This window comes from Cannabis sativa, unplaced genomic scaffold (genome assembly GCF_029168945.1).
Source record: "Cannabis sativa cultivar Pink pepper isolate KNU-18-1 unplaced genomic scaffold, ASM2916894v1 Contig2, whole genome shotgun sequence".
NCBI classification, from domain to species: Eukaryota; Viridiplantae; Streptophyta; class Magnoliopsida; order Rosales; family Cannabaceae; genus Cannabis; species Cannabis sativa.
In genome coordinates, this window is record NW_026870038.1 from 200,642 (window position 1) to 271,924 (window position 71,283).

At 29.8% G+C, this 71,283-nt stretch overlaps 8 protein-coding genes across 11 annotated transcripts in view; 5 read left to right on the forward strand and 3 right to left on the reverse strand.

Moving 5' to 3' along the window:
* The first annotated feature begins 5,423 nt into the window (after positions 1-5,423).
* On the forward strand, positions 5,424-9,743 carry LOC133033076 (rab GTPase-activating protein 22-like). 3 transcript variants are annotated; one of them, XM_061107643.1, is made up of 6 exons: positions 5,668-5,808; positions 6,014-6,184; positions 7,276-7,411; positions 7,526-7,575; positions 7,916-7,969; positions 8,093-9,743. In XM_061107643.1, exons 2-6 carry the CDS (start codon positions 6,033-6,035, stop codon positions 9,339-9,341), a joined length of 1,641 nt encoding a protein of 546 aa, XP_060963626.1. In that variant the 5' UTR covers positions 5,668-5,808; positions 6,014-6,032; the 3' UTR covers positions 9,342-9,743. The 3 variants fall into 3 exon arrangements, with proteins under 3 accessions (XP_060963624.1, XP_060963625.1, XP_060963626.1); XM_061107641.1 differs by lacking the exon at positions 6,014-6,184 and having other exon boundaries at positions 5,424-5,808; XM_061107642.1 differs by having other exon boundaries at positions 5,446-6,184.
* A 3,929-nt stretch (positions 9,744-13,672) lies between these two features.
* Positions 13,673-15,480, forward strand: LOC133033077 (fasciclin-like arabinogalactan protein 4). Its single transcript, XM_061107644.1, has one exon. The coding sequence runs from the start codon at positions 13,882-13,884 to the stop codon at positions 15,199-15,201; it is 1,320 nt and encodes a 439-aa protein (XP_060963627.1). The 5' UTR covers positions 13,673-13,881; the 3' UTR covers positions 15,202-15,480.
* Positions 15,481-18,705: 3,225 nt separating this feature from the next.
* Positions 18,706-20,534, reverse strand: LOC133033078 (cytochrome b5-like). Its single transcript, XM_061107645.1, has 4 exons — positions 20,387-20,534; positions 20,133-20,228; positions 19,315-19,381; positions 18,706-19,183 (listed from the first exon to the last, which is right to left on the reverse strand). Exons 2-4 carry the CDS (start codon positions 20,217-20,219, stop codon positions 18,933-18,935), a joined length of 405 nt encoding a protein of 134 aa, XP_060963628.1. The 5' UTR covers positions 20,220-20,228; positions 20,387-20,534; the 3' UTR covers positions 18,706-18,932.
* Positions 20,535-24,091: 3,557 nt separating this feature from the next.
* Positions 24,092-28,587, reverse strand: LOC115716191 (metal-nicotianamine transporter YSL3). Of its 2 annotated transcripts, XR_009685512.1 has the most exons (8): positions 27,697-28,577; positions 27,418-27,590; positions 27,229-27,326; positions 26,987-27,121; positions 26,679-26,868; positions 26,468-26,582; positions 24,805-25,962; positions 24,092-24,390 (listed from the first exon to the last, which is right to left on the reverse strand). XR_009685512.1 is itself a non-coding variant. In XM_030644932.2 (7 exons), exons 1-7 carry the CDS (start codon positions 28,031-28,033, stop codon positions 25,046-25,048), a joined length of 1,965 nt encoding a protein of 654 aa, XP_030500792.2. In that variant the 5' UTR covers positions 28,034-28,587; the 3' UTR covers positions 24,547-25,045. The 2 variants fall into 2 exon arrangements, 1 of the variants encoding a protein (XP_030500792.2); XM_030644932.2 differs by lacking the exon at positions 24,092-24,390 and having other exon boundaries at positions 24,547-25,962; positions 27,697-28,587.
* A 2,491-nt stretch (positions 28,588-31,078) lies between these two features.
* Positions 31,079-34,543, reverse strand: LOC115716639 (metal-nicotianamine transporter YSL3). The gene is made up of 8 exons (XM_030645482.2): positions 34,155-34,543; positions 33,661-34,053; positions 33,396-33,568; positions 33,207-33,304; positions 32,981-33,115; positions 32,673-32,862; positions 32,465-32,579; positions 31,079-32,273 (listed from the first exon to the last, which is right to left on the reverse strand). The coding sequence occupies exons 2-8, from the start codon at positions 34,043-34,045 to the stop codon at positions 31,345-31,347; spliced, it is 2,025 nt and encodes a 674-aa protein (XP_030501342.2). The 5' UTR covers positions 34,046-34,053; positions 34,155-34,543; the 3' UTR covers positions 31,079-31,344.
* A 13,491-nt stretch (positions 34,544-48,034) lies between these two features.
* On the forward strand, positions 48,035-51,351 carry LOC115717434 (uncharacterized). The gene is made up of 5 exons (XM_030646421.2): positions 48,035-48,460; positions 49,658-49,958; positions 50,177-50,335; positions 50,513-50,808; positions 50,907-51,351. Exons 1-5 carry the CDS (start codon positions 48,257-48,259, stop codon positions 51,111-51,113), a joined length of 1,167 nt encoding a protein of 388 aa, XP_030502281.1. The 5' UTR covers positions 48,035-48,256; the 3' UTR covers positions 51,114-51,351.
* A 6,411-nt stretch (positions 51,352-57,762) lies between these two features.
* Positions 57,763-59,892, forward strand: LOC115717433 (AAA-ATPase At2g46620). Its single transcript, XM_030646420.2, has one exon. It carries the CDS (start codon positions 58,279-58,281, stop codon positions 59,773-59,775), a length of 1,497 nt encoding a protein of 498 aa, XP_030502280.2. The 5' UTR covers positions 57,763-58,278; the 3' UTR covers positions 59,776-59,892.
* An 8,403-nt stretch (positions 59,893-68,295) lies between these two features.
* LOC133033079 (vacuolar protein sorting-associated protein 26A) overlaps positions 68,296-71,283 on the forward strand; it is a 4,440-nt gene continuing 1,452 nt past the window's right edge. The window contains exons 1-8 of the mRNA XM_061107647.1: positions 68,296-68,595; positions 68,913-68,966; positions 69,064-69,138; positions 69,267-69,341; positions 69,438-69,510; positions 69,907-69,951; positions 70,236-70,347; positions 70,502-70,568. Coding sequence (XP_060963630.1) covers positions 68,964-68,966; positions 69,064-69,138; positions 69,267-69,341; positions 69,438-69,510; positions 69,907-69,951; positions 70,236-70,347; positions 70,502-70,568 — 450 coding nt within the window. The 5' untranslated portion in view covers positions 68,296-68,595; positions 68,913-68,963. The remainder of the gene's footprint in view (positions 68,596-68,912; positions 68,967-69,063; positions 69,139-69,266; positions 69,342-69,437; positions 69,511-69,906; positions 69,952-70,235; positions 70,348-70,501; positions 70,569-71,283) is intronic.

The following is a 71,283-nucleotide window of genomic DNA, read 5'->3' on the forward strand; positions in this document are numbered from 1 at the left end:
ATAGTACCCCCACTTAAGCACATGACATAGAAGATTGTTCTTTCTTTCTTTCTTTCTGGCCATTCATCCACTTGTGCTGTTGGTTTTTGATTAATTTTAGTTAATTGGGATTCTAAATAAATGCATTTTGGACATCTTTTAAGCAAGGAACACTTGGCCCAAGAATATGATGTCTTTTTGGAACATTATTAATTTCATTTCTTGTGGACCTCTTCTCCATCTTCAAGAATGGTTGAGAACAAGAAAATAGTTTCTGAAATTAGTAAAAGGTACCCCTTTAAGACATAGGGATCCAAAACCATTGAAAACTTCATTGATTTGCTTAAATAAACATTATTAGAAAGAAAAACAACACAAAACAAGTAATGGGTACTTAACCAAATGGATCAACTACCATGGAACCATACCCAATTACAATATTATTATTATTATTATTATATATTTGTTGATTACATCACAAGAAAAGAAAAAAAAAAGGCATGTAAATTGCTTTTGACAAAATGCCAAAATGGGTATTTTGTAAAAGAGAAATTTTAGGAAGATGATTATACTTGATTGCATGCTTGTGAACATTATTAAGGATGATGATGATGTTTAAATAGATCATTTTAGAACAAGAAGTGTAGTGATACATGGTATAATATGGAAATATTGTATGCTATGTTAAGGTGATATTTAGTATGAAGAAGCATGAAAAATGAGGCATGAGAGAGAGAGAGAGAGAGAGAGAGAGAGAGAGAGAGAGAGAGAGGTAGCTTTAAGGTCACATTTATGCCTTAGGAATCTCTTTCATGATTGTGCCGGTTGATGAAAAATAGTTTGGAGATGTAGGCCATATAGAACACATATTGGCCCTACAACTATATCATCATCATCATCATTTAAAAAAGTGTACAAAGAAATAAAACACAAATAGGGAGATATTGCCATGAGACTGATCTTTATGCTTTTCTTTTTTTCTTTTTCTTTTTCCATGATTAAATGTAGTGTAAAAATTCACTCTTTTAAAGGGGTTTTTTTTTTAATTATTTTTTTGGTATTTTCCTTAAAACTCTCATTTCTTCTCCTTCTTCTTCTTTGTATATTTTATGTTTCTTTTTAATTGGATAATGAAGCCATTTTGTTTGTTGATAAAGACAATTGCCTCTTTTAATTTATTTTATTTTTTTTTTTCAATTCTCTTTCTCTTTTAACAAACTTTTTTTTGTTTACTAGCTACTGTCTCCTTTTCCTTTTGTTTTTTTATGAGTAATTTGCGTCATAAATATATAAGATTAATTTCAGCATGTAGATATATACTTAAATTTAATTTTTAACAGTAATAATATTTAAGTTATATTTTTGTAACTTCTGTAGGTACTTGACTGTTGCGTTAAGTGTCAAGTCAACGAATTACATAGTAATCTTTTATTAGTCTATGTTATTAAATTTTTATTTTTTATTTAAAAATTAATTTAAATATAGTAATAAGAAAATGAAACGTGAATAATGACTTGACATCTAAGAGTCAGGTACTTATTTATCTGCAATTGAAAAATTGAACTTAATTATTTATTTGCAACTAAAAATTAAACTTAAATATTCATACCACAAATTATATTTTTTTCTTCATTTTTTGCAGCAAACTATAATTTAATCAAACTAAACAAAGAAAATTAAAAAGTGAAAGCAAACCACATACAGCAAAAACAATCCTCAAATACAGGAGAAACACACTAAAAGGAAATAAATTAACAAAGAGGATAATCATATTACTAGCTAGGCATTTGTATTTTGTCATCTTTAGATATAAAAATCCATTGTTTTTGTAGTTCAATTTGTATGTATTATTAAGTTTCAAATTTGATGTATTGTTTTAATTAATTAAATATCCTTCAAATTCAATCAATCCAATCCTAACAAAATTCATCCTAGAATAAAATCTGAACCCCAATCACCTAAATATATTATTATTATTATTATTACAACAATTTTTTGAAGGGTAGCTAGTGTTACCCTAAACTCAATGCCATGTTCCTTTTTTTTTTTTGATAAATAATGGCATGTTACCCTTTGACTTACTTTAACGTTTTTTAATGAAAAAGAAAAGGGAAAGAATAAAAACTCAATGAATTAACCAATGTATTTGTACTTTAAATAAAAAACCAATGTAATTGTAAGGAAGAGCCTTTCTTTTTTACTACTTAAAAAATTATAACAAGAAGAATAACACGCTTTTAACACTACTTAAATAATATTAGTGTAATTTAATATCAAATTTTATATGTTTTAATATAATAAATATAATAAAAAAATATATTAATCGATATAAGGTGTGACTCAAGCTGCACTAAAATAGATGAGACCTAATATAAATATATTATTTTTCTAATTTTTGTACATAAAATAATAGTTTTTTTTTTTAAAAAAAAAATATGATTCTTTTTTAATGTAAAAAATAAATTAACATTTGTGGAAATTTAAATATTATTAAGTAAGAATTCTAAATACAAGCTTGATTCATTTGTGCTGGAGTCGGATTTGATATCACTTCATGATAGTATTGAACTCTGCATGTCATGTGTTTAATAAAAAAATGGGTAAATACCATTTTAGACCCTGTGTTTTATAAAAGTTACAGATTGGACCTTGTGTTTTGTTAAATGACAAAATGGACCCTGTATTTTCTAAAATAGTAAAAATAGGACCCTGAGCTTGATTTTTGATTACTTTTTTTTAATACAACCAATTTGAAGACAATGCTTAATACGAACAGATACAAAAAATGTAAACAGTTTTGTCATATAGCACTTTTAAATCGGATTATAATTGAACTTTATTTTGACAAAAAATCAATTCAGGGTCCTATTTGTACTATTTTAGAAAATACAGGGTCCATTTTGTCATTTAATAAAACACAGGGTCCAATTGGTAACTTTTGTAAAACAGATGGTCCAAAATGGTATTTACCCTAAAAAAATCTAATAATAATAATAATAATTCTTAATTATATATACATATTATTATTATCTAAGGCATGCAATGAAAAAAGGAGTGCTATTCTTCTCACTTTGAAATATTCTTTTACTCACTTTTTCTTTCTTTTTTACCATGTCCAAAAACTATGAGCCTCACTTTGTTGACCTTAATTCACTTGTGGTGCATGTCCTTTTCTCCTCTTTCTTTTTCTCTCATCTCATAACCAAAGTTTAGTTGTTAGTTAACAAATTAAATTAATAAGTAATATAATATATAATATTTATTTAAACAAAGAAGAAAAGCACCAATATAATTTGTCCAAATGTTAACAATATTCTAATTAGTATAGGCAAACGAAATTTTGTTGGAGTGTCACACCAACTATAGATTTTTTCTTTATTCAAGTTTTTTTAATATTATTAATTAATCATATTAATAACTTGTCTAAATCAATTCATTTTGACTATGTTTGACCCTCCTTTCATATCCCAAGATTAGATGAAAGAAATGTCATATAATATTTTTTTTCTTATATAAAAAATAAAAATAAAAATTAGTGTACCATTACTAATTTTATAGAGTTTGTATTATAGTGATAATGTTATTTATTTCCTCTTATATTATATAATATTTATTGATTTTTTTTTGGGTATGGAAATTAATATTATTATATTATAAAAAATGTATGAACATTAATTAAGCAAAGATAAGCTTTTCTTATAATATAAGTTGGTGCACTTACCAACTCTAATTCATTACCCCTAAGATTTTCTTCAATCCATATAATGAACTTATTATTGTTATTATCCTCAAATGGATTGAGAAATCCCCAAAACGATGTCGTTTTAAAGTAAATGAAATAATTGATTATATATATATATTAAATAATTAAAAAACAATAAAATGAGACTCCCCAAATTGGTGGAGGGACTAGGGGGGTTACCCTAGATTCTTCCACATGGAATAAAACCGAACAAAGGATCTTTTGTTGAATAAACTCTCTCAAATGAAAATCTATTCTTCTCCAATACTTTTCACTTTTATGTGAAAAGACTATTATGTCCTCATTCAACAACCCTCGAGAAAAGGAATGAATCAAAATCTCCAAAGAAGGATAAAATTTAGATAAGATGATACAAAATTAATAAAACATTAAAAACTCAATTGATATTTAATTAAGCTAAATTTCAACATTTATTTTTTTTAATGGAATTTTCCTTTTTTTTTTATATGGGTAGTAATACCCACCCATGGATAATGTAATTGTTTTTGAAGGAGAAGAAAGTGTCATTTGAGAAAGTCATTATGGTAGTCAAATTTAAATTGGTATACTTATTTTATTAAATAAAAAAACAAAATAATATATTTAGAAATTAGAACCTTATTTTAAAAAGGAAATGAATCCACATATTCCGCACCTTTTATGTATAATAAATAAATAAAAAAGAAATACAATACGTATCCCCTAAATTCAAAAAATACAATTCTGCCCTTATATTCTTTCTGAATTAAAAATTATGTTTCATGTGCAAAATAAACAAATGAGGGTATTTTTGTCCAATAAAAGTGAGAATGATGTTTTTTGAAAGGAGGACTTCTATTTGTACCCCATAAAATATTATTAAAAAATAAATAAACTTAAATAATTTTTAAAAATTACTCTTAATATATTTTTTAAAAAAAATTTCTCGTTAATTTTAATAATTATTTTGATTTTTTTTTCTTAATCTTGTATATACATGTTTTATATTTTTTTAAAGAAAATTTCATATAATTTTTTTATTATAATATTTAAAATATAATTTATTTTTATTTAAATTATTTTTATATTTTTATTATAATAGTTATATTTTTTAAGAATATAAATTGAAAGAAAAAAGTTAAAAAAAAATTTAGTTTAATTAAAAATATAAATTTTACATAAAATAAAAATTATTAAAATGAGATATTTTTAGAAATTTGTAAGGTTCAAATAAATTTTTCTTTTGCAAAATATTTAGGCTAATTTAGATTTTTACCCCCTAAGTTTTGACATGTACAAAATCATATCCTTAAACTTTTCAAGTCGTTAAAAATTCTCCCTGAACTATTAAGATTGTTAGATTTAAGAACTTTTGTTTAATTTTATTTAATTTTACTACTATGTCAATTGTCCATATACTAAACTGTTCTCCCAAACTTTGATATTTACGAAATCATACTCATTAAACTTTAATATGTACCAAATTGTGCGACCTAAATTTTCATTCATGTCAAATTTTCTTTAGTAAAATTGGACAAAAGTCATTTAATCTAACAATCTTAATAGTTTGAGGAAAAATTTTAATGACCTGAAAAATTCAAAGGGTATTATTTGGTATATATCAAAGTTCAAGAGACAAAACTTTACATTAACCAAATATTTAATAAAACTGGGGTCCAATATTGAATTTGAGAATAACTTAGGGGCATTTAATCAAATACAAAAAACATTATATGAAGTGAAGCAAATATAGAGATATATATAGACTAGTCTCTCTCTCTCTCCCTCTTTCTCTTTCTCTCTCTAAAAAGAAAAAAAAAAAGTCTCTAAAGCAAAGCAGTTGAGTTTGGGTTTCATTGGAGAAGAAGAAGAAGACCTTAGGTTTTGGGGATAAAGACTATAGAGAGTGAAGGGAAAACCCAGGGGTATAAAGGTAATTTAGTAGGAAGTTCCATGTTCCCCTCCGGCACCGACGATATCCAAATCTCCGGCGGCCGTGGCGGGGGAGGAATTTGGTTCAGGGCGGCGTCGCCTTCGAACGTCGCCGTCGCCGTCACGGCCTTGGCGGGCTTCGCTGTGGTTGTGGCTATGTTCTACACCGCCAGTAGGTAATTACTAATTCGTAATTAATTCAACACAGAAAAAAAAAAGATAAAAAGGAAAGGAAGCCATATCCAAAAATCTTTGAAGCTTTGTCTGAACAAAACCCTAGACCAGTAGAACCAAAAAAGAAAGAGGCTTTCGACTGCCATTTTCGATTTTTTCTTTTGGGGTTTCTTTGATTTTTCCCCATTTTTATTTTTTTTACACTAGAGAGTATTTAAGGATATAGATGAAAGCTCTTCGACGAAGCCACACTTCGTCTTCAAATTCTTCTCCTTCTTCATCATCGTCGTCGTCATCATCGTCGTCGTGGATTCATTTGCGTTCGGTTCTATTTGTTGTTACTTCTTCTTCCCCAGCTTATTGTTCCCACTCCGATCGGTGAGTCTCTCTATCCATCAAATCAAATTTTAGCTCTTTTGTTAGTTGTAATTATCAATATATATATGTATATTTTTTTTTTCGTGTATTTCAGTAGTTTTCATTTGATTTCATCTCAGATCTCGATCTCGGAGTGATACTTAGTCATGCCTCCACTACAAATTGTAACTCAATCCACTTTCTTTTAGTGGGTTTCCCTCCGATTTTTCATTCCCCTTTTTCTTTTGGGATCATTCCACTTCTTTCAAATCAGTCGATCCTGCTTTTGATTCTGCCATAGATAGATATACTTTTTTTTCCTTAAAGAAAATAAATTGTTGCTTTTTTTGGATTTGGATTGGAGGAATCTTGGTAGTTGTTCTGTCTAGTTTAGACCATATTTCTCACTGTTGGTTTGTGAGTAGTTAATCACTGTAACTGTTAGTTAGATTTTTTTCTTTTTTCTTCTTCACATGGGATCTTGTTGGTTCATGGGAATGACTTGATCTACTAACTTCAATGTACTGTATTCTTTTTTTTCTAAACATGTGCTAGAATTATGATACTCACTGAAATTGGGCTAGATTTGGAGTTTGTGATAAGAAATACATGGACCCAGCAGTTCATTAAGCCATCTTTAGCTTTTTCCTTGAGTTACAACCTTAAATTGGAATGTACTGGGTTGTAGTAACTAACTTTACTTGGTGATCATTGGGCGTATTTGTGTTACATCAAAGCAGCAATGGGTTTGCTCCAAATTGTTTAGGTCAAGAATAGTGTGAACACATTGATATGGTGATAGTATTTTTGGCTGTGCTATCGTTGCTGTTAACCCAGTTCTCCACCCTATTGTACCCTCAATGATTCATTATCCTTCCCAATATGAGCTAGTCAAGGAAAAGAAACATCCCAATTTTTCGTGACCATTTTTTCCACATTCTTAATTGTTATGTGCTCAATTGTTGAAACTATCAATATCTTAGTATATTGATCTTGTTTATGTACGTTATTAACTTGTTGGCGATAGTCTGTTACTTATTTACTCATATGTTCTACATTAATGTTCTCTTCTGTCTTTACTATAGTTAACTGTGGTACTCTTTTGCTTTCAGGGGACGTCTTAAATCATCTTGGTCCCGCAGGAAAAGAAAACACGCCCTTTCAACTCGGCAGTGGAGGACTTTGTTTACACCAGATGGGAAACTGCGGGATGGTGGAGTAAAGTTCTTGAAAAAAGTTCGAAGCGGAGTGAGTTACTGTTACAAAGCATATATATCTGCTTCTCTAAAAAAATTATTCTTTTGACCATGTTCAGTGTGGCCTCAAACTAGATTTATTTATCTTTTACCTTTTTAATTGTAGGGTGTTGATCCAAGTATCAGGGCTGAGGTTTGGCCTTTCCTTCTTGGAGTGTAAGCAAGCTTCACCTATTTCTTTAAATAATTTAGTAATGCACTTTTTTTTTCCTATATGGTTTGATATTTATTTTAATCTATTTTGGTAGTCACTAGTACTTGTTAATCAATCAAAACCATAAGACGGGAAGGTTTGGGATGTGTTTATCCTCACTATTGTTGAATGCATGTTGGAACTTGTAGTCCAGTGTTTGTTATGATATTTTTATGCTCTGTGATTTACATTTGGTGGATGCACTTAAACATAGGATAGGTGCATCTGTGTTTATGTTGTATATTGAGAATGGTGAAGTCCTGCTTCTATAATTTGACTTTTTGATGGTGGTTATTTGAACAGATATGAATTAAACAGCTCAAAGGAAGAAAGGGATGCGATAAGAACCGAGAAAAGGTACTTATACCTGTTTATTTAGGCATTTTGTTTTATTTATTCTACCTGTGTTATGCTTTGTTTAATTTTGTTTTCGTGTGATCCTGTCATTCTTTCATGACATTCTTTTACCAATACGTGTAGGAAGGAATATGATAAACTCCGCAGACAATGCCGTCGGCTTATAAAACGCAGCAATGAGAACTTTAAATTAAATGAGAATGGAGAAATCAGCTATGATGGTGATACTGGGGGTTTTATTCATGAAATGGGGTCTCCCAGCTCGGAGGATGCTGTAAGTGCCAGGGAATCGCTCTCTAGTGAGGGAAGGAGCCCAGATATGGAATATTCAGGGGAAGCTTCCAGCACCTTGCTGGATGGAGATGAAGGTTCTAGGCGGATCACAAATGCTGACTCCTCTGCACTAAACACTGACTCATCTGACTCAGACTCTTCTGAAGACACTGAAGTAACTCAGACTTTCACGGCATCGGAAAGTAGAGAGGAGGAGATTGATCCTGAAGTCACTTCCAAGGATGATTCTCCTTCTACAGAAAGCAAACCAAAACTCCCCACAATGGAAGATTTTTCCTCTTGGCAACGGATCATTCGTCTTGATGCAGTTCGTGCTAATTCGGAGTGGATTCCTTATTCCACGACTCAAGCTGCTGTATCTGAAGCAAGTGCACGACGTTCTGCTGAAGCTGTTGGTTTGAAGGATTATGATCACCTGGAGCCGTGCAGGATTTTTCATGCTGCCCGGTTGGTTGCAATTCTTGAAGCTTATGCACTCTATGACCCAGAGATTGGTTACTGCCAGGGTATGAGTGATCTACTTTCTCCCATAATTACTGTGATGACCGAGGATCACGAGGCTTTCTGGTGTTTCGTGGGTTTCATGAAGAAGGCTCGGCATAACTTCAGACTTGACGAGGTTGGAATTCGAAGGCAGCTCAATACAGTTTCTAAAATTATCAAAAGCAAAGACTCCCACCTGTACCGGCACTTGGAGAAACTTCAGGCCGAGGATTGCTTTTTTGTTTATAGGATGGTGGTGGTGCTGTTTAGGAGAGAATTGACATTCGAGCAGACTTTATGCCTATGGGAGGTAATGTGGGCCGATCAGGCAGCCATAAGAGCAGGAATAGGAAAATCAGCATGGAGCAGGATAAGGCAACGAGCCCCGCCAACAGAAGACCTGCTACTCTTTGCAATTGCAGCATCAGTGTTGCAGAAGAGGAAATTGATAATAGAGAAGTACAGCAGCATGGATGAAATCTTAAGGGAGTGTAATAGCATGTCTGGACAACTTGATGTGTGGAAGCTCCTAGATGATGCTCATGACTTGGTGGTGACCCTCCATGACAAGATAGAGTCATCTCTCTCATTATAACTGCTTATCTTTTTTTGTTGGCTAATTTCTATGCTTTATTCTATCTTATGTTCTGCTCTGCTTTTGCTTCATTCTTCTATGTGGGGCAATTCAGATTGGGTCATAAGATAAGCAAAAAAACAAAACCAAACAAAAATCCTAATGCCTTAGCTTAGCAGCTGGGACTGTCACAGATTTTTTTGCCATGAAAACTTAAAAGAGTTATCAAACAAGGGCTCTGTTGAGGCAAAAATTTGATGCAACAAAATCCCATCTGTTTGGATGTCTTGTTATTCCACTGCTTTCTCTTGTATACAACGATCTTTTTTGGGACATTAAAAATTTGCCTTTTGGGCATGTAGAGGCTGCTGTTATGGGGATGAAAGAAAATCCATTAATTACTTGGTCTTATTTATCCCAAAATTCTTGTTTTTTTTCCCTTTCTTTTAGGTATGTAGGTAAAGAAATGAATGCATAACAAGTTCTAGTTCTTCCTATCTTTTTCTTTTCTTTTCTTCTTTTTCAAGTCATGAATCTTGCCATCCAATAATTTAGTTGAAATAGTAATAATAATAATAAGAAGAATATAGATGATTTAATGATTTAGACTTGTGTAGATAAAGCCTGCTTAATATCTCATATCTTACAACAATAATGATAAAATCACTCCAAAAGGGCATTGACATAAGTCTTGCCGTCCAATAATTTAGTTGATAAAGATGGCATCTTATTCTTTATTTATTTTTCTGGCTCATATTGAAAATGACTAGTGAAATAGTTCATCTACCATTCTACATATTAACACATTTATATCGTTACTATTTCTTTCTGAAACTTCTAAGAACAACCATATATCATGTGTTTTCAAACACCACACACACACGTATATATTGATAATAAAGAAGAAAAATAAACAATGAAACTGAGCACACAGTTGTGATTATAAGTTATGAGTTAACACAGAAACTAATCAACTCAAACAACTCAATTTGATTAGAAGAGCACATAATTAAACAATGGCTGCAAAAAATAAGTGTACTTCCAAATGCATAGTAACCACTCTGCCCTTCTCTATAGTTTTGATCTGAACCTATTCTTGGTTGGTGAAGTGTCGGACAGCGAATGCTAAACTTGCAAAATTTGGATGGCAAACTGAAGCGTTTTATTGGGATTGTGTGGAGTTTCGTGCTGTGGAATGTAGGTCGGTTTTAGTTAGTGGAATAGTTGTTGCATCAATCTCCCTTATGTAGTACTTCTCCATCATTTCTCTAGCTGAATCACTGTGGCCTACATCTTCGAAATCATTCGTTGAATCTTTCCCTGCAAAGGTTTTTCGAACAAAATTAATCTAAAATAGAGTCATAGTTGAAAGGGGAACAAGTAAAGTGAACAATGCATTACCAGTAGCTGATGATAGCAGTATTTCATCACTTCCGGGATGATAGCAGTATTACACCTGAATCCAAAAACTAACTACATGAGTGCAAATTAAACTCCATTCCAAAGACAATTCGATAATTTGAGTTTGGATCCATCCATTCCTAGTGCTTGAAAATGAGGTTTTTGATTGTCATAACTTTTTTATTGTATACAAATAACCAAAACTCAAGTTGAGTTGAGTGTACTCAATTTCGGGTTAGGAGAGATTTCACTCTATTTTCTACTTCAAGTACAGTAAGTTTATAATAATCAAAGCTGTAACTTAATGTCTTTTAGAGGAGAAAAAAACAATACGACTTCATTTAGTATACATTTTCAAGCATTTAAGTCCTTTATAATATACACTACTTCCACCTTTTACAAACACGCAAATTTAATTGTTATTGTATGGGGTGGGTAACAATCAAAACTGCTTGTTAAGATTGTGAAGAAACTGTTTCCCAAGAGAAATATCTTCACTTTGGGTGTTTACGGGACTGCATCTAATATTTTTAGATATATTCAGATTCAATCTAATTATATATTGAATGATATATTTATATCACCTGATTCGATCTAATTATATATTGAATGATATATTTTATCACCCGAATCGATCTAACTAATTTCAGTTATCCAATCGATTCAACATCCATTGAATGTTAGATTGAATCAATTCTATCCATTGAATGTATTTTACATATTACATTTATTGGTTTAATTTGAGTTTATCAAATATTTTAGACTTAGTATTTTTGGAACGGACCGGATTCATCTAATACTTTAGATCAAGTATGTATTGGATTAGATTGGATCCACCCAATTCAAGAAAAAAAAAGTAAAATTCTAATGTTGACTTTTATATATACATATATATTTTACGTATAATAATATAAAATCTAATTACTCATCCAAACTACATAAAAATACTAATTAGTTCGCTTGGATGTTGAATGTATTAGATTTTCGGACACCCATCCAACATCAGATCCGATCTAATTAGATATAAAAATTACATCTGATCCGATCTCGATTGGATATCTAATATTTAGCGATCGATTATAATTAGATCACTTGATTGTCATTAGATTAAATCGATCTATGCACACCCCTAATATCTACACATATACACATACACAATATTTTCCCAATATTAATTATAATTATCCAAATTGGATCAAGATCCCAGCAAATCAAACAGCTAGGTTACAAGTTTAGTAAAATTAGTTTATACAAGTTTCCCAAACCTAACCCAAATTAAAACCAAACAGACACTTAACTTAATAATGAGCCAACAATCCTTGAATCCCTCTCACCAACAAAAGCAAAAATTCATGAGAGACACAAGATAATGTGATGGTGTGTCTTTACTAATGGCCTCCCTTTTCGGACTTCCTGAACAGACTCTTCCAATATTGACACATTGTTAATATGTAGAAAGATAATAGAATATATAACATAAATGAGTTATTTCTCTCGTTATCAAATGATTTTGGAATGAAATCTCGTGCATCTTATCAAATTCTAACACAGCAACGACCATCCAAACTGTTTTGCTTGGTTCATGTTTATCCTATCTATGTGGTGGTGCAGTGCAGGAACAAGTTAACCACCATGCACCATCAGTTCATTATGCTCAATCTCAGTAAAAACAGACTTTGGGTTGTAATTTTAATTTTGTAATAACCATTCTTGGTTATTTTGATTTTCTAGTTTGATCCTAACGTTTCTATCAAACCAACAAACAAACAAAAACAATCCTTTGGTCTTGTTATGTTTGAAGTTATTATTCTTAACTCAAAACCCACAAAACCTTGAGTTATATAAACAGAATAAAATAATCCATCAAAGTCGACAAACGAATCAAATATAAAAAGCCCCCATAAAAAAGATTGAGAATTAAGATCACAGTCAGTATCTAATGTTTTTCTTTTTTTTTTTATTGGTTTTAGAAAAAAAAAATCTAACCTAAATAAAAATTTAAAAAAATATAATTTAACATATTTCAAAATTATCATGATTTATTAGATATCAAAATTATCAATCACTAAATTAATAAAATTAGACATAAGTCTGACAAAAATCTAATTAGCCATTCATTTATAAAGAATATACTCATTTTAGTAGCTTGTGTTTTGATAAAAAAAACATATTTGGTGTCTTGTATTTTCAATAATACTTAATTGGTATTTTATATTTTTAAATTGTATATATTTAGTACCCTAAAATAAAATTTAATAAATATAATTTTATTAATTTAACCAAACAGTTATCTGTAATCATATAATTAAATCTGACTTCAGAATTCATAAAATTTTAGACAACTTAATTGATAAAATTTTATCAAAAATTTTAAATGTAGGATACTAAGGTGACGTTTAATTGGGATGAATAAAAATAGAAGAATAAGAATGAGAATCAGAATATGAATGAAATAAAATTTAAAATGCATAAAAAATTGATAAAAAATCATTAATTTTTTTCTTTTGTTAATGATCTTTTTTTCTTTAATAGAATAGTCATTCCATCAAATAGTGGAAAAAGTATTCCATTAAAATGTCATTCTAATACTTAAAATATAACCAAACAAAAAATTTTAATGAAAATTATTTTATTTCCATTCCATTCTATTCTATTACTTCCAACCAAATGTTACATAAATATATACAATTTTAAAATACAAAGTGGGAATATGATTTTGTCTCGTGATGTACTTTCACATGTATTCCGTGGTACATTAGATGGGTCTCAAAGTACATCAAATGAGTATTAGGGTACGTTTCTACTTTTTAACCCTAATTACTCCTAGAGCAATCTCAGCCGTCAAATCAAATAATTCTCTCATCTAATCACGTCGTCAAGGATTAGAATCCGAGTGAAAGATGAAATTAAAATCATATCCCATACAAAATATTAAATAAACATTATTTAAAATACAAACTTATATTTAAATAAAATACAAAATATGAAATGAGTACACACTCTCATTTATATTTATTATTTGTGGACATTATTATTATACATTCGAACATCTTCAATTATTCCCAAACTACCCTTTGTCTTAATCTTCGTTTTTATACAACTCACTCTCTCACTCACTAACAGAAGAGAGAGAAAGAGAGTGTTTGAGAGAGAAACAACAATGGCGATGGAAGCAGACTTACCCATTTCCCATTTTACCCCTACACCATCCATACTCTTCCTCCTCTTTCTCCTCTCTTCCGCCATAGCCACCGCTCCCACCGCCGCTCTCAACATCACCAACCTCCTCTCCTCCTTCCCAGACTTCTCCGACTTCGCTTCACTCCTCTCCTCCTCATCATCTTCCCTTGCCGCCGATCTCTCCCGCCGATCCTCCATAACTCTCCTCGCCGTCCCAAACACATACCTCTCCGCTTCATCAGATCTCACGCGCCGCTTATCTTCATCCTCACGCGCTGATGTCGTCCGATACCACATACTCCTCGAATACCTCTCCCCTTCCGATCTCCGCCGGATCTCTTCCTCAGGTAAGCTTGTCACCACGCTCCTTCAAACCACCGGACGCGCCACCAACAACTTCGGTTCGGTCAACATCACCCGCGATCCAATCACCGGAATTGTTTCAGTCCGATCTCCGGCACCTTATTCACCCTCGAATGCTACCATTCTTAACCCTATCAAAACCCTACCGTACAATGTGAGTGTCTTCGCTGTTAATTCTCTTCTCGTTCCGTACGGATTCGATCTAATGGCTTCCGAGACTCGACCGCCATTAGGTTTGAATATCACTAAGGCTTTAATCGACGGCCATAACTTCAACGTTGCGGCTTCGATGTTAGCAGCTTCCGGCGTAGTAGAGGAATTTGAAGCCGACGAAGGTGGTGCCGGAATAACCCTATTTGTACCAGTCGATACTGCTTTCGCTCAACTTCCGTCAAATGTTGAGCTTCAATCATTACCGGCCGATAAGAAAGCAGTGGTGTTGAAATTCCATGTTCTTCATTCTTATTATCCTTTGGGTTCGCTTGAATCAATTGTGAACCCAGTTCAACCCACATTAGCTACGGAAGACATGGGCGCAGGAAGCTTCACTCTCAACATTTCTAGGGTTAATGGATCGGTAGCAATCAATACAGGTATCGTTCAAGTGTCGGTGACCCAAACAGTTTTTGATCAAAACCCAGTCGCCATTTTTGGGGTTTCTGGGGTTTTATTACCCAAAGAGATTTTTGGGAAGAATCCAATAACGACGACGACTCCCAAACCAGGAACACCCTTTGCTTCGGGTACGGCTCAGCCACCTGATATTGCTTTCTCGCCGGAGTTTACGCCTGGATTAGATGGCCCTCCTTCACATCTCTCATCTCCGCCGGGTTTAGGTCAAGATATAAGATCGAAAGCAGAAGCAGCAGCCGCCATTAATGGGTTCCATTTCTATACCTTGATCCTTGCTCTGTTGTGTATAGCCTTATCTCTTTAAATGGTAAATGGTATGAGATATAATTTATTATTTTGGTTGGTGATTAGATTTTATTTTTTTTAATTTTGTGTTTTTTATTTTTTTTTTACACGGGAAATTGAATTTATAAATGTTAATTGTGTTAATGTTTTTTTTTTTCTTTTAATAATTATGTGTTTAGAGAGATTGATTCATTTTTGTTGTCCTTGTTATGTATAGCAATGTTAGAAATTTTTTTTGTACCTAAGTGATGAAGGAAAAATAAAACACAGAAATATGGTGAAAAAAATGTTCTATTTATTGGATTGTGTAGCATTATATAAATTATGTTGTACATTATATTTTTTTATATAATATTATATTTGGTATTGATTTTGATGTTCGTATAAATATATAATAGTTTGATATCAATAAAAATTTAACTTCATATTATATAAAAATATAATATAAACACAATTTAATATAATAATTGTTAAGCTGTAAATAATGAGTTTGGTTACATGACAAGGAATAAATTAGGTGGATTAATTAAAGAGTTAAACTCGTAAAGGCATTTAGAAATATTTCTAGTGTCGATAATGTTAATGTTGAGACTTAACCTATTTAAACTTGCTCTTGTTTATAACCTCAGAAATATTATTGGTATGTTTTCAGAAGAATATGTTACCCAAAGTGCATCTAAGGGCTGGTGAACTCCTCGAAAACCATACATTAAACAATCAAACATCTTCACAATCTTATGTTGTAGAAGATAAAAACCAAGTCAAATAGAACAATTATCTTATTTAAAATGAAAGTGGTTGTATGTTATTTCTCTCATCTATTAGTCGAAATATATGAAATACGAGGAATGTTCACGGTTTAAAAGAGACGACCAATTTTTTAAATTAGACAAAATTTTGCCAAATTATATCTGTAACCTAAGAATACTGGAAATAGAAAAAACTCGTGGAGTATGTAAATTTTAATTACAAAATCACGTAAAAATCCATCTCTCCTATTAAATATATATACATATATATATATATATTTATATAACATATAATATTTACTGAGCATTAATTGTCAACTCTAATTTATGTTAACAAAATTTCGAGTTAACAGTTTCGTGCTTTCATTAATATAAAAATTAAACTCTAAAAACACATCTTCCTACCCAAAAATAAAAGTTTGCATTATGGACAATACTTCTCAAGACATTCCCGTCGACCAAGAAGAAACGGTTCATCACCTTAGAAAAGAGCCCCAAGGGACTCAACTTGCCAATGATCTAAATACAGGAAAAAATCCTCCTAAATGGAACTTTGAAAGAACTGATAACGAGGAAACCATTCTAGAATGAAAGAATGAGGGGCATAAGACCCCACTAGATATGTTCCTTGAGGGAATTAAAAAATTGCCAACTTCGACAAAGGTTAGCCAAGCCTAACCACAGAAATGCTGGATTAAAGCGTGAAGCCGCTATAGCGCGTGCGAATGCTAATAACACACATGCAAAACTATTTGAACCCCCAGCAAGACAAACACAAGGAAGGCCTCGTGGTGGGTCAAGGACCAAAAGGGCGTCGAATGTTCTTGTCAAGGAGAACAATACAAACAACCCTACATATTCTAGTAGCAACAACCTGTGAATACAAGAGAGATTCCTGTTGACAGAGAAATTCCACATAATCTAAATGGTCCAAATTTAAGGCAAACACGACTCGATGTTCTGGAACCATCTCATATGAATATGAGACCTTTGCCAGAACAACCAAAAACTCGACCCACGAGTCATCGTCGACCACATGAATCATTTTAAATAGAAAAACTTGTAACGCCCATATTTCAAGCATTAATATGAAGATGACATGTGGATATAAGTCTTAAAAATTAAGGAATAATATAAACATGAGGAATGGGATAGGTTTCTCACCTCGAGACATGATACAATTAAATGATACGTTTGTCTCGCATTGTATTATAATATGTCTGTCAAATAAAAGCGATAAAATTAGAAATACAATTATTAGCGAGATAACAACATCATAGGCCTATCTCAAACATGACCGAGATAAATAAGACATGTATAGAATATGAAGGGATGAGTCGCTGGAAAAGGTAGATAATAAGTTCTTTAAGAGTTTGTAGCTCATTGACCCACATACTCATGAGTATGTTAAAAGACTAAGAGATATGAGCAAAAAATGATCCATCTCGGAAGGCTCATAAACGACGTAAGAAGATTTACCCTAAGGACTACAAAAGATTCAATTCTAAGTGTTATCTTAAGACCTATCTTAGACAGCAAAAGCGAAGAAGATACCTCAATTAACGTCTCGAACATACGCCTAGTAATTCCCAATATTACTGAAGAAGGCAAGGCATATTTTAGGTATGTTATCTCGGCAAATAAGATAATTTCAAGATAAGTACAAAAGTGCTTACCAATAGTTAATTTATTTATCCCACATGTTGTAAAATAAAATGTGGAGATTGTTTATGTTTCATAAACGGTTATCTAGATGAGAACAAAAAGGAATAACGGTCATTCCTAAAAATCCTATAAATAAGGATAGAACCTATGATTTAAGGGACAAACAATTTTTGGGAGGAAATACCTTGAAAAATTAAGTGCAGAAAAACCTAGAGATTACTACTTTGTATCAGATATCTTGTTATCTTAAACAAATCAAGAACTCAGAAATAATATGGACTCATGTACTATGTAGATTTAAATATAAAACCACGTAAAAATTCATGTGTCTTATTTATTTCTATTATTAATATTTACTTTTAATTTTATTCACATGATAATCTAGAAGAACAGATGCTCCAAAATGAGAAGGACAAAAACGATTTAAAGGTCAAGGTCGAAACTTTGAAGAAATCCTTATTTGACATTGACGAGAAGGCCAAAAAAGACATTGAGGAGACGAAAGAGGCCCTCGAAGTTGATGCTCGTAAAAGAATCAATATAGTGGTCCAACGCTCCATTTACAAGGTTTGAGTGAGCAATAATAAGAGCATGAACCTTAGCTTCTTGGGTGATCGTGCCGAGAAACCTAGCTTTACACGTAATACCAAACCTAGAGGAAGAAGTTTGTTTTATGATTCAAGCAAACCCTTATTTCATTCCACTTTTACGAACACCTAGTATAAATTAAAATTTAACATAGTAATATATAAAAATATAATATATATATATAATATAATAAAATACAATATAATACAACATACTAAACCAGCCTGTTAATTTTAACTACCGATTCAAGCAATCCCACGAATCCATTACTTCGTGGTTCTACTTGACTTCTAATCTACTTTCGTGTTCTAATTATCAAACAAGGACTCTGTTTAGATAACTGAATGTGTTCAGTGAAAGAAAGGAATGCGTAACAAGTTCTAGTTCTTTCTCTACATTTATATCATTACTAATTCCTTTCTGAAACTTCTAAGAATAATCATATATCATGTGTTTTCAAACACCACAAATAGGATATGCATATGTAATTTAAGTTCCATATTAATATTAAAGAAGAAAAATAAACAATGAAACTGAGCACACTGTTGTTATTATAACTTATAAGTTGAGTTCCAACTAAAATGAACTGAAGAACATAGAAAACAGAGAACAACACAGAAACTAATCAACTCAAACAGACTCTCAATTTGATTAGAAGAGCACATAATTAAACAATGGCTGCAAAAAATAACTGTTCTTCCAAATGCATAGTAACCACTCTGCCCTTCTCTACAGTTCTGATCTGAACCTATTCCTGCTTGGTGAAGTGTCGGACAGCGAATGCTAAACCCAAGATTAAAAGCGGAACTAAGAACTGCAAAATTTTGATGACAAACTCAGGTGTCTTATCGGGATTGTGTGGAGTTTGCTGCGGTGGAATGTAGGTCCGTTTTAGCGGAACAGTTGCAGCATCAATCTCTCCTATGTAGTACTGCTCCATCATTTCTCTAGCTGAATCACTGTGGCCTACATCTTCAAAATCATTGGTTGCATCTTTCCCTGCAAAGGTTTTCGAACAAAATTAATCTCAAAAAAGAGTCTTCATTTGGGGTATTAGATCAATGTTGCCTCCCCACAAAAAATATACATAGTTTCAATTGGAACAGTTAATATGATGAAGAATGCATTACCAGTAGCTGATAGCAGCACTTCATCTCCTCCGGGATGATCATCCATAAATGGCGTAACATCATACACCTGAATCCAGATACTAACTACATGAGTTCAAAATAAACTCCATGCCAATGAAAGATCAATAGAACGAAAAACAAAAAGCAGAAAACAATTAATAATAAAGAAGAAGGCTGTGACAAAATTCTTGAGTTTGGATCATAATTGAACTTTTCTTTTTCTCCTTACCTAGTTCCTGAAAATGGGGTTTTTGGTTGGTCATAACTTTTTTATTGTATGCAAACTACCAAAACTCAAGTTGAAGAGATTTCACTTATTTCTACTTCAACATAATAAAAGTTGTAACTTTTTGTCTTTTAGAGGAGAAAAGAAGAAGAAGACTTCATTTAGTATACATATTCAAGCATTTAGGCCCTTTATAATAAACACTACATTACATCACATATACAAATATATATGTAATATGGGGATAGTAATTGCTTCTACTTCCTTTCATAATTGAGTTAATTTTGTAACTAAGAGTGTAAAGGGACTGGTACCCAAGAGGAATAAGTTCCCTATATGTTATATATGAATATACACACAAATATATTTTATCAATATTGGTAGCAATTAAAATTAGGCTAAAGTGACAATTATCCGAATTGGATTAAGATCCCAGCAAATCAACACCTAGGTTAACAGGTTTGATAAAATTAGTTTATACAAGTTTCCCAAACCAAATTTCTCAGCAAACAAACAGAGTCTTAAGTTGACCAATCAATCCAAAAACTAAATCCTCACTCCAAAACCAATCAAAAGAGAAAAAAGATCTGACCTTTCCCGAAACAATTAGCCAACAATCCTTGGTCTTGTTATGTTGAGCCACTTCTTCGAATTTGTGCACCTTTGGATCTGAAGCCATTATTCTTAACTGAAAACCCACAAAACCTCATAATTATTATGTAAACAAATTTGAAAAATATAAAGAATAAAAAAATCCATGAAAGTCGACACAGAAATCGTTAGAAGAATCAAATAGAAAGAACCCAGAAAAAAAGATTGAAAATTGATTGAGAATTGAGATCATACTGGGCGTTACAAACGAGGGAGAAAAGCTTTTACGAAGGAAGAGAATTCTTCTTCTTCTTCGTTCTCTCTCACTCGTCAAACCTTGTCAGAGTCACTAAGTAAATGTAATGCTTTCTTTTCTTTATTATTATTATTAATTATTTGTGGAGATTATATATATATATTTGAAGATTTTTATTAATTCCTAAAATGCCCTTCGTTTTATGTTGAATTTACGGTCTTAATCTTTGTTTTTGGGAGGAAATTATACATTATTCGAGGGGTATTTTCGTCTCAAAATTTATCAATTCAAGTTGTATACGTTTCATTAGTAAAAACAACAACAACAACAACAAATTCCATAAAAGGTTAATAGAAAAATGATGAAGCTTTTCTTTCTTTATTTTTCTTTTTTCCATAAAATGTAATTATTTTATTTTTTTCTTCTAATGATTTTTAAAATAACATTTTACTATGTTTTTTTGCTTAATTATTATTTTACTATTTAAAATTACATACATGATGTTCCATTCAATCAAAATATAAAATAAAAGGGTGCTTTTCGAATGTGCAAAGAATATTTTTTTTTATATGTTTCGTTTGGAGAAATTTTTTAATTTAATTTTGGCTAATTAGTAATTTTTCCTCCTGAACTTTGACATGTACTAAATCGTGTCCCTGAACCTTTTTAGCCGTTAAACATTCCCCCTAAACTATTGAGATTGTTAAATTTAAGGACTTTTCTCTAATTTTAGTAAAAAATTCTAACATGGATGAAAGTTCAAGGGGCATGTTTTAGTACATATTAAAGTTCAGGGGCATGATTTGGTAGATATTAAAGTCTGGAGAGCATGGTTTAGTACATAAACAATCATTGAAACAGTAAAATTGAATAAAATTAGACAAAAGTCCTTAAATTTAACAATCTCAATAGTTCGAGGAGAATTTTTAACGACCAAAAAAGTTCAAGGGGCACGATATACTACTCAAAGTTCAGGGGGAAAAATTACTAATTAGCCTTTAATTTTTTATAAGCATATACATTACAATTATTTAAGATATTTTGTATAATTTTAAAAAATTGAGAATACTTTATAATATAAAAATAATATTTAAGTAATTTATTTTATGCACATAAAATAAAATAATTGTGACTGTTTGAATCTTATTTTTGATATATTAAATGTTTCAAAATTTTGTATAATATTTTAAATAACTATATTATAATTTTCAATAATATTTACTATTTGTTTGGAATTTTAATTTATGCTAAAAAATTAAATTAAATTATCTAAAGATTTTTTGAAAAAGATCTACTTTTTATATATAATTTGAATTCAAACAAAAAAATGATAAAATATATGTTTAAACAAATTTAGAGTTAGATTTAAATATAATTATACAAAAATTAACAACATATAAATTTATTAAAAAAAAGGTTTATGAGTACATTTAAAAATGGGTTACATTTTCGACTCTATGTTTTGTAAAAGTTATCAATTGAATCTTCTATTTTTTAAAATGACAAATTTGATCCTCTATTTTCTAAAATAGAATAAAATAGTATCCCGAACTCAATTTTTTATATTTTTTTTTAATATAACCAACTTGAAGATAATTTCTAGCATGTACAAATACAGAAAATGTGCCCAGTTTTATCGTAACAACTCTAGATTGTGTTATTATTAACTTTTATTTTGACAAAAATCAATTTAGGGTACTATTCTGTACCATTTTAGAAAATACAATATCCAATTTATCATTTAACAAAATAGAAAGTTCAATCGGTAACTTAATGCAGAGTCCAAAATAATATTTACTTTTTCAATATATATCTTTCGTAAAACCTGAGTTCTAAACAAAATATTAATTTTGTTTCTCAAAAAAAAAAATAAATAAAAAAAAATAATTTATAGATAAATTATGCAAAGTTCAACTCATGGAGCAGATTTATTAAAAGTAGACAAAACATGTCGTTTACAATAAAAATAAGAAAATTCTAATAACACCTTTAACTAAAAAATTAATAAATTGCCAGTGGTAAAACTTCAAAATATTACGAAAATAATAGATTTCTAATCCTAATGAACATATGACAAAATACACCTATAAATGAATCATGCTATTAGGTAATAACACAGCTTAGGAATCACGCTGTTGAAAGCACGACTCATAAAATATAGGGTAAAAAATATCTGGAGATACTCCATATTCTAATACGAAGAGGGATGATCGGCATGCCACAGAAGTATTTTGAGCCATTCCATAACAGATGAATGACCCAAACGGGGGCAAGGCAATTACCCCCTCCATAATCATAACAATCCCTAGTCCCTACTACAATAACAATAGTAGAGTGGTGATAAAACACCATTATTGAAAATAAAAATCAATCTAAAAAACAAAACATCACAAATAAAAACAACCCACAAATAAAAGGTTCAGTGACCAAACACCACCCATAACCTAGTGAGAATTTCAGATCCCAAGTACTAGTAGACGCCCTTGACCACACGACCCTTTCATCAATCGGACTCCCAAAGCCAAAACCCAGCATAGCCAAGCCAACACAAACCAACCACAACCTTCGTATCGAACCAAAAGACCTAACACCAAACCCGAAACCCCAACCAACCACTACCAAGGCCTATTCTTAATGATCGAATCCAACTAATAAAAGAGACGTATACGATACACCAACGGTGGCAAAACCGACACCTCACACCCAAGAAGGAAACCATTAGTGAAAAGAAAAAGAAAACTTGATTGAGAGGGGAGAAACAAGGCACAAAAGCCGAATATGGTGGGAAAACAATTAGACCCCGACCAAGGCCACATCCAAAGCCATGGACAGGCAACGAGCCCTAGTTGGAATGAAGAAAAAGGGCAAGGACGACAATAAATTTATCATTTTTTTAACAAATAAATTATAATTTTGCTTTAAATGAGAATTTTGGTATGAAATTAATTTTTATTTTTAGTAATAGAGATTTTCATATCACATGTGTTTTCATTTTTCAACTCTTCTCTCAAAATTTTCTACCACCCAATATTGATTTTTTTTTCTAAGAAAAACTATTAAAGAAAAAGCATGAAGTGAACCTTCACAAAATTTCTCTAGTATTCTATTCATGATCGGAGACTTTCACTCATTAAAAAAATGACTAAAGCATGTTTGACTATGTTTTTAGTTTTGTTAAGATGTGTTATCATAAATAAGTGCAATTTTTTTTAAAAAAATAAATATGAAGTGTTTGGTTAATATTCTAATAAAAATATTTTGTTTTTATTTCATTAGCCAAAAAAAAATTGTATGATTAAAACAATTATTAGATAAATTTACAAAATATAGATATTGTTAAAAGTAATAAGTAACGAGATTAAATTACTAAAGAAAAATTGTAAATAAAATTACGAAAAGAGAGCTAAAATTATGAAAAAATAATATGAAAGAATGAAAGTAGATGAAAAAATAGTGACAAAAATTGGTTATTGAAACAAAAAAAAATACCATTTTGTTGTTTTCTACATTTTCTTTTTTTAGTGTAGAACAATCATCTACAAAAAGAGACTTAAACTCTGCAAAAACATCCCAGAATGTAGAACAATCATCTATAAAAAAGAGACATAAACTCCACAAGAACATCACATTGATTTATATTTTTGCCTAATAAATTAGTGTATTGACTCAGAAAATATATTTACAAGAGTTTCATACAGTTATTTATGAATTTCAAATCACTTATTGTTCAATTTTTCCAAGAAATAATGTCATACACACTTTTATAATACACAAAATCAAAATCATAGAGAAAAAGAACCATATTGTTAAGTAAACTTGTGTTGTGTGGCTCAATCAATCTGTTCTGTAATAATATTTTTAAAGAGAAAAGATACTGAAAACATCATGATAAGAAATATCCAAATATGAATATGGACTTTAATGTTTTTGTCTTGGTGTGTGAGTTTCAATAAATATGTAAGTATGTTCAACCATGCCACTCACTTGTTTTCAATGACCACACCTGAAATTCAATAAAATTCATGGACTTTACACAAATCTATATATTTATATATAAGATCACATCATCTACTTGATTTGTCACCATGTTATAGATTTTAGATTGGATGGGCAAAGCTCAAGCAAACAATGGAAAAACTTTCATGTGGGAGAAACTCTGTCAAGAATCAATTTCAAAATATATAAAAAAAAGTGTCATTACATTTTTATTTCCTTGTATAGCAAAATATAACAAACTAATTTTCTAGACTAATATTATTAGTGTTGCATTAGTTTTGTGTATTGTAATAGATCTTGTAATGGTGTTGACGATACTCTAGCCAAATTTCCTTTGTATAATTTGGTGGTCAGAGAATTCTACTTATATTCAGAACTTAATCATAGCAGATGTTATAATTGAATAAATTCTCGCTCTTACCTTGGTAGAGTACTTGTGCTCTCTTTTGTGTGAGCCAGCTGACTCTCCTCCCTTTCTCTTACCTTGCTCGAGCTCTAATATACATCGAAATTGTGTGGATATCCAGGAGAGACTCGAATCTCGAACCTTATACTAACAAACCACATGCCAGACCATTTGAATTGCTCTCGAGAGTCAGAAAGAGCATAACTCTATCTAAGGAAGCACAATTCGAGTTATTTTCTTCTTCTTAGTTTGCTGTCTAGAAGCGCATGCAATTTGGAGGACGAACCTTGGCCAATGAAAGTATTGATGAGGGAAGAATCCACAAACCATCTCCACAGATCAAACCCGAAGCAACAGCAGGAATCATCAGGGCAGCAGTCTGATCATTCAGTTTGTGCCACACAAAAACAACCAAACTTCCCACACACATGTCGATGGCAAAGTAAGCACCAACCAAGAAAGGAACGGCCATGGCCATTGGGAGGGGAACCCATTTACCGATATGCTTTGGTGAAAGGTCTCTAAGAAGGTTGGCTCCAATGGCGAATGTGAAGAAGCCATAACAGAGCTGCAAGCAATGCTGAGGCAACGCAGAAAAGCCTTGAACACCTAGAATTGCCATGTTTCTGTAGATTATTGCGTATGGAGCTTTGTATTCACCATTCGGGTCCCCTACATTAAAGACCTTGTAGAAAAGGAAGAATGTGACAGGCGCCACCACACAGCCTATTGCAGTCCCGATAGCCTGGCTTACAAGCATGGATCGAGGAGATGTCAGAGTGAGATGGCCGGTCTTGAAATCATGCATCAAATCAGAAGATATGGACACAATGGACTTGATCAAACCGCAACCAACAAGCCCAGCAACCACACCATTATCCTTTCCAGCAAGATTTGCAAGAACAAAAAGAGCCACTTTACCATAATTATAAGCCATGTTCATGTCTGTTAAACCAGCACCATAAGCATTGCAGAAGCTCAGAGAAGGTGCAAGAATGTAGGCAACAACCACATAGTACCATTTGAGCTCCGGGAACATTATTGGGATAGTAATGATGGAAATGAGGGCAAAGAAACCATAACCGACGCATGCTATCCAAAGAGGAATGCTATCTCTTACAAACAACTCATTTCTTTTAAGATCATCAAGGGTCTCAGTTTGATTGTTTATAGCTGCAATTAAAGATACTCATATCAGCAAAAGTTACTACAAGTTATAAATATTTAGGCAAAAATAGTGAACACTTTCAATAAAAGAGAAACTTCTTCAATCAAACAAATACTGCCATTATCACTATGTTCCTACTTTAAAAGGTAAAAAGACTACTAACAGTGAGAAAATTATTATGGACAATAAAGAATAAAAAAACCCTTTTTCACTTTTTTCTAGATCTTCACTCTACTCAATCAATTACTTCTTCATAGAATCATAACAAGAAAAATACTTAGATTTTGTGTTACTATATTATCCCCATTAGTGGATGGTTCAAGTCTCTCACTTTTCACTCACAGAAAGACTGATGATTGGAGAAGAAAATCTGCAAGGTATCTTTATTGCTATCAAGGTGAACAATACAAATAACAAAACTTATTCAAGACAGTTTGGTTATACACCTATACAATGGTATTGCTAGCTATTTATAGGAACAACTGAACTGAGTTAAGATACATTATTTACATGTTTTGTGGGCCTTGTTCTTCATTTTGGTATGGATGTTTGTGGCAGTGAAAAACAGTATCTTGAGAAAGTTATAGAGCCCATCTCCAAGTATCAAAGCTATGGAGATGAAAACCTGAATTTAAGTAAAGAAAATAGTATTTCAGAAATAAAAAAAAAAATCAATGAAAAGATGAATATATAGTTGAGAAAAGAGCTCAAATCTTTAGACCTTGTAACCATTTAGACTTTTCATACTGCTTTCTGATAAAGTTTGAGGGAACCACTCTCCTTTAAGACCCCTTATCAAGGGCCACATTACACCCCATGAGAGCACAGCACCAAGAAGCAAAGACAAGTTCACTAGATGGGAACAGATCATACCTGCCCCAACGTAAGTGGCACTAAAATCAAAGTAAAATCTGCAAAGTAATAATCATATATTTATTCTTTTCAGTCAATCATGATGATGATGGTTATGATGACATAAGCAGATCATAGTGGAATGGAGTCTTTTAAAGTGTAATACATAGCACTTACGAGTTTTTCCAAGCTTTCAATCCAAATATTGGGAACTGATTAAATCCACATTGATCTCCACCTGAATAAAACCACTGAAAGAAACCCCATATGAAACTAATTGAAAAGAATCTCATGAACCCATCAACCTGTTTCCTGAATCAACAAAATAGAAAAGCCTCAACTTGTTAAGACTTCTTCCATACTCAATTCTGTTTAGTTTGATATCAAAAGAAAGATTGAGAAAAAACCGCATTGCTTACTTAGCCATTTTGTCTCCTTTAGGTGTGTGAAAACCATTGATAAGAACAGCAGTAGCAGTTCCACTTGGATAAGATAGTTTGTAGTCTATAATCATAATCTACAAAAAAAGGTCAGCACATAACTTCATCCATGAATGAATTTGGAGAAGGAAAACATCAAAGAGAAAGACCAAAAGAGAGCTAGAAGACCTTTCTAAGAGGTACCAAGGTCAATAACCCAACAAAACAAGTAACAAAGAGAAAACCAGTGATCCAACCAATACCAGGCTCTTTAGTACTCCCAATAGTATTGCCTTCTGTATCAACTCCTGCTTGTTCATAGGTTTTCTGGTTCAAACCCAACAGATAAGATCCAAACCCACCTGCATTTCACACCCAAAAAAGAAAAAAGATAATAAAATCCCAAGACTCAAAGCAAAGAAAAACATAACAACAAAGTCAAACACTGTTTTGATTTTAAATTCTAACCTGCAACAGCAATACCATAACATGCAACTGCACAAGTTTGGATTGTAGTATTCTCTTGTCTAGTGAAAGGAGATGACACAATTCCAACCTTGCTAAGCAAATTAGTCCATGTCCTAACAAACACAAAAGCAAGAAGAGCAGCTGAGACATTGAGATTTGGGACCATACCAGTGGTGAGAATCAGCTTCATTACTATGACACTGTAAATGATTCCAATCACTATACTTGCCACCAACCCACGAAGAGTGATCTGTTTGGTCCATGGTGCAATTTCCATATCATCTCTCTTAAATTTTTCAATCTCCAACCCTCCATTATAAGTAGTCTCATTCTCCATTATAGAATTGAATCAAAATCAACCAAAGGTCCGAACTTTAGATAAGTGTAAACAAATCCCAGATACGATCTAACCTCAATCTTGCTATTTCCTCGAAACTTGACCGAAAAAGATCAAAACTCGAAATGGGTATACACAATCTTTTCTCAATATCGCACATAGAACAAATACCTGAGGCCTAGTGAAGAGTCAAACTTTGTAGTGTTCTTTTTTATCATTATGTTCGAAGATTTTATCAAAATGAAGTCTTTAGTCTTCGTTTATGAGAGAAATATACAGATTTTTTTTCCGAGTATGAGTAGTATTGGGGCCAGGTGCGATCTTTAGAGCTTCATTCAGTCTTTAGTTTTTCAAAATCATGCTATTCCAGAGAGGCGAAACTCAGCTCATCATCCTGATTCCATGGCTAAATTTCCTTCTTCTTTCTACTCTAAAATCTTCATCTCAAACAGTTAACCATGGAACTATTGGAAGTCACCCAAGAGTTTGTGCCATCTACTTTTTTTTTTTTTTGTTAATTAAAATTTTTGCCCCACATGGAAAAGTCTGCCCATGACATGAGTGAGATAGTTGAACTTTGAACTTTGTAAATTAAAAAAATAAAAAGTCATTAGACTGTAAGTACATAAGTTTAACTTTAACTTTAAGGTGGCGTTTGATCGGAAGTATTAAATAAAAATGAGAATGAAAATCACAATAGTAATAAAATAGAATAAAATTTAAAATACATAAAAAAAAAATTAATAAAAAAATTATTAAATTTCTTCTCTTATGTTAAAATAATCTTTCTTTACTTTTTAAAATAAAATAATAATATCATTCTAATATTTTAAAATATAACCAAATAAATGAATGGAATGAAAATTATTGATTTTCCATTTCATTCCATATTATTATCTCTAACCAAACACCACCTAATTATAAATAAATATTTAAATTTAATTTTTAACAGTAATAATAGTAAAATTATATTTCTAAAATCTCTATTTTTCTCTCTTTACAATAAACAATTACAAGACCATTACATGCCTTTAAATAGACATAAATAGACTTAACTAATTGGTGCACTTAACCAACTAAAACTGAATGTTGTAGAAATTCATCTAACATAACAGAACTAATGTTGTAGAATTTAACTAACTTAACATTTTGTTAGTTAAATCTGTTATTTCCAGTTTTGTTTGTTCTATGAATTACCAAACAATAAATTTCACCTTAATTCATAGAACCAAACAAGACAAACAGCATGGGAGTATTCCACTTATCTTCAGATGGAGCCAATGTTCAACAGTTCCACACAATGTTGGAACCTGCTAACTGGAAGAATTTTAGTTCCATCTGAAGAATTCTCTTCACTTAGTACTTTCTCAAGTTCTACTTCTCCATCTTCAATCTCCTTTCTAATCTAAAACAACCTAATGTCAATATGTTTTGATCTCTCGTGATAGATTAGATTTTTACAGAAATAAATGGCAAATTAGCTATCAAAGTACAGCGTAGCCTTTTTTCTCATCATTTGTAGCTTACTTAGGATTCCTTTGATCCACACAACTTTGAAAGCTTTTGTAGTTACCATAAACTCTGCCTCAATTAAGCACATGTTGCAACTGAGATTTCTAACTAATACAATAGTTGGTTATTGACTTCATGGTGTCTTTATTTGATGCATAATCGACATCAACATAACTCTCCAATATAATCTTGGTTCTAGACTTGATAATTATGCAAAATACAAATAAAATATACCGTAGTAAGTATATTTAATTAGGAAAAAAAAATTGTTTGACAACTTGGCTCATGATATTGATTCACACTAATGGGCTACATCAATTGTGTGGACCTGCCACTAATAAGTGGGGGATTCCTTATCTGAATGGAAAATAAGATGAGACGACTAATTAGAATCATCTCTTGTACTGAAATGTTAAATAACATAGGGACGAGAATGAAATTTTCTACCGTGACATTGACCTGTTTAATGTCTTATTAAATTAATTTATTTTTACATTTTTTTTTAATTTTATTTATGTATTTTCTAATATATTTATATTTTAGTTTGACATAATTTATTCTTTTATACATTTAAATTTTTAACATAGATAGATTTATGTAAAAAAATAACTCTTTTAAATTAAAATTCCATAAAAAAACCATAAAATGGGCTAGACACGAAATCTGCATGAAATTTTATTCACTTACGTTTGTTTATATCTTAAGTAGATAGGAGAGATTTAACTTTGATACCATGATAAGAATTATGGAGTTTCATCTCATTAACTATTAATAATGAGTGTAGTAATTTATGTTCTTATATATAACTTAATATTTTTAAATATAATGTGAGATAATGCTATCTAATATGCATTTGCTTGTAATATCTAAATCTCGACGACACAATACGAATACAACCCACCATAAACACGAATTGTCTCGTACCTAAATTACTATAAAACACAAACCTTGTTTAAGGCAAGTTATAATGGAGATAAAGGGCTTATCAAATCTAAAAATGCTAAAAGATGATTGAATTTTTAACATATGAATGAACTTAGGTATCAACATTAGCTAGTAAACTTCTAGTACAAACTATTTTGAGGTGTTAAAGATTCTTAGGGAGAAGATATTGAAAACACTGACACTTGATAAAGATATGAACTTTAATGATTCTCTTTGGTGTGAGAGTTTCAATAAATGTTGTAAGTATGTTCAGTTCAACCATGCCTTAAAGTCTTTTCTTCCTTTCATTAAATCCACACACTTATTTTTCAGTGAGATACCAGGAAGTGGACTCTGAAACCAAACAAATTTCATTGACTTTACTTTATTATATAAATATATAGCTTCTAGGCATTAGGACCACTATAATATACCAAATTCATTGAATGGTAATACTATGAATATGAACCAACCATAGTCTAAAACTCACCACTTTTCACTATGTTGTGTGCTCTCTTTTGTTATTGACACGTTGATTCATGATCATTTTTCTTCATGCAAATGGGTTTTGTATAATTGTATGAGTTGACTCAGTATGAAAAGAAAACAAGCAATAATAAGATGTGGGGTTTTATTGATCTAATTAATTAATCTCATTACAATGTAGTTTACATTTTGAGTACTCTCTTCTCTTCTCTTCTCTTCCTCTTTACAATACTCAATTTGACATCTACTACATCAAAACTATGTAGATATCGAAAAGAGACTCGAATCTCAGACCTTTGTATAAACAAACCACATGCCTAACCATTTGAACTACTACAATAAGCTATAAGCTATTCTAATACTTTTTAAGTACAATTCTAATTCTGTTTTTAGTTTGATGTCAAGAAGCGCATGCATATTGGCGGCCGAACCTTGGCCAAAGCGAGTATTGATGAGGGGAGAATCCATAAACCATCTCCACAGATCAAACCCGAAGCAACAGCAGGAATCATCAGAGCGGCATTCTTATCATTCATCTTGTGCCACACGAAAACAACCAAACTTCCAACGCACATGTCAATCGCAAAGTAAGCACCAACCAAGAAAGGAACAGCCATGGCCATTGGAAGGGGAACCCATTTACTGATATGCTTCGGTGAAAGATCTCTCACAAGGTTAGCTCCTATAGCGAATGCAAAGAAGCCATAACAGAGTTGCAAACAATGCTGTGGCAATGCAGAAAAGCCTTGAACACCGAGAATTGCCATGTTTCTGTAGATTATAGCGTATGGTGCTTTGTATTCACCGTCGGGGTTCCCAACATCAAAGGCCTTGTAGAAGAGGAAAAATGTGACGGGTGCAACCACACAGCCTATTGCTGTTCCAATAGCCTGGCTCACAAGCATTGACCGAGGAGATGTGAGAGTGAGATGGCCCGTCTTGAAATCGTGCATCAAATCAGAAGAAATGGACACAATGGACTTGATCAAACCACAACCAACAAGCCCTGCAACCACACCATTCTCTTTTCCAGCCAGACTAGCAAGAACAAATAGAGCAACTTTACCATAATTGTATGCCATGTTCATGTCTGTTAAACCGGCTCCATAAGCATTGCAGAAGCTCAGAGAAGGAGCAAGCACATAGGCTACAACCACATAGTACCATTTGAGCTCAGGGAACATTATTGGGATAATTATGATGGAAATGAGGGCAAAGAAACCATAACCAACGAATGCTATCCAAAGAGGAATGCTATCTCTTACAAACAACTCATTTCTTTTAAGATCATCAAGGGTCTCATCTTGTTTATTTGAAGCTGCAATGAAAGAAAGATACTCATATCAGTTAAGTTACTAAACTAAGTAAAGTTTTTATATGGACAATAAGAAAGAACAAAACCCTTTTTACTATTATTTATCATATTATTCCCTTTAGTGGATGTGTGTCACTAGTCACTATTATGATTTTGGACACTGTAACTAGTTAGTGGTTTAGAGTATTATTTACATGTTTTGAGGGTCTTGTTCTTCATTTTGGTATGGATGCTTGTGGCTGTGAAAAACAGTATCTTGAGAAAGTTATAGAGCCCATCTCCAAGTATCAAAGCTATGGAGATGAAAACCTGAATTTAAGTAAAGAAAATAGTATTTCAGAAATAAAAAAAATCAATGAAAAGATGAATATATAGTTGAGAAAAGAGCTCAAATCTTTAGACCTTGTAACCATTTAGACTTTTCATACTGCTTTCTGATAAAGTTTGAGGGAACCACTCTCCTTTAAGACCCCTTATCAAGGGCCACATTACACCCCATGAGAGCACAGCACCAAGAAGCAAAGACAAGTTCACTAGATGGGAACAGATCATACCTGCCCCAACGTATGTGGCACTAAAATCAAAGTAAAATCTGCAAAGTAATAATCATATATTTATTCTTTTCAGTCAATCATGATGATGATGGTTATGATGACATAAGCAAATCATAGTGGAATGGAGTCTTTTAAAGTGTAATACATAGCACTTACGAGTTTTTCCAAGCTTTCAATCCAAATGTTGGGAACTGATTAAATCCACATTGATCTCCACCTGAATAAAACCACTGAAAGAAACCCCACAAGAAACTAATGGAGAAGAATCTCATGAATCCATGAACCTGTTTTCTGCCAAAAAGAAAAAAAAGGAGAGCCTTAACTAGTTAGACTTTTTTCATACTCAATTCTGTTTGATTGAGAGAAAAAGCTCATTGCTTACTTAGCCTTTTTGTCTCCTTTAGGTGTATGAAAACCATTGATAAGAACAGCAGTAGCAGTTCCACTTGGATATGATAGTTTGTAGTCTATAATCATAATCTGCACAAAAAGTCATAACATAACTTTCTTCAGTGAATGAATTTAAAGAAAGAAACAAAGAAAAGACAAAGAAAGTTAAAAAAAAAAAAACCTTTCTAAGAGGCACCAAAGCCAATAGCCCAACAAAACAAGTAACAAAGAGAAAACCAGTCATCCAACCAATACCAGGCTCTTTAGTACTCCCAGGAGTATTGCCTACAGTATCAATTCCTGCTTGTTCATAAGTTTTCTGGTTCAAACCCAACAGATAAGACCCAAATCCACCTGCAATTCACCCCAAAAAACAACAATAAAAAAACCAAGACTTAAAACAAAGTCAAACATAATAACAAACACTTGGTGTTGTTTTCTCTAACCTCCAACAGCTATACTATAACATGCAACAGCACATGTTTGGATTATAGTATTCTCTTGTCTAGTGAAAGGAGATGACATAATTCCAGCTTTGCTGAGCAACTTAGTCCATGTTCTTATGAACACAAAAGCAAGAAGAGCAGCTGAGACATTGAGATTTGGGACCAAACCAGTGGTGAGATTGAGCTTCATTACTATAACACTGTAAATGATTCCAATCACTATACTAGCCACCAGTCCACGAAGAGTAATCTGTTCTGTCCATGGTGCAATTCTGTTCAAATCCTCTGGCTCATGTCCAACCTCTTCCATATCCTCTCTTTCAAATTTCTCAATCTCTGAAGATGAAGAAGAAGACCCTTCCATATGTTTAGTCCCATTCTCCATTATAAAATCTATAACAACAACAAACATAGTGATATAACAAAAAAGGAATCAAAATCACTAAAGGTTTGAACTTTAGACAAGTGTAAACGAAACCCAGATAAGAATTTACCTCAATCTTGTTATTTTCTTCGAAACTTGACTGAAAATTATCAAAACTCGAAATGGGTATCTATAAATTTATAGACTTTTCTTCTGTTCATCCAACAACACACACACAGACACAGAGACAGACCAAATCCCCAAAAGGGTCAGTCTGAATGATTTTAAACTTGGAAATCAACGACACCACACGACTAGATTTTGAGAGAAAAATAAATAAAAATAAAGAGATTTATGAATGTATTAATAATAATAATAATAATGCGTTAATTATTAACATATGATATTGCATTGCATGTACTACAATACAAATTTTTTGTAGTACAAAATAGGCGTTGTAGTACACACTTAAACAACTTTCCAACTAAAACTAATAAACCTTTCTTTGAACAAATGTTAGGCGAAGAAAGAAAGCGCGAAAATTCTTATGGTTGACTCTCTCTCTCTCTCTCTCTCTTGCTAATTACTCTAGAGAGAGAAAGTGATGGTGGGTAGAGATGGAATGGAAAGATTAAGATATTATTTATTTTTATTTCTCTGAAATTAGTTTAATTTGTGTAAAATTATTTAGCTCAACTAAAAGTGTGTGATTTATTTTTATTTTTTTACTTTTTATACTAGTTCTAATACTAATAGGTTCTACATAATTACGTACACACATTCTAATATAAATATGTTATATTTTATAAGAATATTTGCGGTGAAAATTCTAATAAAAAATAACAATAAAAATATTTTATTTTGCAATTTTGTTACAATCATATTTTTAAATGTTAATTAAGTTAGTTAGGTACTAACTCAAAAATATGTGAAGTCATATTATTTGACCACATACTAAATAAATATTATTTATTCTATATATTAATTAAAATATACAACTTTAAATAAAAAATCTTAAAGATAAAATATTTTATCACTTTTTTTTATTGGGATCATATATATAACAACTGCAAATATTTAGAAGTTTTACCTAAAATATCTTTATTTTATATTTTCTAAAAATTAAAATAATGAAAAATAAAATTTAAATTCTAATATTTAAAATTTTAAAACTTAAAAATTAATAAAATATTTTATCTAATCTAGTATTACACCAAACAATACATAATATTAAGTTCCTGATCCTTATCTAATATAATTGAATCCGGTAGAATAAAAATAATTTTTTAATTAACTTCATTTTTTTAATTATTATTTGCTTTGATATGATGTTATGATAATCACCAAATTAACATCAAACATAATAGAATAATAATGTGTCTACATGCTCCCCATAAAAAAATGAATAAATAAGACCATGTTTATATGGTAATATGTGGTTTTTCTTTTAACATTGAAGAGGTGTGGGATTCCATCGTTCTTTTTCTGAAAAAAAGTGTGGAACTATTAAATTATGTCTATAACCACTAATAATATATAATTTTAATAGGTATATATTGGTTTCGAATATGTTTAAATTTACTTTAGATAAAAATAATAGAGTAACTATGTCACATCAAGTTCGGTCCTGTAGTGACACGAAGGAGGCGGTTGGTACGGCTGGCTTAGGCTTCCATTTGAAAAAAAAGTTAAAATATTATTAGTAATAAAAAACTAATAATACCCATAATACTAAATAAGTATTGAAGGTATGTCATAATTTAATTATTTTAATAATTAATAAATTCAGAGTTTAAATCTCAAAACTTCACTTTTTTATTATGCCTTAATTTTTTTTTTTGTCTAAAGTTTAAATTAACATAGGGTTGATGTTTTCCTAAAAAAAAGAAAATATATATAAATTAATAAATAAAATCATGTTTAGGGTAATTTTGTGATTTTAGTGTATATAAGACTTCTAATTGTGTAGTAAATTTTTTTAGGGGGTGGGAAATCTAAATATTTTCAACTTAGTACTATTCTTACTTAGTAGACATATATGTCTACATTATGATGATAAGTATTATTAAATCAAATTGTCCTAAAATCTAATATTAAAATAAAGAAAATGATATAAGATAAATTATACTTTCCACTATTAATTTTAGGGGAATCACTCCATATATTATTTTTTTTTAACTTTTTTTTAAAATTTACGGTTTGAGTTTCTAAAGTGATTGCAGCGTTAATTGCAATAGGGTTTTTATACGATTTTTTATTGCAATTTAGATTGCAGCACTAGTTACAATAAGAGTTTCTATGTAAAATTTCGTAAAAAAAAAAAATTATATTTAAAGTGTAAAAATAAAAATAAAAAAAAATACCTTAATTTTATTATTACACTCTATCGCAATAGCCAAAACAATAAGTGTGTACATTTGACTATTATTACATATTAAAATGCGTGCCAAAAAAAACAAAATTTAAAAGTGTTTCAATAAAAAAATTAAAGAAAATAAATATCATTTAAATTTTTCCAGAGAATATAACATTTTTTAGTCAAATTTGTTAAGGATCACAATTACACTTCAAAAATATATATTTCTTTTCTAAGAGTTTCTTTTTGTATATATGAAAAATAGATGCTTATATAATAATAAGAGATTAGTATCGTCAACTTTTTATTATAATCTCTGATTGAGTTAATTTTCGTATTTGAAAGTACATGCTAATATTTTTTTATGGCGGTATTCGGTATACTTACAAAATCATTCATGTAAATTTTTAAAAAAATTTAAATAGTTTATAGTATTGAAAATACGTTTAAATTTTTTTGAATACGTGTAGTAAATTGGAATATTAGAAACTCTATTTTCGGTACTATAAATTATTTAGAATTTTTCAAAAATTTACAGGGATAATATTGTAATCATAACAAATACCACTATGAAAAAAAAATGTTTCGATATGTAATTTTAAACGTTGGGATTGATTAAAAAATTATAATAAGAGATTATAATTAACACTCTAATAATAATATAAATGCTTTTAAAATTTATGACTAAATAATTAAAAAAAAAAACTCATAAATTTTTTTTAAAAAAAAAAGATAAAGTTGAAAAAAACAAAATATTAAGATGCTTGTGGCTAAATAGAATTGGCTAAAAGAAGAATAGATTGATTTAGGATTGAGAAATGGAACAATTGAATTCAATCCCAAAACAAAACAAAACAAAACAAAATAGAAAAAAGAGTGAGTTTTGATGTTTTTGGGAGTTGGCTTTTCAAGTGGGGTCCACTTGAGATAGAAAGTTCTTTGATTCCATTTGATCCAAATAGATAATCAATTATGGCCCTTGAAATGTCCATGTCATCAATGCGTGTACGGCACGCGAACATTTTGTACTATGAAATAGGCGCGTGGGTATACATTCCTTTAAGCACGGTCGACAGTGGGTGTGTGAATAGAATATTGTAGGGTATCTACGTTGGCCACGTGGTTTGATGACGTAGGCAATTTGCTTGTTTTGGGTTTCATCACATCAAGTCTAAACTATATTCCCCTCCATTTTTTTATCTTATAAAATTAAGAAAAAAAAGATTAATTTGCGACAAAATTCTTCAACTATCAATTTACTTGTAAAAAATCATCCAGCTTTATATTTTGGTGGGAAAATTCTCCAAAGTACTGTTTCGTTTACATTTTTAAGGTGTCGTCTGTCCAGCCTTGTTAAGTCCTAATTTTTTGTACGTGGCAATGACAGGTCACTAAAAAATTATCCTACGTGGCCATATTTTATAAAATAAAAATTAAAATAAAAAATTTAAGAGTAATTTGCGGAAAAACTCCCCAACTATCAATTTACTTGCAAAAAACCACCCAATCTTAAAATTTTTTGCATGGTTTTTTGCAAGTAAATTAATAGTTGAGAGAGTTTTGCCGCAAATTACTCTTAAAGTTTTTTTTTTTATTTTGTAAAATATGGCCACATAGGATAAGTTTTTAGTGACATGTCATTGCCACGTGGGCAAAATTAAGACTTAACGAGACTGGACAGACGACACCTTAAAAATGTAAAGGAAACAGTACTTTGGAGGTTTTTCCACTAAAATATGAAGTTGGATGGTCTTTTGCAAGTAAATTGATAGTTAGGGGGTTTTGCCGCAAATTACTCAGAAAAAATTATAAAATTGGCTAAAAAATTTTAAAAAAAATATACAATGTAGTATAGGAAAATTTTATTTTTGAATTTTTTTATTTATAAAAATATATCTTCAATAAAAATGATAAATATTTTTTAATTATTTATAGTTGTTATAAAATTATTTTTTTAATTATTTCATAGTTTATTTATAGTTATTTTATAAATGTAATGAGATTGATTTTTAATTGTTTTTTTACTTTTTGATGAACAAAGTATATTTTTATTAATTTTAAAACTTTAAAAGTATATTTTTATAAATAAAAAACATAATAAAGAATTTTTTAAAAAAAATTACCAAAATTCAAATTTACTTAAAACATTAGTTTAATGCACTTTTTTTTTTTTTTGAAATATAAATGCAAATTATTCTTAATTTTTAGCATTAAAATAAATAACTTATAAATTAAGATGGCTGGCTCCATCTTTAGTCAACTTCATACTCAATAATTTATTTGATTTGTTCTGTCAAAAAAAAAAATAATAATTTATTTGATTTGTCTTAATTAGTTCTCATCTCTATATTAAAAACATGCACAAGTAATTAATTTATAGATAACTAGGGAACTAAGCCGCGCTTCGCGCGGTGTTGTCTAATTTTTGTAATCTTTATATATATATTGCAATTATATTGAGTGATATAATCTAAAATATAATATTTTAATTTGTGTTATTATAATAAAATAAATAAAAAAGTTAACTATTTCTAAATTTAATAAACTGACTTTGTATCTGATGATATAGTTATTTTTAAAAGACTATCTAGACGTTTTTTGCTTAATACAAATAAATCGTTTAACTATTTTTTATTAAAGTTTTTATATTTTGTTTTGTGGTGTCGTTTGAATATTTTCTCCCTTTGTGCTTTTCTTTATATATATATATTGATTATTAGAAAATAAATAACTACTTATACAAAAAATATATAAAAAAAAATTTATTGGGTAAGACATTAATCAATCACCTATAAAAAATAATATTTTTTAGATAAAAGAAAGTAAAATAATAAAACTACTACTTATAACCTACATAGATAACATCTAAACGATTTTTAAATGATGTGAGACTTTTAATTTGTACGTGTAGTGTATTTTTCAAAGAAAATAAAAGAATGTGTCATAAAATAAAATAAAATAGGAAGAAAAAAAATATACTTTCCTTTATATATATAAGAGAAAATATTTTAATTATAAAAAATTATTTTTAATTCGATCACTTAACAATATATAAATCTAGAATAGTAAAATAAAATTCTTAAATTAAAATTCATTTCATAAATATATAAAATAAAATTAAAAATTATTATACAAAGTTAATTATTAGAAAATAAATAACTACTTATACAAATATATATAAAAAAAAATTATTGGGTAAGACATTAATCAATCGCCCATAAAAAAATAATATTTTTTAGATAAAAGAAAGTAAAATAATAAAACTACTACTTATAACCTACATAGATAACATCTAAACCATTTTTAAATGATGTGGGACTTTTTGTTTGTATGTGTAGTATTTTTTTTTTCAAAGAAAATAAGAGAATTTATCATAAAATAGAAAAAATAGGAAGAAAAAAAATAGGTTGCCACCTAAACTCTTCTTTTGCTATATATATATATATATATATATATATATATATATATTGATTGATAACATCTAAACTATTTTTAAATGATGTGAGACTTTTTGTTTATATGTGTAGTGTATTTCTCAAAGAAAATAAGAGAATGTATCATAAAATATAAAAAATAGGAAGAAAAAAAAAATAGGTTGCCACCTAAACTCTTCTTTTGCTTTCCTTTATATATATATTGATTGATATATTGATATATATAGTGATGATTGGTAAATTAATTTTAGTTATAAAAAATTATTTTTAACTCGAACCTATAAAAATTTAGAATAGTAAAATAAAATTTTTAAACTAAAATTTATTTCATAAAGATATATAAAATTAAAAATTATTACTACAAAGTTAATTATTAAAAAATAAATAATTACTCAATAATATATATAAAAATAATAAAAAATATATATTTTATATAAAAAAAAATATATATAAAAAATATTTTTTTATATATATATTACTCAATAATATATATAAAAAAATATTGAGTAAGAAATTATTCAATTACTCATAAAAAAATAATATTTTTTAGATAAAAGAAAGTAAAGTGATAAAATTACTACTTATAACCTACATGGATAATTTCTAAACGATTTTTAAATGATGTGGGACTTTTAGTTTATATGTATAGTGTATTTCTCAAATAAAATAAGAGAATGTGTGATAAAATAGAAAAAATAAGAAGAAAAAATAATAGGTTGCCACCTAAACTCCCTTTGTGCTTTCCTTTATATATCTTTATATATTAAAAGTGCCTATCTAACGGCAATTCTTGGTTTAACAGAATATACTTAAAAAAAAAAAGAATATTCTGTTAAATTTAACGATTAGGTTTGATCTCCCGTTAACAAATAAACTCAATAATTAAACCCAAAAAATTAAACAATCTTTTAAATATTAATAATCTCTTTTTAAATTAAAAAAATCATCTTAGCCACATATCTCTCTAACAAACTTATCTTGGGAGAATATTAATATTATTTTTTTAATTTTTTTTTAAAAAAGAAAAATCTTTATATATTAAAGTTAACCTCACGTTATCTAATGTTTTCTCTGGATAAGCATAGGAAGCAGAAATACCACTTCTATCTTTGTGTGATTGCAGATATACCACTTCTGTCATTGACCCACTTTTTAGCTTTATAAATGAAGATGTTCATATAATATTAACACTTTACAGAATATTTATAGATATAAACTTACATTACAATGCTATGTTAAAAAAGAACTAAATAGAATAATCTACTACTCCAATAATTAATTTATTTACAATTTTATAATTACACTAATATTATTTTTAATACATTATTAAATAATATTTCAAATATAAATATTTAATTTTTTCAAACAAAAAATTTGTAATCTTTAAAAATAAAATACATTCAAAATCTTAAAAAGACCAAAATCTTAAATAAAACTAGCAATACGTGGCTCGGCACGTACATTCACCTAGTATATATATATATATTGATATTGATTATACTCATATTTAATCAACTCCATTAGAAACACATACAAATTTAATAATAAATTAACAATATACTTTAAAATAGATAATGACTCATTACAATATATATGGGTGACTATTCAATGGTTACATTTTTATTGTAACCATATGGTTACATTTTTCTTTGACCTGTAATAGCAGGTTACTAATAGGTAGACTTTCCTTTTTTAGAATTAATTAATTATAATTAACTATTTTCTTAAAATAATTAATTATAATTAACTATTTTCTTAAAATAATTAATTCAATAGTAGACATTCTTTTTTTAGAATTAATTAATTATAATTAATTATTTTCTTAACATAATTAATTACATATTCAACAAGACCTCTTTTAGCAATTAATATTTATATTTAAATCCTTACTTGAATTATTTTAATAATTAAGCCATAATTATAACATTTACAATAAAATTTATTTTTTTTACAAAAATTAAACTTCTTTTGACACAAATTAAAATTCTCTTCTTATAATAAATTTTTAAATAATTAATTATTTTTAAATGATATTTAATTATTTTGTTACAATTATATGAACTAAGTATGATGCTTCAAGCTAATCAATCGATAACAAGTGCAACCATTTTTTTTCTAAAAAATCCTTCAACTTATTTCATTTTTTTACTTTTTAAATATTTAAATAAAAAAATTAAATAATTAAGTGTAATAATTTAAAATTAAGATTACAAGTATAATAAAATTTAAATTATGAAATTATATGTGTATAATTTAAATTATAAAAAGTTTTGCTATAAAATTTTAAATGATTTAAGTATAAAAAAATAAATTGCTAAAAGATCCTTATATAGTAATAAATTGCAAAAAATTAATTAATAATTATAATTAATTTAATTTTAAAATATAATTAATTTTAATTAAAGTTTTATAAGGAAATAAATAAGTAGGTTACTTTCAGGTTACAAGTTATTTATTATTTAATTTCCAAATTAATCACAACCATTTAATAGTAATCCAATGGTTTAAAAAAATGTAACCATGATGGTTACAATAAAAATGTAACCATTGAAACCTCTTCCCAATATATATATATATTTATATCTCTCTTAAGAATGGAGGAATCAAATCCAAACAATAAACTAGGTGAAATATTTGATCATTTTTATTTTGTTACAGTAACATCTAGTTTTTTTTTTTTTTTTGGTGAAGATATATATTGTTGCCGCAAGTGTTGTTGAAAAAACTTTGTGCCTCAACCTATTAATTTTAGCTCTAGAAAGCCATTGCAACAAACCAAGGGCGATGGCCAAGGCAGTAGTCCAAAGCAACTATTGTTTAATTCCATTCAACACCTGAAAACTCAAATGACCATTCCAGAGAGAATACTCAGAGCTTAATTGACATTTGGGTGATCGAAACTAGTGCACCAGGTTGATTGTCAACTTAGGCGATGGGCCCATCACTAGATTAACCTAGGCACTGGACTCAGTTTCCAAGCCCTTGTGGTTGTTATTTTCTCACAGAGTTTTCTTGTATCTTCATTATTTGAGATGACGGAAAAAATTCCTGAAATACTTTTTGAGAAACTGATTGGAACTGACACGGGTTGACAATATGTCAACCTGGGCGCTAGGCCCAGTGCCAGGGGTCAACTTGGGAGCTAGGTCCCAGTTTTGGCCTCTTAGAAGTTCCATTTGGTCCCTAAAAATAGTTAAATCTTATCTTTGCTGAAAATAGAGAATATGCCTAGAAGAGTTCTCAGAAAATTGGGCGTTGGGCCTTGCTTCTGGCACCCAGGAAATGTTATTTCGTCCCTGAAAGTACTTGTTTCTCTATTTTTTATGAAGACGAAGAAGATGCATAACTCAAAATTTTTAATCTAATACTTGGAAGGGGTCTTGATTGACAAAATGACAACCTGAGTGCTGGGTGCCCAAGCACCGGGTGCTCAAAAATGAATTTTTTCTGAATCTGATTCTGATGCCTCAAATATGTCCATGAAGCAAAGTTTTATACATTTTCACTAAGACAGTTCCAAAAACTAAAACCCTAGATGAAGATGTCAAACTGGGTGCTGGGTGAAGCCCTAGGTGTCCAGGTTGATTTTTAGAGTGTAGGTTCATGTAATTTCAGCTCTCGGGGCCTGAATTTGATTGCTTCATGTCTTCATGGTACATAATACTGAAAGATAATGAGTTAGAAACGAGTTATTAAAATTTTGGAGTTTCTAAAGTCATCCTGGGTGCAAGGCTATGGACCCATCCTAGGTCGACTGCTATGATTTGAGACTACTCAACTTCAAGTGGTCATCTTTCTTGCCACTTGTTGCACATTGATGTCCACGTCTCTAGGGAAAGTTTTTGGGTTAACAAGACGTACCCTAAAATTTATATTCATCTATAACTCAATAATTTGTATTCTATATTATTTGCTAGGGTTTCTCTTCCTAAATCCTTAGCCACCTGAGGTTTTTTCTCCGATCCTCCTTGGGTTTAGGCGTGGCTTGGTTAGAGTTTGTGATTTTGCTACTGCGATTAGTCTTGTCTCTGTGACATAGTTTTATTTTATTTTATTTTGCTGTTAGTTCGTCTTTTTGTTCTTCGATGCCTTGCCATCAAATTATTGTTAGTGGTTGGAAATAACAAGTTCTTTATGGTTTGAGGGGTTGTTAGTGGTGCAATTACGTACCTTGCTCAATAGTTGAATGTTCAAGTTAAGGGGTTGAATGAACTTGCTACAACAGATCTACTATCGTGTGTTTTGAGCAGTAGAGTAAACTAAATATAGGTATTGTTAAGTTCACTGTGATGTTGTAATCTTTTTCATTTGATTTTATTTTAATTTCTTTTGTAAAATGATCAGGGAATTAAATGGCTGATTAGTTGGCTCGTTTTTGTGATTCTAATTCCTAGTTGTGTTTTCAATTGATGAGATATCCAAAGTGGGTTGTATATTAATAAAATTGCATAATTTCTAGATAAAAAATAATTTTTATTTGACTTTCTATTTTGAAAATAATGAAATTATGTGGCTTAAAATATAAAATGATAAGAATATTTAGTTTAAAGTTACACTAATAAATTATGAGAAAATTGTAGCACTTTATAAAAGGAATGTACGAATGCATCTTAACCTGTTTTGGCATTTGAAATAATTTTTCAGTCAAAATTTTTCTCATGGTCATGTAAGTTACAATTATTTAAGACATCTTGTAAAATTTTAAGAAATTCAAAAAAATTTAACACATTAAAAACAAGGTTCAAACAGTATATTGCACACGTAACTATTTTATTTTATATGTAAAATAAATTATTTAAACATTATTTTTCACATTGTAAATTATTTTAAATTTCTTAAATAATTATAACGTACATAAAAATAAAAATAAAATAAGATTTTTTTTTTAAATACCAAAATAAATATATTTATAATCTTTATAAAAAGGTGGTTTATTACATAATACATATATAGCAAAATACATAGCATTTTCCGTGTGTATTGTAGTGAATGAAAAGGACGAAATCTCTTGTACTATCTGGACAAAAAAAAAAGATAAATTCTTTTAAATTTTTAATATCACATGCCAATGCCATGAACAATTATTGTCCTCTCAAAAAAAAAAAAAAAAAAAAAGTTGAACCATTATCTTTTTTACCATATTATTTATTTATTTATTTATTTTGTAAATGAATCTCTACTATCAACTTGCTCATAAACATCTAAAACCCACATGCTATCATTGACAAAAGTTCATTCGTGGACTAAATCAAAAAGAATAATAAAATAATGAATAACTTCATTTGAAGTCAATAATATTCCCTTAAAATAATTTAATATGAATAATTATTATTTTTGTTTATTTTTTACTTTATTGAGTTGTGTTTCTATTCTATAAGGCTCTTTAATAATACCTCTTATATGGTAGTTTTTCATTAATTTTTTTTATTTTATTGTTACATGAGTAATACAATAAATAATAGGGATTTTTTTCTTTTTACATTTCAAACTAATTTTTTTTTACATTTTTACGAAATTCTACATGGAAATTTCTATTGCAAATAGCGCTGCAACATAAATTGCAACAAAAAATCGTATAGAAACCCCTATTGCAACTAGTGCTGCAACCACTTTAGAAACTCAAACCGTAAATTTTTAAAAAAAAAATTAAAAAAAATAGTATATGAGATAATTTTCCATTAATTTGAGTAAAAAGTAAATGGGATAAGTTGAAAATTATTTTTTTTTTATTATACATTAACTAAATATAATTACAAAATAATTTTAATTCTTTTTTATAATTAAAATATTAAATATAACTTCACATCATTTATCAAAATTAGTCTCTAGTAGATATAATGGAAATATGATATATAAAATTGAGTATAAATTAATCAATAATAAAAGAAAAGAAAAAATAAAAATAAAAAATAAAAAATGAATATGGAGTGTAAATTTTTCAAAATAATTTATAAAGTCCAATAAATACCAAAGTAAGATGCCTCCACATAGAGTTCCCCCTAATAGGAATGCTCAAAAATATATAACCCATTTTAAAGAGAATAACATTATGAATACACTATGCATTAACACGTATATAAAAAGACATGATATGGTTTTTCACAATTAAAATTACATTCATTTTACTTCTAATTATATTGATTATATATGCATACACTTTTTGTCTTTTAATTGTTTTGGTTAATTAATTAATATATACGAAACAAAAAGTATCAAAACCATGCAAGAGAATGTTATATAGCATAGGTAGTACTTATTATTGACTACGTAATATTATTCTACACCTCTTTGTTCTTTTCTTCTTTTGATTTTTTGTGTTGTTTATTATTTTATGTTATATGTTTGTTCATTAGTAGATGATATTTTGTTCATCTATACCTATCTATAGTATACTACTTTATAGAATATAAACATATCTTTTTTATATATGTTTATGTTTTTTTAATTATGCCTATATAAAATCACACACAAAGACTATAGTTTATTTGGTTTTATCGTTTATTTGGGATGCGTTTTCTCGTGCTAGTTTTTGTCTATAGTTTTTACTTATAGTTTTTCATTGTGGTGTTTTTTGGTTTGTTATATTTTCAGGTAGTATCTCTTTATTACAAGTGGAGACCTTGGCCCTCTTAGTTAGACTTAATTGGGCTATTTCATGTGAAATCTAAATTAAAGAGATTTTTTCTGATTCTTTGTCTCTAGTCACAGCTATAAACAAAGGAATGGTCTTTTTCAACGAGCTGGGTGTGCTACTTGAGGATGTCATAGCTTTATTGTCTAAACTCCCGGGAGCAGTTTTGTCCCATGTGGCTCGAGATGCGAATTCTGCAGCACATGGTTTGGCAAAACATGCTCTTCGGTTAGACAATGAGCTATTTTGGTTCGAGGAGGTGCCGCCGCCGATTGTGAATTGCTGCCTTGTTAATCATGTGTGATTTAGATCACCGCGTCAAAAAAAAAAAATCACACACAAAGACTCATAGACATAATGAAAGTTCTCATTCATGAAAATGAGTATTTCTATTAATAGTCCATAACTAATAAATTATAAATAGAAAAATGAGTAGTTCATGATTTTTTTAAGTGATTGCAGTCCCCAAGCAATGTAGACATCACAAAATTTATATCAATTATTAGAACATAATAAAGAATAAATTATATTATAGTAATGATAGATCTTGAAACTTAGTAATGGTGTGATGTAACCAGAGTTTGATATTTGCTTTTATAGCATTGCTAATAGACATTAGTGGTGCCTAGCAATTCTGTATATATCGTCTTGCGATTAGCTAACGATACTCCTTAAAAGTTATTACATCAAACTATATAGGACTCGATATTTAATTAAACCAATAGCGATAATAACACATAGAAAGGTGTTAGACACCACTAATACTTTTTTAGCATTTTTCTTGCTTTTACTACACAAATGATTTCTTAAATGGGCTATTAATATCACACAAGCCCAATAAAGACTCCTAGATTGGGATTAGTTAATAAACTATAATTGTTTTAATTGTTGTGGTAATCACCCAAAAACTTTTTTTTTTCTATAGAAATTACTTTAGCTAAGAATTCACTGAGTCATGCTTAATTCATAATGTAAAATAATAGATATTATAAGATTTTTTTTAATTATGCCACTTTAACATTTATAGTCTGCAAAAGTATGAGAATTACATTTTCCCCCCAAATTTTAGGAGAAAATTTTAAAAGACAAATAACAACTAAAACATAATTAATAGTACAGTAAGTTATGACTTTTCTTTTTAAAAAAATAAAATATAGTAAAGTTATTACTTAAAACATTTTTGTATAAAATATGAGAAATTAAAACCCACAATTTAAGAATTGTATTAAAAGCCATAAAATCTATACTATAGTAAACATTTTTATAATATGAAAAAGCTAATAATTTAAAAAATATATATGAAAAAGCTAATAATAGAGTAAACATTTTTATAAATTTATATTCAAAAAACCTTATTTTCATTAAAAAAAAAAGAATATACTTTTTATAGTAAAACGAAAAAATGGTATAAATCTGTAATTGTAATTAGGTTAAGTGTTAAGTTAATGTTGAGCCCAGTAGATTTCGAAGCCCATTTTGGCCCACATACTAGTTACTCAAAGGTCGGTTCATTGAATTTCCACATTAGTCCCCATTCAAAAACATACATAACTTTCATAAAAGGGCTCTTCTGTAATTTCAGTTGAAATTCAAGATTTTTTTTTTTAATTTTTTTTTTAAACCAACAAAGAAAACCCTTTCATCTCTTCTTCTCTTCTAAGCTTTCTCTCTCAAAATATCCCTCTGAAAATCCTCAGCAAAAAAGTGATAATTTTCAGAGTGCTATACATATAATTCTATATATATATATAGTTGTATTCATATATATATATATTGACGGAGGAGAGAAGCATATAATATATATAATCAAAATGAGGGGTTCATCATCATCAGATACGAAGTTTTTACAGGAACTGATTTTGTACGCGGCAAGCGCTGCTTTAAGTTGCTTGGTCTTGTTCGCGGGGCTCCGACAACTCGACCCCAACCGTGAGGCGGCAAAGAAAGCTTTGGAGCACAAGAAGGAGATTGCTAAACGATTGGGTCGTCCTCTTATTCAGACGAATTCTTACGAGGTAATAATGGGGTTTCGGTTTTGAACAACTTCTATGTCATAATTATTATATGGGTTTGTGTTTGTTTACTTCTTTGAAGTGTTATTGATTGTTGAAATTATCAAATTTAGTATTTTGTGGTGGTTGAGTTACCATTTTGGGTTATTTTTTTTTTCTTCATTATTTATTTATTTGGGAGTGGAGTATTTGAAAACTGAAATTGGATTCTTGGTCCTTATCCAAACATGATTTAGTCCAAATTCCAGGTGTTTAATTTAATATGTTATTGGTACAATTGAATAGAACAAATTTCAAAATTAGTGATTCTACTTGAAAACATTAGACCTGTAGTTCTCTAGTTTAGTTCTATCAAGAGTAATGTAATATTAGTAAGTAGAGACAAATTAGTGGAAAATTTAACTAATGCAGACTATGGAGAAAAGTGATTGAACATTCTACCGTTATTTCCCACATAAGATGTTTTATATTTGAGCATTGCTATTAGACACCAGCGGTGCCTAACACCATTTAGACTTGTTGCCTTGCGATTGATTAGCCATACCCTCTAAATGTTATCATATGAAATTATATAGGATCTAATACTTAATTGCACCAATAGCGATATTGACACGTAGGAAGGTGCTAGGCACCACGGGTACCTTTTAGCATTCCTCTTTATGTTTTGGTGAGAAATAATGCTGTCTAAATTTCAGTTATTTTTTTATTATTAATTTATTTATTGGAATTTGAGTGTTTAAGAAGTGTATTTGGATTCTTGCTTCTGTTGGGTTTGTAATTCTAGTTTCATAGCTCATGAAACAAAAGCACTATCCATTATTCATCCAAATTCAACTTCTTTGTTATATTATTGGCTCTATGTACTTATGAACAAGTCCCTACATCAACTGTAGTGACTCTGCCTTAATATTAGACCTTTTGTTTTCTAGTTAACTACTTTTCTCTAACTTTTCTTCTAGAGTAAAGTATTTTTTTTTTTCGAAAAATAGAGAAATGTAATGTTAATACAGACAAATAAGTAGATATTTTAACTAATGCTGTTGGTTCATAGAGTTTGAGAAAAGTGCTTGAACATTCTACCACACTTTTCCACATAAGATTTTTCATGTATTGGTTGGTGCAGTAATTGGAGAAGTAATGCCACAAAAATTTGTAGTTATTGTTATGCCAAATTTTCAGTTTTGTTTCTATCATTAACAGGATGTTATAGCCTGTGATGTCATTAACCCGGATCACATTGATGTGGAATTTGACTCTATTGGAGGTTTAGAATCAATCAAAGAAGCTTTGTATGAATTGGTGATTCTTCCGTTGCGTAGGCCTGATCTGTTTTCCCATGGAAAGCTTCTGGGTCCACAGAAAGGAGTGTTGTTGTATGGACCGCCTGGTACTGGAAAGACTATGCTTGCAAAAGCCATTGCGAGAGAGTCTGGAGCAGTATTCATTAACGTGAGGATATCAAATCTTATGAGTAAATGGTTCGGTGATGCTCAAAAGCTTGGTGAGTGGTAATCATATCGGCAACTTAAAACAAATATATGACTAACAATCACTATATGAATAATTGTTAACATCACTAGGTGTCATTAGTACCACAATTAAGGAGTATTAGGCTTGTTAGCATGATAGCGCTAAGCGGAAGAAAATTTACTTCTTTTACTCTCTTTTCTCATGAAATTATGTTTTGGTTTTGATTTTGATTCATATGTGGCTTTGCAGTTGCTGCTGTGTTTAGCTTGGCTTATAAACTTCAGCCTGCCATCATATTCATTGACGAAGTTGACAGTTTTTTGGGTCAGCGCCGTACTACTGATCATGAAGCCTTAACGAACATGAAGACTGAGTTCATGGCCCTATGGGATGGGTTTACAACAGATCGTAAGTGTTTTCGGCTTTGTTATGTATTGATTGATTCATTTATTCATAAATGTGTATGTATTCTATGCAATTGAATGTTTTTCTTTATATAGTGATGATGTCTTTGATGTTTTTATGTGAAGATATTTTGTCAAAGGTCTCATCTTTAAATGTTGCATTTTATTCCTTTTATTGTAGAGAATGCTCGAGTTATGGTTCTCGCTGCAACTAATCGTCCATCAGAACTTGATGAAGCAATACTCCGACGTCTTCCCCAGGCTTTTGAAATTGGAATACCTGATCAAAGGGAGAGAGCCGAGATACTCAAAGTAATTCTTAAGGGTGAGAGTGTTGAAGACGACATTGACTACGACTATTTAGCCAGTTTGTGTGAGGGTTACACGGGATCTGATCTTCTTGAACTATGCAAAAAAGCTGCATATTTACCTATTAGAGATCTACTAAATGAAGAGAAAAAAGGAAAACGGGCATCTGTAAGTTTATTATTCGTTGTTTTGTTTATCTGTTTTGCCTTTTTTCTTCATGGATCAAATGCGAAACTTACTGCCATGTTTTTGCATCATATTTTCAGGCACCAAGACAACTATTGCAGAGAGATTTGGAGACGGTTTTCGCTACATCAAGAAAGACAAAGGCTGCTGCGAACGAGTACACCGGATTGAGAAACGGGGATACTAATAGTGATTATCCGGTTCAAGTGGCATTAAGCGAGCTTTCCAAGCTGGTGGTTTCACATGTCTTGAACCTTCAACAACCAGACAACACCCAAGACCCATAAAATTCCAAGCTCCAACCATTACTACAGCTTCTTTGGTTGACTTATTTTGACATTTGTTATGGTTATAACTGTAGTAGCTTTGATTAGTTAGCCATATTGTTTCAAACTTTTAATACACCTTTATATTATACATTAATTTATATATATGTATTCATAAGGTGTTGAATGTCATTGTCTTGTATTCTTTGAAGATTTGTTCAAAATTTCACCATTTTGATAGTTCTCCTTCTGGTCCCCACACTATTGTTTTTCTTTTCCAAGATTAGTATTAATGGGGTTCTGCATGGATTTTGTTAGTTCACATCACATGGTCAGCAATTTGCAGCAACACTGCAAATCATCAATGATTAATAACATCTAAGAAATAGCTGGCAAAGGACCATTTGATTGAGGCTTTCTTTTCTTCTAGAGAAACGTTAAAGGCACTATTTCTATTTAAAGGTGTTCTAATTCAATATAGTATTGCTATTGGGTCCAAGTGGTGTTCAGTATCTTCTATTCTTCTATACGTGACGTTTTATGATTGTCTAACAATATTTTTAAAAGTTATTTGCTCAAGTTATATGAAATTCGATATTTAATTATATTAATAAAAGTATAACATTCCGAGATGTCACATTTTATATTAGTAGAAATGTGCAAAGCCTAGCACCATTTAAGAGCATTTATAACAAAGAGTTAAAATAGATGTGGAGTTTTTAATCATTAACTATTTTTAAATGTTTATTTATAGAGTGATTATTAATGTTATTTTGCTATTTAATCATAATTTGTATCTTTTTTTTTTCTTTTTAATAAAAAATGATCATATATCTTAAATTACTATTACATTGTAAATATTATGACAAATATAACACTAGTTTATAATTTGGACCAAATTTGGTATAAATTATACATGGATATGGTATAAGGTGTTATATTACTATTAATATAATTAAGTATCGACAATTTAATTTAATAACTATTATAAAATATCGTTAATTATTTACAAAGTACCACTTTATAGTAATACTGCTAGGCTACACTCATATCAATACATTTTTTTTAATAACATTGTTATTAGGCCAAGTGCAATAGAAATGTTTATCGTAGAGCTAAATAAGATCATAAATACAATTTGAGAGGAGAAAGATAAAATATCCCATATTAATGCCGATAATAAACTAATTATATATATATATATATTTGTCATTTTCCTGATAGGTTAATTTTAGTAAAAAATAATTTGTAAAGTTTAACGGCATTAAAATAGAGAGCCTACATTAGAGTTGTTCTTAGAGTGTACTAAGGTAGTTGTCACTTGTTAGCAAAGTAGACCATATTAGTAAACTAATTGACTTTTCAATCTCAAATACAAATAGCGTAAGCAACACTACCACTCTTTTTTTCCTTATTTCTCATTGGCTAACTTAAAATAATTTCACATACAAAATTAAAAGTGAGCCCATGTATCTTAGCTTGCATTAAACTTATCTTTAGGTACTAATTGTAACGTTCCCGCTTTAAGTTTTTATTGGACCTTAAGACCCACAGAATGATGGCTCTTATACACGAGTACGTCACTATGGTTGCTTCCTGGACTGACGTCTGGCCTTACAGACTAATACGAGTATTTCTAGCGAGCTTTGTTCTCACTCGCATACTTCATGGAAAAACTTCCTAAGAAGTCACCCATCTTTAAATTATTCCAGATTAAGCACGATTAATTGTAAAGTTCTTATATGATGGGCTACAAAAAAAAAGATGCACCTTGTTGTTATAGGTAGTATCTGTTGCCCTGATTTTCTCTAAATATACGTGGCAATCCCACTATGCATGTGACATATGACAAATTAAGCTCGAGGACTCGAAGATAATTAAAGGAAATTCATTACATAGGTAGAATCCCCTCAGGGCAACCCAACAGCTACTCCAAGAACCATGACTAGGTCGGGAGGGATCCGCCTTGAATTTGCCTTTGGGAGTTGGATAGCGTCCAGCTCCTCCGAATTTAGGATACTGAAAAATGTACTATCAACTAGCATTTAATACAGCATGGAGGAAGCATCTATAAACATATATGAAAGGACGTGTCAAACGCATTAAACCCATCGTTCGACAATTATGCGCTAATCAAGAATATAAGTGACAACGTCATAATGTACAATCACATCAATCAAGGATGGGTTAAGGGTTGATCTCACCTAAACCCTACACATACTACTAGGTAGGGGTACATGCCCTACTTCATAGATTTGGGAATTTGTGTACAGCCAAAGTAGACACTTAAGACAATAGTGACCTTGCTTCTCTTTTACAATTACTATAAATACCCTCCAACAAAATTAATGAGGGGGGTCGGAAAAAAGAAAGGAAAAAGAGCAGAACATTCCCTGTAAGAAATACCTACATATTAATATCACAGACTCGTGGACTAAGACTCATTAATGTATCAACGACGTAAAAATATTTGCATTTACTCTCCTTAAAACATCTTTGTTACATTAATGATTTAGTTGCCGAAAATCTCAGTCAATAGTATCAATCCATATTTAAACCCTCTTAAACTGTGTAGTTTCATACCTATCCAGTCTCAGATTCATCACACTTGACTTTTCTCAAGAAATGTGGGGTTACATTGATTACCTGGTATTTCTCTTTACGGATCACAGGACTAATGACTATCACCATCACCCCCCTTACGGGATTCGACGTCCTCGTCGACCACACTTTTGGCTAGATCAAGGCTCTGATACCATTTGTAATGTCCTCACTTCAAGCCTCTATTGGGCCTTAAGACCCACCGAATGATGACTCTTATACATGAGTACGTCACTCTGGCTGCTTCCTGGAATGACGACTGACCCTATAGACCAACACGAGTGTTTCCAACGTGCTTTGTCCTCACTCGCACGCTTCTTGGGAAAATTTCTCAAGAGCTGACCAATCCTAAAATTACCCCAAATCAAGCACGCTTAATGTGGAGTTCTTTCGTGATGGGCTACCAAAAAAAATACATCTTGTTGATATAGGCAGTACCAATCAATCCATTTAACCTATCTTCAACTATGTAGTCATATACCTACTCAATCTCAGAATCATCACACTTGACCTTCCTCAAGCGATGTAGAATTGCACAACTTACCTAATATTTCTCATACGGATCACAGGACTAATGATTGTCACACCAATAGTTAATCATTATTTATAATAATTTTTATATTAAAATATATGAAATATGATACTTAATTATAGCAAAGTAAGAGTAATAAATGATGCAAATATAAGATATAGCTAATTTTATAAAAAAATCTACTCCAATAGTGTGCCAAATTGTAATGTAAATTTGTCATATAAAAGCAATCCAAATTTGAATCACAATATAACATGATACAAAATTTACATCACAATAAATATTATGCTTTTATATTTACTGTTATGTCAATTTTAATATTTATTATTAAATTTTATATTTAATTTTACATTATTATTATTATTTTACATTTTTAATAAAATATTACATGAGCAATTTAATGTCACATTAAATTTTACATCAAGATTTACAATTATATATTAGAGCATGTTAAGAAACATGGGTGACTATGTTTGCTATCTAATCTTGAATCACCTTATCACAAACCGTGTCATTTGCTCGTTTTTTTTTGTTCAGATCTCGAGTTTCTTTGCACCATCTAGATTTCGTACGGTTAGCTAACTATCTGAATAGATATGAATCGAAAGTCCGCTAAAGAAATAATTCTAACACCGTATTGAGAAACATAAAATTCCATCTCAAAACTAATTAGTATTGAATAAAGCAATTCATATTCTTATATATGACTTGCAATTCATATTCTTATATATGACTTGATATTTTTACATTTAATCTATGTAAAACAATGTTTTTTAATAAAGGACAATAGTAAAAATTGATGTAAAAATATTATAAAATTATTTTTAATGCTAATATTGCTCAACTTTCAAATTCTCATAAATTAAAAGCGTTTATGACAACAAAGCACTAATACTTAGCATATATCTCTTTCTTTGAAGTGGTAGGAGTGAGTCAAAGCTGGCCAATAAAGTTAGGTTTTGATTAAATTAAGTTGCAAAAGCATGTACTCCTACTACTACTACTACTTCTACTCTCTTTCTCTCTCTCTCTTATGTATATAAACAGGACCACATGTTTATTAATCACCATCACAAAGAACAGATTTTGATGAAGTTGACAGATAAAGTGGTGGGGAATAGATATTTTTGATATAGATTTGAAAGCACAACCATATTGAAACATGCTTTGGTGTCTTTTCATCAAAACATAAACAATAAAAATATAATTAAATTGTTTATTCTAGTGGTTGTGGTTGTAAATATGTGGCGATAAATTCCACTTCCGGCTCAAATTGCTTGATTTACTTTATATTTTTCACTATATAATAAGACAATTATATATACATAAACACTCCTTATATAAACAAACTCCGGCCATGAATTGATACCAACATAGTAACCACCAAAAAGCTTTCAGTCTGTCTTTTTTTTTTTTTTTTTTTAATCTTTAAAAGAAAAACTCATACTCAACTGAACCATCAAATCAAAATGATTATGTGGTACCTGCCATAAACCAATTTTGTGGATTGTAATTTGCAGAGTCCATCAAATGGGTCACTCACTCCCTTTCTCCCTCTTTTCTATCTCTTCATCTAGCTGAATATGAAACACAAATCAACACAACACAAGTCTACTACAGCAACAACAAACTAGTGTCAATAATCTAATAGAATTAAAGGGCTCAATCTTTGTCTAATCATATATAAATGTCTTATTCTCAAACTTAAAAGCTAATTAAAATTTTTGTTTCTTAAATTTTTTTAGCCGTCAAAAATTTCATCTGAACTATTGAGATTGTTGGATTTAAGATTTTTTTTTTTTTTCTAATTTTAATAAAAAAAGTCTAAGTATGAAAGTTCAGGAGACTTAATTTGTTACATGTCAAAGTTCGAGAGACAAGATTTGATAAATATTAAAATCTAGAGAGCATGATTTAGTACACAGACAATCACAAAATTAATAAAATTGAATAAAATTTCACAAATGCTTTTAAATCCAACAATATCAATAGTTTAGAGAAAATTTTTAACGGCTAAAAAAAATTCAAAGGGCATGAAATGGTAAATGTCATTAGTAGTTGAAAAATTGGAATAGATTTTGTCAAAGCTTAGTTTAGTGAGCAATTTACATTTTATTGACTATTTTGTTCACAGGTGTGTCAATACAAACTTTTTTAATGCTTTTTTAACAACAAGACAATATAATAAAATAAATAAGCAAACTGTGGATAACTTATTAGTGTTTTACTTGTTCAAAGGCATAATCTTCTTCACGTAGGGTGGGAAAATATATAATAATAAAAACTGATATAAATTTCAACGTGAAGTTATTATTATTAAACTCTCTCTCTCTTTCTCTATTCTTTCCTCTGTTTTCATCACTTTGTCACTTTCATGTGTAGTGCGTTTTTTCATTTTTCGATTATTATTATTATTCTTATTCTATAGAGATTTAGTTATAAAGAAACGAACCTTTTAAATCTCAATCAGATTCCCCTCTTAAATTCAATAATGCCTGCAACGCAAAACACAATCCATATAATTTGGTCATTGGCCACGGTTAGGCTGAGTAGTAATACTAATACTAGTAACACCAAATCCATATAATAACAAATCATGTACTATATTTACACCCCAACTCAATTTATATATTTTTTTTTAAAAAAAAATAACTTAAATTAGTTTTAAAATTTACTCTTAATAAATTGAAAATACATTTTTTATGTTAATTTATAATATTTTCTTGTTTTTATGTATTTTTTTAAATAATGAACATTTAGTTATATTTTTACTTTAATAAGATTTTATATATATTTTTTGATTTTATTTTTTATCCCCTAAATTATATTCTATTTAATATATGTACTTTTGTAGAATATAATAAAAAAAGAAAAGAAAATGAAAAAGTAAGTGAAAAAATTTAAAATATATATTACACAAAAAATAATAATAAAATGAGATGTATTTATATGTTTTTAAGTAAAAATAAAACTCGATAATAAAAATAAAAATAACAAATAAGTATAAATATGCAAAATAAGAAATATCCCAAGTTAAAAGAAAATCATTTGTATACACCTTTTTTTTTTCTTGTAGGGACATTTGAATACAATTCAATCCATAATATTGGTGGTGACAGAGAAGAGAACAGGTCTCATCAGACAACCACATTCTATCATTCCCTCATGAATGAGTGATCAAATTTGTATATTATAAAACTAAAACATGTGATGATTACCCCAACATTTCAAACAACAAAAAGAAAAAAACTAATAAAGTTTGCATAAATTAAGCACTTGATGATGATGATGATAAATAATTCGTACAAATCCAGCGCCGTTTGTCCTAAACTTAAAAAAGCCAACCTATATAATATATAATTATACAGTCAATCAATACCATTGAACAAAAATGCACACATGTGACATAATCAAAGCTCTTTTATTTTCTAACTAAAATAGTACACATTAATATAATACAATACAATAATATATATTTACGACCAATTATTCCTAACTAATGTATATGGTTCATATTCCATGGTCGTACATTCACAGCCAAAGAAGAAAGAAACTGGCTACTAGCTAGCTTCAATCTTTATCTACCTTCTTCTAGGCCTTTTCTTTTGGTTTATTTCCACGTACATACAATAGTTAATTTTTGACCTTGTTAAATATGCCGGCTTAATAAGTAGCCATTCCCATAGTCACATCACACCCCCAATAAACCAACTACCTTAATATCTTGAAGGAAGAACCCCATTTCTCATTATCAGACACACCCCATAATTCCATTTCTAATTTTCCTTCTTCCCAAACAATTCAATCAGTAATTCTCAACCTCAAAATCTAGTCTTTTTCACACCTTAATAAACCCCATTTCTTGTTATTGAATTCTAACCCAACCTCAAAATCTAGTCTTTTTCATACCTCAATAAACCAAAACCCCATTACTTGTTTTTGAATTCCAACCCAAAATGAATCTCAAGCTCAAAAACTAGTCTTTTACACCTTAAGAACTCAAAACCAAGACACCCCATTTCTCTTGGTTTTTAATTCTGGTTTGGACCAAATATGGTTTTGGCTACTCTATTTACATACTCATTCATCTTCATAGCTTTAGGTTTGGTTGTTAGATTCTTATCAAAAACATCTCTGGTTTTGATTCTGGTTAGAACATGGCAATCATTCATGGACCATTTTCATGTATACCAACTCTACAAAGTTCCACAATACAATGACCATTTTCAGGAAAATCAGCTGTATAATCAGATATCAACGTACCTGAATTCTCTCCCTTCTGTTGAAGATTCTGACTCTACCAACCTCTTCTCAGGTTCCAAATCAAACGACATCTTCTTCCACCTCGACGCTACCCAATCGATTCGTGATACTTTCCTCGGCGCCAGAGTTTGTTGGACCAATCAGAAATCTAACACCGATGGAATCAAGTCTTTCGTTCTCAAAATCAAGAAAAACGACAAGAAAAGAGTATTTCGTCAGTATTTCCAGCACATTCTATCAGTTTCAGATGAAATTGGACAGAGGAAGAAGGAGATTAAACTTCACCTGAATCTCTCGGGAGAAAACGAACGGTGGAGATCAATTCCTTTCACACACCCGGCTAATTTCGAAACCGTCGTTGTAGACGCGGAATTGAAGACAAAAATCAAATCAGACCTAGAATTGTTTCTCAAATCCAAGCAATATTACCACAGATTAGGTCGCGTTTGGAAACGAAGCTATTTACTCTACGGAGCTTCCGGTACTGGAAAAACCAGCTTCATTGCCGCCATGGCTAGGTTTCTCTGCTACGACGTGTACGATATCGATATCTCCAAAGTCTCCGACGACTCCGATTTGAAAACATTACTTCTCCAAACGACTCCGAAATCACTCATCGTCGTCGAAGATCTCGACAGATTCTTAACCGGGAAACGCACCGCTGCCATAGCCGGCGGAGTGAGTTTATCGGGATTACTAAACTTCATGGACGGTATAATCTCCAGTTGCGGCGAAGAACGAGTTTTGGTATTCACGATGAACAGCAAAGATCATCAAATCGATCAATCCGTAATGAGACCAGGTCGAATCGATGTTCACATCCATTTTCCTCTCTGCGATTTCTCTGCTTTTAAAGGTTTAGCCAATAATTACCTAGGGTTAAAGGAACACAAGCTATTCCCTCAAGTTGAAGAGATTTTCCAGACCGGAGCGAGTCTCAGCCCGGCGGAGATCGGCGAGTTGATGATATCGAATCGGACGTCGCCGAGTCGGGCTCTGAAATCGGTCATTTCGGCTCTGCAAAGCAGCGGAACCGGTCCGGCAAACGGAGCGAGTAACAAAATGCTTCCGCCGCAACATAGGCTGAGCAACAGCAGTTCTGGCCGGACCGGCGACGAGTCGGTTGAACCGGCGACGGTTTTTTGCCGGGAAAATATGCCAACTGTTAGTGAGTTCAAGAAACTATATGGGCTTTTGAGATTGGGCAGTAGAAGGAAAGAAGAGCCCATGGTTGATTTGGGCTTGGGCCTTATTGACAATAAAGAAGGCTCACGTCACGAAAAATAGTTTTTTTTTTTTTTTAATATTATTTTTGTTGTTTTTTTTTTTTTGTAATTATTTTTGTTTCTATTACATCATGAATTATTTACATGGGGTTAAGTAAGTTAACTCCCAATTGGTCCATTCCATTTTTTTTTAAAAATTAGTTTTGTCTGTGTAATATATTAAGTTTGAGAGAATCTAAGAAAAAAGAAGTAGGGGATAAATGAAGATCTATTAAATTTAAATTAGTATAATTTGTGAAAGTATATATTTATATTGTAAAATGATATTTACTTGTTAACACCCATAAAAATTGTCCAAGGGATTGAAATTATTTGGCTACTAGATGTAGGACTAGTCATAAGGTATATGGGGTGATAAAGTTAAATTTTGAGACTTTATATATATTTTAATTATTATCGAAATAATTTTACTACTTTAATCATCAAGATAAGTTTAATTTTCATAGCTACACATTAAATATTTGTTTAAAAGTAGAAATTTAGAATTGATCCTTTAACCTCGTACCAATATACCAAATAACATTTGTTATATATTCTAATTATATAATATTTTATTTATGGGATAATTTAATAAATACACAAAAATAACAAAAAATTACAAAGATACGGTTTCACAGAATTTTAAATATTTTTACGAATTTTTTGATTTTATTTACAGAAAAATACGTTCTTTTTATTTTGTATTCATGTTAATTTTTTGTTGATTTTTTATTACCTGTATGTTATTTTTTTATTGCTGTTTTGATGTTATTTTCATGTTACTTTTATATAGTTTTCTTGTTATTTTCGTGTTATTTTTATAGAAACCGTAAAAATGTAAAACAAATTCTTTAAACGTATAAATGTAAATTTTTTACAAAAAAAAATAGTGCCATATGTAATTATTCCTTTATTCAAAAAAATAAATTTTTCTTTTACTTGGGTCTCAATGTTCGGGACTCGAAGTGTACGGTTGGCTTACTTACCCTTATAATCAGTCCTATCATTAACAAGATTTGTGTTGTATATATTACAAAATTTATAATTATTGATGATAATTACATTAAAAATTTTCCAACAGATTTAACTTATTATTTTTATTTTTCTTTACGAGAGAAAAATACTCTTGATTTTTTTACGTAATGTTAACTCACTTATTATCTAATTAAAATTTTGTCAAGATAATCTTTAGAGAATTTTTTAAAAAAGAATTGAGATTGATCAATACAAAATTTAAAGTTCAAAATCATCATGAATTGTGATTACTTAATTTATTATTTATTTTTCAATGTTATCAATTATAAGATATGATAGTATTTTTTTTTTAATATGAGTTTTTTGTTCGAACACAAATTATATTTCATATTGATTTAGACGAAACCTATTTAAAACGTCTATGTCAAATTGTTACAATATTGTTTTGTTTTTTTAAACAAATATTTTACAATGTTGTGATTATATTGTAATTGAAAAATCTCTTCAATATTTATATGATATCATCATCATTGAATAACTACTTTTCTTTAAATATTATTTGGACCACTAATATCATTTATATAATTATAATTTGTATATCTTGATATTGAAGATTATATAATGTGAAAATTGTCAAATTAGTACATGCACATCACTAATCAAACTTTTTATAAGGAAACCCCAAAAAATATCACAATCATATAGTAACATTTTCTAGACTACTATAATATTTTTAACAAATAATATATAATAATTATGAATTAATTGCGTAAGAAGAGTGCAAAATATATGAAAACATAACATAAGTACTAATTAAATAAATTAATTAATGATTAAGGATTATATGTGTAATGTGAAAATTACTCCATCCAATGTAAACGGATCCTTCTATGTAAGTGACTCTTTTGACATTTATGAATAAAATCAAAATGATAAGTCAATAGTAATTATTTCAAATTTAGCAATGGAAATTAACAAAATAATAATACCCACTAGACTCAAAAATTCAAACGTATATAGTATGAGTATATAGGGGTGACATAAGTGTTGTTGAAAATAATCTCATATAATTAAATAAAATATTTAGGTTAATGTATCATATTTATCAACTAATTAAGTAATAACTTTTATAAAATGCAATTAAGTGATAATCTTTTCTTTAGTATAAGATGAATTATAAAGATGTAATAATTCTATATGAAAAAGGGATTGAAAAAGTAAATAAGAATAAAAGAACGCAATTTTACATGATTCGACTTTGAATAATGATTTATGTTTAAATTATGGAATATTAGTCTTGGTTAGGTACGCGCTTAAGATCGACTTAATCGAAGAGTCTAAAAAAATATTTTCTCTTATAAAAATATATATAATTTTTTATTAATTTTAAAAAGGAATATTTATAAAAATATAAGAAAATAAATAAAAATTTTGATCTATATGACATGTAAAGTTAATGCCCTTAAATATAGCCGTTTATAATCAAATTAACTAAATATATAGCTATTTAAATAGAAAATGTTATAAAAAACATTTTAAAAAAAAGATTAATTTTTCAAAAAATGCTCACGCTCTCTCCAACCACACAAGATTTTTTTTCTCTCTCATGCGATTCAAATTTAGTTTCTCATGCGATCAAAATCAATCACCAAAGATCTTTCATTAAGAAACTAATTTTTTATCAAGAAATTAGTTTCTTCATCAAGAAATTAGCTTTTCATTAAGAAATTAGTTTCTTTATTAAGAAACTGGTTTCGATTATATAAAAGTATAATTTATAATAAAAAAAAACAAAACACAATAAAAAAATGAAGGAAACTCATTATAGTAAAACTGATGTGATCGAAAAATTACTAAAAATTACCCTATAAAATTGCCTAAAAATAAATAAAACTATTAAATGTGGGCTTTGAAAACCTAATTTATATATATATGACATATCAAATACCATAAAAATACTTAAAAATAAAAAATACCACATAAATTGGTCAAACTTAAAAGTGTCATATTTAAGTAAACAACTTTTAAAATCCTACATGGAGTGTAAATTCCTCTTTTGAAAATACCACATGTTTTTTAAATAAGGCCTATTTTTTTTCTTAGGCTCACTAAAATTGACGGTCAACCCTGATAGTGTTAGCCCTAGGTTAAGGCTCGCGCCTAGAGCTCACCTAATTCAAGGGCCAAATGAAAAGAAAAAATTCCTTTAAAATTATACAAATTAAACATACCATCTATCCTTATAATAAAAGCCCCGAAAATATATATTTCTTAAGATTCAATTCAACTCGGCCGATCTTGTAGTGGATATTGGTGCTACTTTTTGTAAACACATATATTTCAAATAGAAATTGTTAGAGATATTATTACAATGGAAGAAAATTAAGACATTATAATACTATTGCAATATAATACAAGGATCAACAAAAGAGATTAAATAAATGTTACAATATATATATATACTATATATATTATATATAAGAAAGGTAGAAGAAAATAGATTACAACACATGTAAAATATATATATATATATATAACAAGAGAATAATATATATATATATATATATATACTCACTCACAACTTTGAGTGTAGAATAGTGGGGATCACCATGACATGAACAAGGTATTACACCTTTGTTCAAAAGCTTATTTCCCCCTATCTCTAAGTTCTAAGGGAACTCTCTAGGAAATAGCTTTGGGAATTATCAAGCCTTAGGGTTTTTTAGCAAAGTGCTTTCTTGATAGAAAACTTCATCTCTCTCAAATGAGCACATTAGACTCCTTTATATAGTGTTTAGGTGATCACACTTAGAATTCAAACTCACCATCTCATTTCTCTCATATAATGAGCATTAATATAGTTTGTAACAACTATATTTCAAACCATTTGAATCCTATCATCAAATTGTGTAACATCTCTTTTATTACACAATATTATGATCAACCAAAAGAAGTTACAAAAGTAATTAACTTTGTAACTCCTCTCCATGTTATAAAGTGTAGGTTACAATTTTAGGTTAAATAAATTATATGTTACACAATTTATTTACCAAACACTTAATACATATTTTTCACATAATAATATATATTACTACATTTTAATCTACACTTATTATATTATAAAATAATATAACAGAAATTAACATTTTTTTTAACTCAATGTTATAAAATATTGTGAGATCACCTAGTTGGTGGATATAGGTGCTATATTTTGTGTGATTTGTGGTGAGCATGTAACACTCATGCATCTTGTAACAAAGCGTTTGAGTAATATCATAATGTGCATATGAAACTCTAATCGCTAATCGATGTAAATACATACGTGTGTGTTATACTCGTCTAAGCCAAATTTTATAAAGTTTGAAAAAATATAAGTTTTGTTAAGCAAATATAATTTGCACGTGTCAAGAATTCTTTAGTATAGGCCCAACACAAGTTGTAATCTTAATATTTTTGTTAGGGGTGTACAAAAATTTTCGTAAATCGCCCAACCCGAATAATCCGTCGAAACCAAACCGACAAAACCGATAAAAAATACAAATCGACATAACACGATAAAATTCTAAACCGCCAATCAATTAATTGGGCGGGTTGAAAATTGACCCAAACCGCCTAATTAAACCGCCCAACCCGATTTAACCCGATTTTTACTTATTTTTTTTATTTTATATATATTATATAATATATAATATATATTAAAAAAAAGTCCAAAATCCTAAAATTCTTTCTCAACCTCTCAATAAAATTCTTTCTCACATATATTATGTATTTATGTGGTTAATTTTTATTTTAGTTGACACTAAAAAAAAAAAAAAACCTTATTTCGGTTTGGTCGGGTTAATAAGATTTTTTTTTTTAATTGGGTAGGTTGTATGCAGAATTTTACAAACCGATCTTTAAGTTGGGTTAGAAAATATGTAGTATAAACCGACTAAACCGACCGATGTACAACCCTAATTTTCGTGTTGTAATTTATTCGAACTGATCTATTTTATTTAAATAAACTAATTTTTTTTATACAGATTTGAATTCGTATTATATATTTTTACATTTTATTATAATTAATGAACTAACTACTATATTATATATATTTGTTATAGTTTTAATTACATTTTATGTAATTTTTCAATATTACTTACATACAATCAATATAAATATATAATTATAATGAATAGAATTTGAATATTTATAATAATTTTACCACTATCTAAGAGGCAATTCAGATGATACAACTCAAACGAAATTGTTCTTGTTATATTTGGGGTCTCACTTGTTCACCTTGCTGCAAAAGTGTCTCTCTAAGGCCCAGTATGGAGCACATTGGGCTTTGGCCCGTTAATGACTATTAGCTTTTTTGAAAAGTGGCCCGTTAACTAATGTATATGATGTTTTTTTTTAAAAAAATTATATTGTATACCCATTTACTTTATATATTTTAATTTTTATCTTTATTTTCATATTTTTTAAAATATACCTATTTTTATAGATTATGTACTCGTTATACCCCTTAAGTTAATATAAATTATGTGATAGACTTAAATAGAAAGTGAGGATATATTGGGCAACTCACTCACTTGTACATTTCAGTGAAATATTATATGAAAATATTTTTGATTAATGTATAAAAAAAAGAGATATTCTTCAACTTATCCCATATTTGTTTAGCACCAATAGTTTTCAAATTAATTTGAATAAATATTGATCTCTCGGCCAATTTCTTTTTTCTTTAATTATTTTGCCATTGTTTTTTTGTTTGGAGGGGAAAACTCCAAAATTTCACAATATAAAGCAATAGGTCTAACAAATGAGGAAGAGGAGATACCATCAAAATTCTTGGTATCCATGATTAAGTTATCCATACAATTCGAATAATTTGGCCACCAAATCTTATTAATTGCTACAGACAGAACAAATTTAGTAAAATTATGGGGTAAATACTATTTTGGACACTGTGTTTTGTAAAAGTTACTAATTAGACCCTCTATTTTGTTAAATGACAAAATAGACCATGTATTTTCTAAAATGGTACAAATAAGACCTTAAATTGATTTTTTGTCAAAATAAAATTTAATTATAATTCGATCTAAAAGTGCTATGACAAAACTATTTACATTTTCTATATCTATTAGTATTAGGAATTGTCTTCAAGTTAGTTATATTAAAAAAAAAGTTGTCAAAAATTAAGCTCAGGTCCTATTTTTACCATTTTGGAAAATACATGGTCTATTTTATCATTTAACAAAACACCGGATCCAATCGGTAACTTTTACAAAACATAGGTTCCAAAATAGTATTTACTCAAATTATGGGCAACAACATTAATTGTCCTAGAACAATAAAAAATTATTTTTTTTCATTACTAAGCATAATTCATAATCCATAATTTTATATAGGCTAATTAGCAATTTTTCCCCCAAACTTTGACATATACCAAATCATGTCCCCTGAACTTTTTTAGCTGTTAAAAATTCCTCCTGAACTATTGAGATTGTTAAATTTAAGGACTTTTGTCTAATTTCATTCAATTAATTAGCTGTTAAAAAGGTTCAGGGAGCATGATTTAGTACATGTCAAAGTTCGGAGGGAAAAATTGCTAATTAGCCTTTTATATATTTTGTTTTATTTTCTGAAAATATAACTCCTTTTAATTAATGTTTGGATAATTATTGTATTTTTTTAATGTAAATGTTATTTTCAAAATATTTGAATATCATACAAAAAAACCTATGAGTAAATTAGAAAGTAGATAAATTATTCTAATTTTAGAAATAATTTCTCAAAAGTCTTTTTTTTAGAAGAAATTACAAATCTTAACTTCTCCCAAAAGAGTCAAAATGACATATGAATAAAAAAAAAAGGTATTGTTAGTAGGTACTAGTAATGTCCAACACCACCTAAAAGTGACACCTTACGATTAGTTAACAATATTTCATAAAAATTATTATATTAAAGGACCTAACACTTACAACAATATTGATATTACACCTTAGAGGGTGTTAAACACCAATAGCGCCTTTTAACATTTCTCATTAAATAAATACTTTTTTTTTTTATCTAAACAAGACTTTTTTTAATCTTAGAAGCTAAAAAAGAAATTAAAAAAGCTAATCCAAACTAGACCAAAATGAAAGAAAAGTTTTTTCTTAATTATTTTTAAATTAAAAAATTAGGGTTTCTCGTTTGTAAATTTATAGCTACAGGAAGTTGTCTTTTTTCTCTAGCCAAGCTCGCCAACCTTCCTTGGGCATAGGTGGGGCTTAGCCGGGATTGTGTTTTTCCATTGCGATTCAATTTTTGCTACTGTGATTAGTCTTGTCTCTGTGATATAGTTTTGAGTATTTTAGTCTTGTCTCTATGAAATGATTTTGAGTGTTTTAGCCTTATTTGTGTGACATGGTTTTGTTTTGTTTTATTTTATTTCATTGTTGGTTCTTCTTTGTTCTTTGATGACTTGCCATCAAATCGTTGTAGTGGTTGGGAATAATAAGTCCTCTGCGACTGAAGATGTTGTTAGTAGTGGAGTTACGAGGTTGGATGAACCTACTACAATAGTTTCTATTGTTGTGTCTTCTGAGCAATAGATGAAAATTGTATAGGTATTCTTAAGGTTAAATCTGATGTTGCATTCTTTTTCTTCTGATTTTATTATTATTTTTTTTGTTAAACAATATAAGAATTAGGCGACTGATTCTTTGGCTCATTTTTCTAATTCTAATTCTAATCATGTCTCTAATGGAAGAGAATTTTCGATTGGATTGCAAACTATTATTTTAGTTGATTGCTATTAATAAAATTGCATGATTTATTAAAAAGTAGAACATTCTCAAAAAAGAAGACTAATAAAAAAGACTAATTAGAATTTTTGCATCCCAAACTTTGACATGTACCAAATCATGTTCATTGAACTATTAAGATAATTAGATTTAAGGACTTTTGTCCAATTTTAGTAAGGAAAGTCTAACATGGATGAAAGTTCAGGGGGCATGATTCGATACATGTCAAAGCTCAAGGGGCACGATTTGGTAGATATCAAAGTTTGGAGAGCATGATTTGGTAGATATCAAAGTCTAGGGAGCATGATTTAGTGCATAAACAATCACCGAATTTGTAAAATTGAATGAAATTAGACAAAAGTCATTAAATCTAACAATCTCAATAGTTCAGGGAGAATTTATAATATCCAAAAAAGTTCAGAGGGAATGATTTGTTACATATTAAAGTTTAGGAGACAAAAATCCCAATTAGCCATAAAAAATTCTTTGTGGCAAAACTATCTTAACATTTACAATTGTTACATATGACCTTAATAAAAAAAAAGTAGTGGTAAAGGTACTTTATTTTACGATTTTGTTGCAGTCATATCTTTTTTTAGTCATCAAGTGTCAACTTAAAAACACGTAGCGACACCACGTATTAAATAAGTTAAAAAAATATGTCGCCACGTGGTTTTGAGGTAGCACTTAACGATCTTAATTGACCCTTAACAGCCAAAAAAAAAAGTACGACTACAATAATATTGTAAGATAAAGTACTTTTGCCATAACTTTTTTTTTATTAGAGTCATATGTAACAATTGAAATATTGAGAGGGTTTCGCCGCAAATACCCTAAAAAAATAGAGAGCCAAGTGAGGAAGGCACGTGAGAAGGCACGTGCACTGAGCTGGGACTGCAAGAGAAGAGAAACACAAGCAGTCTTCGTCCCCAAAAACCCAACTGCCAAATGCTCTTCGGATCCGTTAATTTTCCACTCTCTCATCTGATTTTCCCCAAAATTCTTCAATTTCCACTCTAGGGTTTCCTCCATCTTTTCAATTTTCACAACACACTTTCTCACCAATCTCTTCCTGATCAAGATTCAAGCTCAAGGTACATCAAATACGAATTTAATTTACTTGATCATTGTATTTACGTGAAGCTTTTTCGTTGTGACATTTTTTCTGTACGTTTTGATCTCGATTAGTATCTGAATTTTGTAATTCATGCGTGCCTCCGGATGGAACGCTTCCTCTTCTTAATTAGCTGTTGAATTTGAGTCATTTGATTGTGTGTGTACGGGGATGTGGGAGATTTTGTTTAAGTTCTAGGGTTTTCGAAAATTTTAAGCTTGAGTTCTTGGGTGATTTGGTGTGTGATTTTAGATGCATGCATTTGCCTTTTGTGAATTTGTTTGAATTTTTTTGCAGGTTTTGTTGAGTAAGGGAGCTTTTGGGAGTTGGTTTTTATCAGTAGAAAAAATGGTAAGATCATATTAGCAGTATGTGATTGTTATGTTTTATTGTCATAGTAAAAAAATGTAAATTGAATTGAACATTTTTTTTTTTGATTGATTCTCAGAATTACTTGATCGGAGCTTTCAAACCATCTTGTAACATATCAATCACATTTAACGATGCGAAAAACCGCAAGCAGGTACTAACATAATTATTGCAAGATTGTAATTTGAAATTTGATGCTGTTGTAGGAAGTGGAAATTTAGAAAATTAGAAGAGGTGGGTATAGAACTTGATTTTGGAGTTTGCTTTTGTTTCTTATTTAAGGTTCCATTCAAGAAGGAAAATGGTCAAACAGTGATGGTCCCGCTATTTCAAAGTCAAGAAAACATTGCTGGCAAGGTGTGTTTACTGATAGGATTTATCTGATTCTTAGAATTGTATACATTCACATTAGTTATATTCTAAAGATATTTATATTTTGTGGCACAATTTCAGGTCTCTGTTGAGCCAGTTCCAGGAAAGAAGGTTGAACACAATGGTATAAAAGTTGAGCTTCTCGGCCAGATAGGTAAGTGTTTGGTGCGACCTTTCTCTGTGATATGTCATTAAAAAAAGAGGAGATATACTGTGAAGACTCTAAAAGTAAAAAAAAAAAAAAAATTGTTTCCATGATATTCATGAAGTCCTGACAATAATGAATGTTTGAACATTTAAGATGAATTACTGATTGTTTAATTGATATTTTACCTTTCCTATAATATTAGTACCAATGGAATCTGCCTAGTTTAAACTCGGATGAATTCTTTTACATGTAGTGAGGGTATTTTGCATGCTCTTTTCTAATGTTCTACCCATTTTCTGCATTGAATTATTAATTCCATACTTGTTAGATAGATTGGTCTTAGTTTTTGTTTTCCTTATATAACTATGAAGATAACTTTATTAATTGTGTTTTACTTTGCAGAGATGTACTTTGACAGAGGCAACTTCTATGACTTTACTTCCCTTGGTGAGTATACTTTTTGCTTTTTGCTATTGTCTTGAGACAATTTTTACTTCTGCAATGCTGAAATTTATTTATTTTTATTATATTTTCTCATGAAAAACTTATTCAGAAAATGGAGATTCAGATTATTTTGAGCTTGCTGTATTATTTTTCATTGTAGCAATAGTTGATAATATCTTTTTCATTTCAATAACTAGATATGATGAATATATAAATACATCTGCTGATTGGATTTCTAGTAATACTTTTACTTTGTATGATCTTTAAGTTTGTTGAATTCATTGTAGTTCGTGAACTAGACATTCCTGGAGAAATATATGAAAAGAAGACATTTCCATTTGAGTTTTCTACAGTTGAAATGCCTTATGAGACATACAATGGGGTGAATGTGAGGCTAAGGTGAACTGGTTGCACCTTTGTACTGTTAATTTATTATTTTCATTTGCTGCCTCCATGGAGCACTTAAACGAATACCATTTTTATTGACTCCTATGTGATTTGTGATGTTGAGGAAATGTACTTATTCGGGATTGTAATGGCTTGCTCTTTCTAGGTACGTCTTGAAAGTTACAATTAGCCGTGGTTACACTGGAAGCATAGTGGAATACCAGGACTTTATGGTAATGATTGATTTCTTTTACTATGTAGTGTGGGTCTGTTTACATGTAGTTTCTATCTCATGTTTCTATCTCATTGTTCAAGTGTTTTCTTTATTAATTCTGAGGAAGTTAGAACAGGGTTCAGTCTCCATTATTATTTATTTGCTTATGCTTCAAATTAACTCCTAATCCAGGAAGCAGTACAATAGTTAGTTAGAGAATGCTGGGTACTATTCTTTGCTCCAGTTTCAGACACTCTTTAAGTATAATTTTTACCACTTTTGTGATTGATTGAGGGATAAGAAACCATTGCTTTGATATCCAAAAGTGGCAGTGCATGATTGCAGTTATTATCAATCTTACTTTCATAAGTCTACCTTTTGGTGCCCCCTTCAAAGGTTGGGGAAATTCAACATTGGACCGATATTATTGGAGGTCAATGTAATACCAAGCTATCTAGTATCTAAATTTCTTCCTATTTCCTTTCCCGATACCTCAACCTATTAAAATATCAAATATCCAAGTATATGATTGTCTCTAGCCTGTCTAACTAACATGTACTGCAAATTACCATATGCCTGAATGAAAGTTCTTTACGTCTTGTGTACTTTAGATATATGATTCCATTGATTGGTTGTAACACCATGAGATACTTATTCTGTTTACGTTTTACTTTATTGTGATTTTATGTATTGTATGAACGAGCATTGCATTTCGAGTTTCTAATGTTTCAACT

What these genes read in the sequence shown, in the direction of transcription:
- LOC133033076 (XM_061107641.1), top strand. Translation starts at nt 5,654, where the DNA reads ATGTTCCCCTCCGGCACCGACGATATCCAAATCTCCGGCGGCCGTGGC. An exon ending in ATGTTCTACACCGCCAGTAG is followed by an intron (nt 5,809 to 7,275) that starts GTAATTACTAAT and finishes TTTTGCTTTCAG; the next exon opens with GGGACGTCTTAAATCATCTT. An exon ending in TGGCCTTTCCTTCTTGGAGT is followed by an intron (nt 7,576 to 7,915) that starts GTAAGCAAGCTT and finishes TTATTTGAACAG; the next exon opens with ATATGAATTAAACAGCTCAA.
- LOC133033077 (XM_061107644.1), top strand. Translation starts at nt 13,882, where the DNA reads ATGGCGATGGAAGCAGACTTACCCATTTCCCATTTTACCCCTACACCA.
- LOC133033078 (XM_061107645.1), bottom strand. Translation starts at nt 20,219, where the DNA reads ATGGCTTCAGATCCAAAGGTGCACAAATTCGAAGAAGTGGCTCAACAT. An exon ending in GGCTAATTGTTTCGGGAAAG is followed by an intron (nt 19,382 to 20,132) that starts GTCAGATCTTTT and finishes ATCTGGATTCAG; the next exon opens with GTGTATGATGTTACGCCATT. An exon ending in AGTGCTGCTATCAGCTACTG is followed by an intron (nt 19,184 to 19,314) that starts GTAATGCATTCT and finishes AAACCTTTGCAG; the next exon opens with GGAAAGATGCAACCAATGAT.
- LOC115716191 (XM_030644932.2), bottom strand. Translation starts at nt 28,033, where the DNA reads ATGGAGAATGAGACTACTTATAATGGAGGGTTGGAGATTGAAAAATTT. An exon ending in AAAGTCTAAATGGTTACAAG is followed by an intron (nt 26,583 to 26,678) that starts GTCTAAAGATTT and finishes ACTTAAATTCAG; the next exon opens with GTTTTCATCTCCATAGCTTT. An exon ending in GAACAAGGCCCACAAAACAT is followed by an intron (nt 25,963 to 26,467) that starts GTAAATAATGTA and finishes CTTTAATTGCAG; the next exon opens with CTATAAACAATCAAACTGAG.
- LOC115716639 (XM_030645482.2), bottom strand. Translation starts at nt 34,045, where the DNA reads ATGGAGAATGGGACTAAACATATGGAAGGGTCTTCTTCTTCATCTTCA. An exon ending in TTATAGTATAGCTGTTGGAG is followed by an intron (nt 33,569 to 33,660) that starts GTTAGAGAAAAC and finishes GGTGAATTGCAG; the next exon opens with GTGGATTTGGGTCTTATCTG. An exon ending in GAACAAGACCCTCAAAACAT is followed by an intron (nt 32,274 to 32,464) that starts GTAAATAATACT and finishes CTTTCATTGCAG; the next exon opens with CTTCAAATAAACAAGATGAG.
- LOC115717434 (XM_030646421.2), top strand. Translation starts at nt 48,257, where the DNA reads ATGAGGGGTTCATCATCATCAGATACGAAGTTTTTACAGGAACTGATT. An exon ending in CGGTGATGCTCAAAAGCTTG is followed by an intron (nt 49,959 to 50,176) that starts GTGAGTGGTAAT and finishes GTGGCTTTGCAG; the next exon opens with TTGCTGCTGTGTTTAGCTTG. An exon ending in GGATGGGTTTACAACAGATC is followed by an intron (nt 50,336 to 50,512) that starts GTAAGTGTTTTC and finishes CTTTTATTGTAG; the next exon opens with AGAATGCTCGAGTTATGGTT.
- LOC115717433 (XM_030646420.2), top strand. Translation starts at nt 58,279, where the DNA reads ATGGTTTTGGCTACTCTATTTACATACTCATTCATCTTCATAGCTTTA.